The sequence below is a fragment of the Gymnodraco acuticeps genome, unplaced genomic scaffold (assembly GCF_902827175.1).
Source record: "Gymnodraco acuticeps unplaced genomic scaffold, fGymAcu1.1, whole genome shotgun sequence".
NCBI classification, from domain to species: Eukaryota; Metazoa; Chordata; class Actinopteri; order Perciformes; family Bathydraconidae; genus Gymnodraco; species Gymnodraco acuticeps.
The window spans coordinates 1-72,089 of NW_022992010.1; the positions used below are offsets into that span (position 1 = coordinate 1).

Below are 72,089 nucleotides of genomic sequence, written 5' to 3' on the forward strand. Positions count from 1 at the left end.
TGAGTTTCTGACACAGCTCTTCTCATTGGCTCCTGAAGCTCTATCTCTCAGCCAGACTGTCGAATGAGCAGAAACATCACAAAGGCTGTGAGTCAGCTCTGCACAATGGGTTGGAGTGCGATCCAAAGAGTCTGCTGCTCTGTGCACACAGCTTCTGACCCCGGAGGACATCAGCAGAAAGCGTCACAGAGAAAACAGCTGCTCTCACTCTGAGCTATATTCATTATCTTACTCAGATCAGGGTCAGAGGTTTGAAATGTGCTGGGTGGTCAGAAGATGGGATATAAATACATTTCATTACCGCACTGAAAGCGATGAAGCTATTTTGGGCTCCAACCCGAGCAGAATTAATGTCAAATCAATGTGGAGCTCTAAGAATGAACCAAATACTTCCACGACAGATGGTTGAAGTTCGTGGAGTTGTTTATTTATTATCGGCTACAAGGATATGATATAAATGTTATTAGTTTAATCTATCTTTGTTTTGTTTTCTGTGTCTTTAGTGTGTAGAGAGAAGGAACATATTGGATCAGTTACATTATAAAATCTAATGTTTATTATTAAGATGATAAGAATATTTTATTTTGTCAATAACACATTTATCTTCAGCACTGATACCTCCCTCCTAGATCTGGAACATGTAGGTAATAGACTAAAGTACTAACCCTAATAGACTAAAGTACTAACCCTAAAAGACTAAAGTACTAACCCTAACCCTAATAGACTAAAGTACTAACCCTAAAAGACTAAAGTACTAACCCTAACCCTAATAGACTAAAGTACTAACCCTAAAAGACTAAAGTACTAACCCTAATAGACTAAAGTACTAACCCTAACCCTAAAAGACTAAAGTACTAACCCTAATAGACTAAAGTACTAACCCTAATAGACTAAAGTACTAACCCTAACCCTAAAAGACTAAAGTACTAACCGTAATAGACTAAAGTACTAACCCTAACCCTAAAAGACTAAAGTACTAACCCTAATAGACTAAAGTACTAACCCTAATGGCGCATTTCCACTACAGCGCGGTTTAAGCGTGCCATGCACGGCGCGTTTTTGGTTGCATTTCCACTTGGCGTAGAACCGGCTAGCGGGTACTATTTTGCAGTTTTTCTGGCCCCAAATCGAGGTTCTTTCCGGGCCAACAATCAGGCTGAGTCGGGCTGAGTATGCTAAACTAGAGAGAGAGAGAATCGCTGGCAAGGGGGCTACAACTTCAACAAAATGAACATATTTGACCGTGATTAAATTGTAATACATGTTTCAAAATGATGCCGAAGTAACAACATACTGATACCGGTTAGTAAAAACCATGAATTAATGCTTTGACAAGTCTGCAGACAGACAGCAGGCGAACAACCTGTTAAAATGCGTGTTTTCTGAATGGAGATCGGCTAAGCTAACGTTGTATATGCTCCGACCGTCCACACTCACAACAACGGCCTACAGACATAAATAAAGCAGCGACTGTATTCGCCATGACACAGACAGTCTGTGGTTTGTACTTGTTTAACTTGTGTCTAGTTTCTGAACGGATATGAGGAGCTGTGAGCTCTGAGCGCTAACAGCTAACGGCTGATGTTGGTTTTCTGGGGCTCTCATTGAAGATGACGTCACGGCTCCGTCTACACTGCGTTACTATAGTTACTACCCCAGCTACTAAACTATAATGGAAATGCAGCATAAAGTGAGCCTGGCCTAACGAGGCCTAACTATACCGTACTAAGCCGAGCGAGGCCCTGCAGTGGAAATGCGCCATAATAGACTAAAGTACGAACACTAACCCTAAAAGACATGCATAAATTATTATTCGTCATGATTTTAACCTCAATTTTGTATCGTTTACTTCTTATTTTGAGGGTTCCTAAATCATAATAAACACCTTGATAATCACGTGGAAAAGTCCCCCTTGTGGGAATACATTATTTACTTATTTATTGTCATTCTATGAACTATTTATCGAGTCAAATCTGTGTGCTTTCTTCCTGTGTGTTCCTGCCTGTGAACATGACATAAGCTGCTCATCACATCTTCTCCATGATGGTATGTTTGTGTTTTTATCATGTTCTGTTGCTTTTACCTCTTACAATGTTTAACTAATTGTACTGTGTCCTTGGGTGTCATGAAAGGCGCTTTAAATAAAATGTATTATTATTATTTCAGATCCGTGAAGCTATTTCCGTAGACTCCTTTAAAAGCACGACTCTCTTCGCATCTGTCTTCCTTGTCGACTAATATCCATCGCCTAGTTCCCGTTCATCATTAGCATCCCTTCCGTCACATGCTTTTATCACATGGCAATACTTCTTGGGGCTATAATAAATGTTGATTTGATAATGATTATTATAACCAATTGCCCCTTGCTGGATGAATAAAGTTGATTCATTGATTGAAGAGATGTGTCACCTGCTGGGTCGAAAGGCAGCGTGTCGCCCAGGACCCCGAACACCCCCTCGCTCTGGTCTCGGTTGGGCCAGGTGTTGTTTCGGGGCCCCTGAGGCTTCTGGCCCAGCATCTCCGACATCACGCTGTCCATGTAGGTGCTGACCAGGCCCAGGCTGTACAGGTCTGAGCTGAGGTCAGGCAGAGCGGGGGACCCCCACTGCCCGATGGGACCTAGGGGGGAGAGGCCTCCTGGGGGGCCCTGCTGAGGGGGAGGGGGCTGCTGATTGGAGGAGCCGCCGAGCCACTTACTGGGAGCTCTCTGCTGGGGAGGGAGGACCTGGGGAGGGGTCTGCTGCTGAGGGGGGGGGAGGCTGCTGCTGCTGACTGATGGGCTGCAGGAGGTGCTGGTAGTACTGCATGGCCTGGGGGGAGGGCTGGGGAGGAGGGGGTTGTTGTTGTTGGGGAGGAGGAGGCTGCTGTTGTTGTTGTTGTTGTTGTTGCTGCTGCTGCTGCTGCTGCTTCTGTGGAAGTTGGGGTTGAGTGGGGGGCTGCAGGTTGCTATGGGAGACAGATTGAGATGTGGGTGGGGCTCCGCTGGGGGGCTTCAGCTCAGCGGGGTTAGCAGACGCCACAGAGTTCCTCCTCTTCACCAGGGGGGATGCCTGCTGGGACTTCCCCATGTTGAACCCTGACAGGAAGTCGATGACGTCCTGCATCTCCTGGTCGGTGGGCAGGTTCATGCCCTGGTCTTCGAGGCCGTTGGGCAGCTGCGAGGGGTCGGGGGGGCCGGGTAGGTTGCTCAGCTGTAGGATCCCCAGGCCCTTTGACTTGTCCTCAGAGCTGCTGCTCAGCATGCTGCGGGACGGGGTGCTGGGGATGGAGTAGCTGCCCCCGCTGTTGGAGCTGGACGAGACCTTCTTGGTGAACTTGGAGGTCAGCTTGGAGATCGATTTGGGTAAACCGCTGGAGGTCTTGGAGCAGGGGCCGGGGGGCAGGTCCACCTGGACGTTGAAGTCAGGGGTCTCACGCTGCAGCTGGAGCTGGATGGTGGGCAGCGACTGCTCTCTGATGGAGGGAGGAGAGAGAAGAGGTTAATAGGGTTTATTGATGAATTTATTAAATCAGAATTAGATAGACATATATGTTAACATGGCTGAATTAGATAGACATATATGTTAACATGGCTTTCCAATTCTATACACATGGCTTAAACGGATCAATTCATAGACTGCTTCCTTTTAGATTTTGAAATCACGCTAAAATAAAAATACTTTTTCAAGTTAAAAGATTTAAGGTTGTTTGGTCCCCCCCCAAGAAACCACACAATCTGGTTTATTTAACCAAAATCAGATTTACCAAATACTTTACACATCACTTGTACAGAAATGTGTATTTAATGGTTGTTTATTATAATTTAAAGTTCCACTCACTTCCTCTCCTTCCACCTGTTGATGTCGAACACCGCGGTGTACAGAACGTCCACCAGACCCAGAGTCTTCTCCGGATCCAAGCTCCGCTGCAGCAGAGACATCGTGGCCGGGTCCTCCTTCAGACACCTGAACACACACACACACAACATGATGAGACAGGAAATACAAATACAAACAATGTATTGCATACAAATGATATGAAGACTCCACATTTGACATTCATAAACAAGAAAGAGACAAACTGACGGGCTACAATTTCAGCTCACAACAGACTTTAGTGTATTCATCATGGCCGCCTGCCTCTCTACAGGTTGGAAAAACGTCTATACTTTTTTAAACTTCTCACATTTGTGTGACGACAAATTATGAGAATGAGGATTACCAAAGAAATGCTATCCCTTGTTTAACCTAATCTTTCGTCTACAAATGTGCACAGAATGAAATGACTTGCAAAAAAAATATGATGAAAAGGAGTCAAGGTTAAGAATAAAGTTTTGAAGCAACAAACTATTCGGTACGGTCCTAGTTTTGAACGTGAGATCCTCACAGTGCCGGCTCTCTTACCTCCCATCTCTGTTGATATGCATACGATTTAAAGTGGACCTATCATGCTATATTTGAAACATATATTATAGGGCCATATCTATGCAAAACATGTCTGAAGTTTTTTTTTTCAAAATACCAAACAGATCACCCGTTGTAGCCATGCCTCATACTGCTCTAACCCCTCTTTTGAAGCCCTGTTAGAGAAACACGGATCTTGGGTCCTTAGCTTGAAAAAAATTAAGTAGAGGAGGCGGAGCTAATGCCTGATCAGAATTCTACCGGAGATAAAGTTAAATTCTGCTGTGATAAAACACCATCCTGTTTAAACCACATCAAGGGTTATTTCTGAAACGGTATGGAGCTCAAATGCTTTTTCTCTTGCGGGTTTATCACAAGATGAGTTCCTTTTTTTATTTCCTGCTTTTTAAACACATGTGCTCTCCAGTACAGGTTAGCTCTGAGTGTTAGCGAGGCTTGCTAATGTAAACAAAGACGTCCAAAACACGTCAGGCATTGTTTCTGATAGCAACTTTCTGTGGGTCCGCCACCGCTATTACGTCACAGCGGATGGAATCTGTATCCGCTCGTTGTACATCCGTTTTTAAAAGATTTGGGTACGGAGGAAAAGAGAGAGGGTTTTATTTTCTGATGCTGCGTGAGTTCCGCGATGCACCGTGGACACATATGTAGGTATAAAATACATCACAAAGTGCATTTTGTGGGTCCCTTTTAAATATGTAAATTGTCTCTACACTTTGCTCTCTTAAACTCTGCTGTCTGTGAAAAACCACATGATCAAATATTGAATGCAACTGTACCTGGGAAACAATCTAAATGTGGTTCATGTGTCATATTTGTCAACAAAAACTGCACCCGTTTCGGTTTTGTAAGCATACCTGTCTGTACCGACTATCCAGGGAAAGGTCAGATAATTTAAATGACTGTCTGTATTTATGTATACTTTGCCAAGACTTGGAAGGAAAGGGGTAATGTATGTATGTATGTATGTATGTATGTATGTATGTATGTATGTGAGCAATAACGTGTAGATTTGAGTGGACTGTAAACTGAGGCGGGTGTGATTTTTATGCACATCTCCATGTATGTTATATATTTGTGGAATACATAAGTGATGTGATTAACTCACCATGTGGAGGGGACCTGGACGATCACCTTGGAGCCCTCCAGAGTGATCTGAGGAGCGTAGGCCTCCTTGTTCTCGATCTGCGCCGTATCAACCACCACCTGTTGAGACACATACACACACACGCATCAGCTCCTTATTCAGCATCAGTGTTGCCACAATACTGGAGTTTCTGACTTCAAAGCAACACCATGAAAGATATCGATATGCAACACAACGGGAAGATATTGCCCCAACATTGAGGGCAGAAAATGTAAGTTTTTTTTAATAAAAAGGTAAATACTACAAAGCTATAAATACTTCCACAATGACATTTCTTTTCCTGGCTGGTAGAGAACAACACTGTAGTAAACATTCATGGAAAGTGTGTGTGACTGTGTATCACTCCTGAAGAGCAGAGGGCACCATGTATGGTAGTGTGCGAATGAAGACTTGTGCAGTAAAGTGCTTTGAGTCGTCACAAACACTAGAGAAGCGCTTTATATTTGCAGCCTATTAAACAACTGTTTAACAATATTGTTCTGTAAGTATGACCAACAGTGTCTGTGATGCAAAACATGCAAGTAACAACTGAATGAATTTGTAATTGTATGTATGTTCAAGTAACAAATGAGGTTATTATTATACTCTTATAGGCCACATGTACACATGCTCTACAAAATAAACTATTATTGTAACCTTAAATGACTTTGCAAACCTCAGCAAAACTGTTGAAGAAAAAGCAGCAGGTACTGTTGTATTAATAATGTGGAAAATGATAAAATGAATAAGGTTTAAGACTTTTAGGGTAAATATTTATGAAGAAATGTGGGCTATAAACTGTTAATATAGTCCTGTGCTGCAATACATTCACAAAAGTTGAATGGAGTGCTGCTGTCTCTGTTGATCAATTTAAACACCTACAAATGGTGGGATACATTTCTTCCATTGTAATAAAAACCCAACGCAGTCTTAAAACAAAACGCACTGGTTTCACCCTCTATACTAGCTCACGATTTGTTTATTTTTTGAAAGTAGCTCTCATCCTAAAAGAGGTTGGAGACCCCTGCTCTATAGTATGTGAAACTAGCAAAGTTTACCAGTCAAGGCTACACGGAAAAACATGACCTGAAGTCAAAAGTGTTTCATTGCCGTCTGGCATTCATTTCCCACCAAGCGGAGGGAGGCGGTTCAAGGTGAGGAAACCAAGCGCTCTCAGTCAGCCAGGGACAACAAACACAAAGCCTTCTTGCCAGCTGCTACTCATTTGAGAAGTTCTTTGAAAGTGGCCTTGGCTCCTTGAGGTCCCTCAGCTGGGTCACAGAGAGGGAGGGAGGGAAAGTGGGAGGAGACTATTTCCTGTATTGCAGGAAGTGGCCCTATTGTTATTAAAAAAGCAGGTGTATCCTCGGAAACCCCGGGCAGAGAAAGCATTCGAGTAAACAGTCCGTCAGCCTTTAGAGAGACACGTTGACATCTGGGCTGGAGAGAGGAGGAAAAGAAACCAAACAGACGAGGTCAAGCAATTCTCAGAAAGCCGTGACTCGTAGGAAAGAGGGAGTTGCTGCTGGGGAAAAATGTTTCCAGCAGACAGCAAAACAGAATGTTGATTCTAACTGAGGAAAATAAAGAACATTTGGAGGAGAAACTGTGTGTGTGTGTGGAGGTAAGAGCAGTGTGTGATAATGTGTATTTATATGCAACAAAGCTGCGACAATTAGTTAATGTCTACAAAATTAAGTGTTGTTTTCTGCCTTTCAAACATGAAGGTTTTCTGCTAATATCATATTAAACTTAATATATTTGTTGATGTCTTTAAACGTCTTGCATCACTAGTCAAAACCCCAAACTAGGGTGGACATTTTTTTTTCTTTCTACTATGTTCTGACATTTTATAGTGTTTCTCAAAATGGGGTCCCAGTACTCCAAGAGGTAGAAGTACTTCCAAGTACTTCCAAGTACTGCAGAGGATACTTGTTTGGTTAACTGAACAAATATCAGTCATGCATTCTTCCTAAAAATAATATCACTATATTAGTTTCTTCAATCGCTAACCACCATAAAATGGCCGCTGCCGCATAAAAACACATCCATGTTTTTTTAAGTGAGAGCAGGAAAGCGGTCTTGATGTTAAATATAAGACAAAGAAAAACAATGGTTTTGTGGCTTAAACGTAGAAGCAATACAAGTTTAAGAAACACAGTTTGAGTTCAAATAACTTAATTGAGTTAAGGGCTTTGATTTGTGGCAAACACTAGAACATTAGTATGAGTATGAGACGTGCAGAGATATTCTACAGAAACAGAGAGAATGAGAGAGACCCCAAACCCCTAAATCTATTATCTGACATTTTGTAGATCTAACAATTAATCAAGAATTAAAATAATAGTTAGCTGCAGCCCTAATAGAGTAGTGCAGTGACGACGTGTTTGTGTAGGCCGACACGGAAGTAAGCTGCGCTCGGGTTCCCTCGACAAAAGAGCAACGGGATTTCTCCATAGGATTTTGGAAAATAGCTGGAAATAAGGTCTGTGGAAAACGAACCTGTTTGATAAATGCACGTTTTGTTCAGCCGGATAATCTCCACATGTCTACCCTACTTTAGATTTCTGATTCAAAAATTATAAATCGCCAGAAGCAAAATGCTAACGTTATGCTATAAACGTCACGCCAACTCAAGATCCAGATTCAAAATGGTAAAAGTTTAAGCGTTTGTTTTAGCAGTTAGCAGGAGCTTGCTTTCAAGCAGAACAGGGCAAACAAACTTAGAGCAGTGTTTACGTGTTCGGCGTAATGACGTAAAACGGCCTCGACAACTTCTGTAGTCCTGTTCAGCCACTTGGTAACAACCATCGTTTTTCAGACTCGTCAACTCTTCAGAAATCACCAGCGGGGTCACTGCTGATGGATTTAATGTCGTAGAACAAAACGTGATCCGTCTCTTACATGTGTCTCAACCACAGAGCTTATTTCCAGATATTTTCCAAAAACATGTTCAAAAACCCGTTGACTTTGAGACGAGGGAACCGGTAGTGGTACAATGCTAACTCACTTCCGGGTTTTAGGACTCGTTCCTGCACCACTCAATATGCAAGGGTTTAAGAGAAGACACTCCATGTGTGTTGTTGCACGATGCTGTGTGATCTATTCTGGGTCGAGTGTCCAGAGGACCAGATAAGAAGCAGCGAGCACTCGTCCATCAGGTTGTTTTGCAGCGAGCACTCGTCCATCAGGTTGTTTTACAGCTCGAGAACATCGGGAACACTCCCTCAGACCACACACAGGAAATAAACATCGGAGCATAAACACACTGGTGTTACTGTCCTGCCGCTGACCCCCCCCCCTCCCCGTTACTCTCCGTTTCAACAGGAGAGGAGGAGGGGGAGTTGTGTTTTTAAACCCGCGCAGGCGAGCCCCTCCTTCACCCAGATGCTGCAGGAATGTCTCTTCTCCTTTGTGTCTCTCTGGTGTTTGTTTACACCTCAAAGCAAGCAGACAGATCTCTTCATCTCCATTACAAATCTGACAAACAATGGCACGCAAGATGAAAAACCCACGGACACACAGGGAGGGGATTCAGAGACTGTAGCAGGAGTGTGAGTGAAGAACAACAGGCCTCTTCACGTCACACTGCCACCTTCTTTCTGGTATTGCTACACCGTGGTGATGGATGTTAACAAGAGGAAACCCTGAATGAGGGTCCACTTGATAACCTCCTACACAAATGTTTATCTAAGTATACCTTCAACAAACACAAACCTACTCTTAGTAAAGACAAGGAGACAGAAAAACTAGATTTGACTAGTGGTTGTGTTTAATGATGTCACCGTTATGCTCACTAAATGTAAAGGAATTTATGTTTGTACTGGTAGAGGAAGCTTCTGGATACAGAGAAAACAATGATTTGATATTAACAAGTTGCAATACATGTACAGGGTATCTGCAGGAATCCTGAAGTCAAATGTAAAACCTTTTAAGACCCTTTCCGTACATTTTAAGACCTCATCGCCACTTGGAGTTTTAACCGGTTACCTTGGCGACACACTTTACCTCACATTGACTATACACAGTATTGATTGTCCTTCCTCCTTATCTTCCAACCATTTGGACGCAGACTTGCATTTCCCCATAACGATGTTGTTTAACAACCGGCGTAAACGGACCTTCGCGCTATCAAGCAGTGAGCGTGCGATGTCCGGTTCAGATGACGTCAAACCCAACGGGATGCCATCAATAAACTACACAGAATCACACTACACACCTACGCAATGATTACATTCAGGCAGACTGTAGAACACAACCTCTTTGGACAATTTATATACTTATTGAAAACAAGCTACAAAATGTAATGCCTTGGAAAATGCCGTTTTAATACTTTTTGATAGCCTTCATTTTCGTTAAATTGATTTATCTACTTTTGAAGACCCCGCGGACACCCTGATTTAAATAAAACTAAATGTAGAACTTTTGTATATCCAAACATCCATTATCCAGTACAAATCATGATCAAAGATAATGTTGAAATGCACAAAAAGTTTAGAAGTACATTTTTGGGAATCATTTTAGACTTCAAACTAGCTAGAAAAAACACATGAATCATGTGATGACAAACATCCTCAATTTTAAATATCATCTATAGAGAGCCGCAGTGCCGCGTCCTAAAACCCGGAAGTAAACGCCTTCCGGTTCCTTCGACAAAAACGCAATGCAATTTCTCCATAGGATTTTGGAAAATAGCTGCAAATCAGATCTGTGGTTGAAACACATTTAAGAGACGGATCACGTTTTGTTCAGCCGGATAATCTCCATGTCTTCCTACTTTTATCATTTTCTAATCATAAATCTAATCGCCAGAAGCAAAATGCTAACGTTATGCTATAAACGAACTACAGCCGAGTACAGCAGCACCGGGAACGTCACGCCAACCTAAGATCCATATTCAAAACTCAGATTCAAAATGGTTCAAGTTGAAGTGTTTGAACAGTTAGCAGGAGGCAGGAACTTGCTTTCAAGCAGATCAGGGAAAACAAACTTAGAGTGTTTACGTGTTCGGCGTAATGACGTAAAACGGCCTGGACAACTTCTGTAGTCCTATTCAGCCACTTGGTAACAACCATCGTTTTTCAGACACGTCAACTCTTCAGAAATCACCAGCTGCTAATGTCGTAGAACAAAACGTGATCCGTCTCTTCAATGTGTCTCAACCACAGACCTTATTTCCAGATCACACACCGACTCACAGCCTCAGGGAGGAGAAATCGACGGAGCTGCAGCTGAGAAAAGATTGAGTGTGTGTGTGTGTGTGAGGAAGTCGTAACGTAACGGCTCCGCGGACGTAACATAACGGCTCCACGGATTGGTCCATTTGGGTATGGGCACGTCACTGTACCAGGAAGAAAAAGAGAAATCTCCAAGGAGGCGTTCTGGGGCAGCATAGACAGGTCTTTCTGTGTTAGAGTTGTACTCGCTACATGGTGCACTTTGAGGGTTTGTGACTGCAGACCGTTTACATGCAGAAAAACCTTCATAACACACAAGGGGACGGGGTGATAACCGAAGAAGCATGACATGGGACCTTTAATAGATTTGAATGGATTAGTAAAATAAATACAAGATGATTAGGACATTTAAAACTAAGGTATGAATGCTAGTTTATGTCTATATATATTTATTTTTGTGTGTTTAGTTTTTGTGAAAATAATTGAAGTAAAAAGTGTTAAAAATAAAATGAGGGGCTTCAGTCAGCATACGTTTGGTTTGGTACCATTTACAATAAATTATAATAAATGTTATTTATAGAGCTTTCCCTGGTGCTCAAAGCGCTTTGACTTATTGTTTATTTGTATGTGTATTTGAGTTGTAAAAGATAACAACCGAGTTAAACCAAACTTAACCTGCCCAAAATATGAACTGTAATTCAAAAGCATAAACACCCATTTGTATTCAGGTGTTGCTCAAGTTAAAATAAATATACTTCTACAAGAAAATAAACCACAAGGTAATACATTAACTCCCAGGTGTGTCCATCTCTGACAGATTTAAAGTAATAATAAATAATAAGCTTTTCTCTGGACACATGTGTCGGCCTGAACTCAGATATGAATGCTAGTTTTTCTCTTGCATATTTTTTCGTTTTTGAGAACTGTGGAAATAAAGTAAAATTAGGGTCTAGTCAGCATGCTTTGGTACCATTTCAAAATGTGTATTTATTATTTGTATATGTGTATTTGAGTTGTAAACGATTAAAACAACGGAGTTAAACCAAACCTGCCCAAAATGTCATTCAAAAGCATAAAGGTTTCTTTATATTCAGCTAGCATTACGGTGTTGCTCAAGTCAAAATAAATATGTTTCTACCGAGGCTTCTGTTGACTCATTACCTTGAACTCACATATTGCGGACTGAAAATAATTTCCTCATAGTTCAGCACACTGGAAAAAGTGTAACGACTGTCATTTAATCAAAGTACATTTTCTTAATTGGTCTAATTAAGAATCGTGGTTTCCGTTTAACATGATTTTTTCTGTTTGCCCAGAAGCAAAACACATCCCCCGTGAAATAACGTAAAAACAATATTTGAACCTAAATCGTTTTTTTCACTTCAAAGTAGGGCTGGGCGATTTGGCCTAAAAATAAAATCGCGATTTTTTTTCTAACTAATGGACAGTTTTCGATTTAAACCTCGATTTTTTTCTGTTTTTTTCTAAACAAACCAAGGCAACATTTAAATACATATTTCTTTATTAACACAATACAAATAAATGAGATTACCAAGTAGTCTAGGCCTATGTGAACAAATCAGTTGTTCAAGAATAAAAATAATAAAATAAAAACAGCACCACGGCACTTGGCTGTCAATAATGTGCACTGAAAAAAAAATCTCTTTTAGGCCATCCCTGAAAAAACTTGTAAAATGAAATACAACAAATAATAAATAATGATAATGAAATGAATATTAAAAAAATACCCTCAAACAAAATAACATCCCTTTAACTTTCTAGGAAGTTGTCTACAGGTTTTTCGCGAGGAAGACAAGCCTGTCTACTGCCTCTGGCTTGAGGCATGCTCTTTGGCATGTTACAATGTTACCCCCCGTACTGAAAACCCTCTCCGAAGGGTGGCAGGAATGGAGAGATATTTCTTGGCCAGATTACTCAGTCTTGGGAAGTTAGCTTCATGTAGCTTCCACCACTGCAGTGGGTCTGTATCAGGGTCTGTCTCAGACGACAACAAATAGGATGACAGCTCAGCTTCAATTTTGTCCTGCTCTGACTGGGAGGTAGACGACACTGTCAGTAGTGATGTGTGGGTCGCGAACGAGCGACGGGAGCCGGCTCTCGCCCGCGAACGAGCCGTGTTTTTTTTGTTTTTGCAGAGGGATCTAGATCGGCTTGAAGGCACATTATGCAATGTGCACATCATCCCGCTTATTACACATGGCCACATTCTCAACAAAGTAACGACATGACTCCTAATATTAATTGAAATGCTTTTATGGATTTAGAAAATGATTTTATTGACTTAAAAAATAGTTTTATGTATTGATTTAAATTGACATGCATCCGCTAAGAAAAGTAGTCCGTTGTTACTGTTTGAACTAACGTAGCAACGGCAGGAACTGCTTCGATAGAGTTTTTGAGGAGCTTCTTGATTACAGATTTGAAAACATCGTTGCTTGCTTTAAAAGTAGCACAATTCATTATGTCAGACTTGGGAAGTATCTAGATATCCCTGCCCTAATGCCAAAGTAACTGCCAACTGAATATGTGTCGCCGTCTGATGTCTATGTCTGGACCGCTGCGTAACAAGGAGGGTTTCTGCCCCGTTACTTCTCTTCTTACTTCTATAAGAATAAAACACGGAGGACGGAGATCTCTTTTTCTCCCCCTCTACAGACCACCCAGCAGCTGATCTCAGAGCACGCTCCCCTCTCCTGCAGGGGGGCGTGGTCAGCTGCAGCTCACAGAATCAGCCCCCTGCAAAAACAGCGCTGGAAAAAGCAAATGGAGCGAAATGAGGCATGGCTAAAATGCAGGATCTTTTTGGTATTTTGAAGAGAAAAAAAAAATATTTATAAACTTTATATAGGTCGATACAGTAGCCCCTTTTTAAAAATAGTTTGTATAGGTGTTGCTATCTGTTTTGTGTAGCGTGGTTCTACAAGCAAGTCAATGCATTCATTGGGTGGTGTCAGAGATTTACACGGGTCTGTAAATGCAATGAAAACAATTGGCCACAGCAAATCATTTATATTAAACTTTATTTACTCTTGAATACTTCAGTACAAAGGATGTATTGAATAATTTAAGTGATATATGTGTACACAGAGCTGCAGATCGGGTAGTCACAGGCAATGTGTCTGAGTTTTGTGCGCGTTCTGGAAAGTGAGAGAGTAAGCTACTACGGAGTCCCTTAAAGCAAAACAAATCTGCGGAGTCTGGAAATGTTTTTAAATCGCGATTTTTCGGTTCAGCCATTTCACAAACCGTAGGAAAGTAAAAATGCAAATTAATCGTTAAAACCGAAAAAGATCGCCCAGCCCTACTTCAAAGCATGTCACATGACCACGTGACGTACAAAGCATTTTCGAATCATAAATCTAATCGATAGATTCCTCATAGTGGCGTATGATTGATTGATATTCCAGCATGTGTGTGTAAATGCGTGTGGCTGCGAGGGAGTGCGGTCCCAGCCCGTGCAGCCAACATGTCGATGTATCCTTGGGCAAGATACTTGACCCTGAGTTGCTCCCGATGGCCAACGGTGTGTGAGTGTGTGTGAATGTTAGGTCCTAGAGCAAGGTACACTGCTCTGTATGAATGGGTGAACGACATGTAGCATGTAAAGCGCTTTGAGGGGTCGTAAAGACTGGATAAAGCGCTATATAAGTACAGTCCATTTACCATTTATACATATTGTATTCATCCTTTGTGGTCTATCTATATTATTGTGATTATGTAAATGAGGATTATTATTACTATTCAATTGTTGTCAAATTGTGGATGTGCTGTGTGGCTGTCTGTGTGTGGGGGGGGGGGGTGCATTGTTCTGTATGTTGTGTTGAATGTGTGAAACTCAATAAAGAGTATTTATAAAATACATATATATATATATTTCTACAAGAACCGAAATCACATTGAATCCCAGGTCTGCCGATCTCTGACAGATTTCCAGTAATAATCACAGATGCATCTTCTCTCTGGATCATGTCTTGTACTCACCAGCCCGGCCTGGGCGAACATCAGCTGCACGGCCGTCTTACAGGCTCCTCTCCAGCTGGAGGGGCACACCTGGTTCAGGACCTCCGTGACGGGGGAGTCGTCCCGGGGCGTCACTCCGTTCTGACCCAGCGCCTCTTTGATGAGCTGCAGCATGGTGTGCTGAGGAGACAAAACACAGGACGCCATCAACCAAAGATTCAAAGGTTTTATTGTCATATGCACAAAGCTACAGTGTAGGGCTGTGCAATTAATCGTATTTTAATCTCGATTTTGGCTTGATTGCTGCACATATTTTATTCTATCACATTGTAAATACTGCTTTATCTTATTTTACTACACTTTTAATGTTATTATAGTTTTCTGATAATAGCTCTATCTGTGTTTTTGTATTCTTGCTTTACTTTTATGTATGCACCACGACATCGAGTCAAATTCCTCGTACGTGTCAACCTACCTGGAGATAAACCCGTTTCTGACGTTACACTAAAGATGGAACCACCATTTTTTCAATTTCTGTTCTTCTTGACTATTTCTTATTGTTTATGTCATATATATATATATTGATGTGGCATTGTTGAAGGAGCCTGGGATTTAAGATTGTCATTGCCATAACTACACTGTAGCTACTGTGCATATGACAATAAAACATATTAATTAGTTTACGCCAGGAGAGGGCGCACTGAACTCAGTGCCACGTGGGATTGACGACAGCCACGCCCTTTAGGGGACGAGCTCATAAAACTATTAATTTATGACTGATTATGACCCACCCATGGTCACGGAGAAATCTTTCTCACAAGTCACACATTTTCAGAACATTATGACCATAAAAAATTACTTTTTCTTCCAATAACTGCCTTTGTCTCAGTAACACTCTAGCAACACCGATATCTTCTCTCTCTGTTGGTGATGCTAACAGTCTAGCTTTAATGTTAGCAAAACTGTTTCCAAGTGTTAAGCTAACATTTACAAATGTCCTAGTTAAGTAATGCTCAAAGTGGCTGTGTAAATATCTAAAGTGAGCAAAAGGAAACACATTCATTCAATTCATAAAAACACAGCATGCCATGAAGTGTTTACCATTTGGTAGCACTGGCAATCACATCTTTGCTGAGAAATGTATTCTACTATTAAGCAAGAAAATGTTTGACTATGACAAAAAAAACGGTGTATTGAATTAAACATGTTTAAGGCGAGACACTACAGGTGACTAGAGTAATTTGATTAACTTAAATATATCAGCAAGACATGTCTCCAGTTAATTACTTTCATTAAGACGATTGTCTATATCAAATATGCAAATGATCCATTATCTAATTAAATATGCGCATATCTTTTGACATTTCAGGAACACAAATCTGAACATTGGATAAAGTCAGGTTCAAAATGCTTGCTTCCTTTTGTAGTCATATTAGAATCTAAAGTTTCTACAGAAGGGATTTTGGATATCTCTTTTTATCACTCCATAAATTAGAAAATACTGTCAACAGCCGTAAAATATAAATTATATAAATACCTAGACGGTAGAATTAGTATGAAGTTTTAAGTGGAGTGGGGTCCGTACCGTTTTCAGTTTGAGGTTTTCAGCCGCGGACTCGTTGAAGGACACTCCTTTGAGGAAGTGAGAGCCGATCTGCACGGGGATGGTGGGCAGCTCGCACTGGATTGGCTGAGAGGTGGTCTGCATCCGGCCCGCCTGCTGAGCCTCCGCCTCACTGCAGCAGCTCTGCACACACACAGCATGTAAACACACACACACCAGTGCAAAACACACACAAAAAAACATTGACACAAGGAGGCACTAAAGAATAATTGTTTAACATTGAAATGAAGAAAAAAGTGGAAAAGGAAAAACTGAATTAGATGATGAATAGGTCAACATTTCAAGAATGAATAAATCGTACATTGCACACTATTACATCATTGTCAATTATCCTGCCGTGGTAATCATTCTATCAATCTTTAAGGCGCTGGACAGGTCAAAACCGGTCATTTTGAGTTTGAGCTGCTTTGCTTACATTTCAGAGGAGAGAAAACATTTAAAATTCACATTGAGGTGTTTATTTTCTAACTTACTAATTGGGACTATAGATGTCTGCTAAATTCTCCAAAGGTTAGCATCCGATAACACATTATTAGCATATTTAAACAGTTCAGAAAACAAAAACAATTGTCTTAATGAACTGGTTATATATACACGTAACGTCCTAACCCTATTCACCTGCAATATATTGCCTTGGAAGAGCACTCACCTGTAAGGCCGCCTCCACAGCTTTGGGGTTCAGATGGAAGCCGGCCTTCAGAGCGTACTCGCTGTGACCCAGACTCTCTAGAGCTGCTTTATAGGCCTGGAGAGGAAAACATCATTTCATTAAAGACACCGTCTACGTCCACCCTCTTTACTAAATCTAAATGCATTTACTTTTGAGGAAATATAAATAAAAAGTTGTTTTACAAGGTCTCCTATCAAGCAAAATGCACTTTTTGATGTCTTTTATACATGTGTCCCTGGTGTGTCGGGGAACTCACAAAGTGTCAGAAAATAAAACCCTCTCTCTTTTCCTCCGTACCCACATCTCTAAAAACGGGGGAACAACGGAGCTGATCCAGATTTGCGCACCGACATTGAGAGAGAGAAAAGAGAGATGAGAGATAGAGAGAAAAGAGAGAGATATTTGCGAGTTGCATAAGAACTGGAGAGATAGCAGGGTTTCCCACACAGACTTTTTTGGGCGGGTCGCCCAGGTATATTAACGGCCGCCAAAGTATAATTCGCGAGCCATTTAGGTTTCATTTTTTTAATCTGCCTGCGAGCACGACGGCATCTGATCCCTCGCTCTACCCCTCGCTGTCGCGTGAAGGGTCTGCTTTATGCGCTCCGCACAGTAATAACCCTGCTGCGTGCTCACTAGCGCACCTCCCCCCCCCCCCCCCTTCATAAAGTCAAGTACCCCTCAAAAGGTCCGGTTTATTTCATTTTAAGGATGCGCACCAAGCAACATCTCCAGGTGCTCCTTTGAGAACCAGGGCAAACAACTTATGTGCACCCCTGAATATATGCCTAAAAATAGAACAATAGGAGACCTTTAAGTGGATGTCCGTCTTAACTCAAGATGTCACAGCTAAACGTGGTGTTTTGTATCACACTGCACCTGCAAAGCGCTGTCGATCTTCATGTTGAGCTCCTTCAGCTGGTGCTCGGGGATGTTGGTGTTGTTGGAGCAGAAGAGATGCTGCACCTGGAGGCCGGCCAGGCAGCCGTCACGCCCCCTCTCTCTCAGCCGGGACATGGCCTGAGGAACGCAGAGCCCCAGGTTATTATCATGTATTCATTTCAACAAGGACCGTGCATTAGGGGTGGGGGAAATAATCGATACAGCAGACGGACGCCAAGTATCGATATGTTATTATATAAACTGTGGCATATCCCTCCGAAAGATGGTCGTACATTTGACATGTAGCATATCGTAGAATCGCAATTATATCGTATCGTGGCTTAAGTATCGTGATAGTATCGTATCACATTATAGCATGCCATGAAGTGTTGGTAGCACTGGCAATCACATCTTTACTGAGAAATGTATTATACTACTAAGACGAGACACTACAGGTGAATAGGGTAATTGTTTTAACTTAAAGATATCAGCAAGACATGTCTCCAGTTAATTACTTACAATAAGACAATTGTTTTTTGTATAACGAGTTTTCTGAAATAGCATGTTTAAATATGCAAATGAGCCATAATCTCATTAAATATGAGCATATTTTTGGTCGTACATTTGACATGTAGCATATCGTAGAATCGCAATACTATCGTATCGTGGCTTAAGTATCGTGATAGTATCGTGGGGAGCCCGGTGATTCCCACCCCTACCATGCGTACAAATACATTAATCTCAGAAAAGAGAAGAGATGCCTGATTTAAGCTAATAGCTCATTTCCATCTGCAGTCCTTAGGTACACAACAACCAACAAACACTACAAACATTGCATCATCTCTATCACACAAACAATTATAAAACATGATTTAGGTACAGGTCAATGAAATAATACATAGTACAGTTCAAATTGAAATGTAATTAATGTTGGCATGACAGGTTGCTTGAGAATGAGTTAAAGTCAGCACAGCTTAGAGATACTGTGGGAATATCTACACTAATACAGAAAGGCAAGAAATAAGTGCAACTAACGGCCCGTCCACACGGCGGCGTGCGTTGAAGCTTGCCGGCGGGCGTGTCTGAAACTCGACCAACAACCAATCACATGAATCTCCCGCCCCTGACACACAAGCAGCGGTTTGATTGGCTAGAGCTTGTACTGGCATATGATTCGATTGGCTGACGCTTCTGCCGAGGCTTCAAAAGTTGAACATTGCTCAACTTTTGCAGCGAGCCACACCGTCAAAGCTCTGCGTCGCTTCCCACAATGCAGTTCGGCGAAAAGTGACGTCACCCCATTCAAAGTGAATGGTGAAGCGTCAACGCACGCCGCTGTGTGGACGGGCCGTAATAGTTATTTTCCTTAATGATTAGTTTGCAAAATATTTACTGGATTTATAGATTTTTCTAGATTATTCAAATACATCTATTAAATACAGAAAAATGACCCTCCAAGTTTCTCTTGGTCCAAGGTCTTTCAATGGGTGTTTCTCAATCTCGAGTAAAGCTGCTCCAGAGCCACTATTTCAAGGATGCTACGTCATCGAGTGCCGCCGAAGGACTGTTCCAATGTCCAGCATACTTGGAATTCTACCGAGCCCGGCGTACTTCGTTGCGGGAAATTTCAAGGCTGCACATGTGTAGACTCCGCGGTCTTAAAATCCCCACAATGCTTTGCGCACGGACCAATTTCCCCAATCTTTGGCAGAAATCGTGCTCCATTTAAGGCGGGGCCTCGCATATGACGCACACCTGTTCCACCATTCTTCGTTTTCCGAGGCTAGGAAGGATTCTTGCCTCGCTTATGTCTTCATAACCCTAACCCAACCCTAACCAACATTGAGAAACACCCAATGTCTTGTTTTGTCAGACCAAAACCTACAGATATTCAGTTTAATATGATAAACTGAGAAAAGCTCAAACGTAACCGTCATTATTTGGGAGGCTGGAAAACGCATTTTCTGCAATATCTGCCCAAAAAGATCAGGATTAATCAAACAAACGTTATTTCTGTCGATCGACTTCTCATTGCAGCTCTACAAGAAACATTTGAGAATGATTAGATTGTACTTTAAAATTAGGTCACCATCATTTTGAATAAGTGTTTGTCTGGGTGTCGATCAAATAGAGAGGCGAAGTCCCTCCCTTTCCGGGGAGCTCCATGGGACCTTATTTCGGAAAAAGTATGTATTGAAGTCGATGGAGAGAGAAAGATTATCTTTCGATCCCGTTTGAATTGTGCCACGAATTACACACATGATGTTTGTCAATTTAAAAGATAATTTTGCAAGTAAAAAAAAAAAAAATGTGTCGTAAAACTGTGAAGTAACACTTTTTTTTGTGTGAAACCGCTCAATGAACTACATCTCCCGTCTCGCACCACACACCAAGACGGCCGTCACGTTGCACATTTCACTTCTTTCTTTCAGAATGAGGCGGAAAGTATTAAAAGAGGTGAAAATCACTGCAAGTCTGGGCGCGTTGAGAGCTGTGCATACACACAAGGGGAGTTAGTCGGTTCCTAAGAGCCAGCATGCGGGACCGGGACTCTGGGATTTGTAGTCTTTCTAGTTGCGTATTTTTTAGTGGTGCACGATAATTATCGGTCCGATATTAGGAATTATGACGTCATCCCGATAAACCCGATACCAGTATTAATAGCCCCGATAATATACAATATATTTTTTGGGTAAAAAAAAGAAAACAATACTGCGGTGTGGGTGGATTGGGATGAGGGGCGCTTGTTTTTCACTCGGCTCCTCCCGTTTTGCCAGTACTGTGGTATTAGTGGTTTAGGAAGAGGGGAGTTTTTCACAAATCCAGCGCTCCCTAACTCATGCCTGGCTGTGACGTAAATGGTGTGCGGCCGTGAAGCCAGGACAGTAAACAAACATGTCGCCGGTAGTATGGGACTATTTCAAAGTTTCAGAGTTAGATAGTTCGCTTGCTATTTGTATTAACAAATGCAGAAGTTCCACGAGGAGGGAAAAAGGCAACGAGCTATAATACTTCCAACCTGATTAGTCACCTGAAACATCGCCATCGCTACGATGGTGTGTTAAAAGCGTACGAAGACGCCTGCGCTGCTAAACTAGCGGCGAATCCAAAGCCAGCTGCAAAGGCACCGGGGCTTTTACCTATCGACGAGGCTTTTGAAAAAGGCAAGAACTTTATTTGGGAAAATAAATATGGTCACTTTGAAGAGTCAAAACGGTTCTTTGTTTTGTTCATAGTAGTAATGCTCATGTCATTTGCTCACTACTAGTCTTTTTTTTACCACCAGGTGTGCAAAAACTACAGGTACATTTAATATATATATTATATTATTATCGGGTATCGGTCTTGAGAAGCAGGAAGTTATCGGTATCGGTTTCAAAAAACCAATATCGTGCATCCCTAGTATTTTTCATAGTCTTATATTTCAACAGTTTTACGACAAACTGTGACTTTTTTGACATGGAAATTATTTTTTAAGATTGACAAACATCATATGTGTAATTCGTGGCACAATTCAAACGGGATCGAGAGATACTCTTTCTCTCTCCATTGACTTCAATACAATTTTTCCTAAATAAGGTCCCTTGGGTCGGAAGTAGATGGGCGGGACTTCGCCTCTATGTAAATAAAGCTTGTTTTAAGGTTTTACAGCGACGTTTTCTTTGAATATCGCCAAATCTTGCAAAGTAGAAGGATTTGTTTTGATACATGTTGAGCACTGGTACATTCAAAAGTTTTGGTGATAAAAAGCATGCGTGCAGCTTCTGAAAAAAAGAGTCCCGGCCGCCTCCCTTTCGCCTAAACGCCCGCCCAGCACATTCTGCCAGAGTCTCTCCAGGCCTTTCCCCCTGCAGGGCTTAAACTCTGCATGCCAGGGCTTAACAGATCAATCATCCCACTATTCTCCTCTCTGCCTCACTCTATACAACACAGCTCAAAATGGGCCAGAGGGACTGATTAGCCTGGGGGATTAGTCAGGTCCTGTTTCAAAACTGCATCCCTGGATGACCCCTCCCCCCCTCTTTCTGTTTTATTTTATTATTTGTATGTATTTATCTTTTCATATGTCTATTTTATTATTATTATTTATCTCTTTTTCTATTTCTTATGATGCCTATGTAGATACAGCTAAATGAAAATGGAAAAACTGTGAACATGTAAGTATAATGAAACTGAATCTGAAATAAGTTGAAAGATAAAAGGGGTGCAGAGGGGGGATAACTTTGCAGGTTCACAGACAAACTACAGCCCAAAAAATAAATAAAAGCGGAAATAGGAAATTGAGGCTGGAATGGATGAACGTCTGACTCAAGAATGTTACCTCACACAGACAAACCCCATATCTGCAATAATAATAATAACTGAAATGTATATAGCGCCTTCAGGGGACACGTGTTGAACACCTGAACTTTTGAAAGAACATACATCCGTTTGCAACTCACATATATATCAATATTCCAATTACTGTATATAGACTATTCTGCATTTTCCATCATATTCCGTTTCTATTATATCCTATTTTGCACTATTTTATTGTGTTGCACTGTTGGAGGAGCTACACTGTAGCTATGCACACATGACAATAAAAGCCTTGAAACTTGAAGATAAAAACAAGTAAAGCTTTTACGAAAACACTCAACTGTACGATCTACCTTTACACAGGCGGTTATTTCACTGCACAGAGAGTTAGTGTGTACCAGGAAGAGTCCTAGGTCTCGCTGTGGCTGCATACCTGAGCTGCACCTTTCCACAGCCGAGAGGCCTCCTCCAGCTCCGTGAGGGGGCCCAGGTCGGAGCTCTGGGAGCGGGCGTTGGCGCTGCGCTCCTGGGCCTGAGCGAGGGCTTCGGCCAGGCAGGACTGAGCCACGGGCTGCACCTTCTGGAGGGCCTGCGACAGAAACTGGAAATGGACCTGCATCACAGTGAGGAAGCACCGACCCAGCACCTGCAGACAGGAGAGAGATATTACAGCAGACCGTACGTCATACAGAGCAACATCTATGCACAGATGGTAACAGTACACACATCCTTTATTCAAGTAGAAGTACAGATACTCGTGTTTAAAAGTCTAAACTTCTTTACTCAAGTCAAAGTAAAGAGGCTTTGAAATGTACTTCAGTAAAAAGTACCCATAACTCCCAGCTGTTTTAAAGAGTACCTGACCTCCCTTTATATTAATAGAACAATAATGTCATTGTTAGCTAATGAATGTTTCCATGCTGAACAACGGCAACATGACAACGTTTCCATTGGTCCCTCTTCTTTAGAGAAGACCAGGAAATGATGGATACACGGATCGTGTTCAAATCAATAGGCACGCAATGACTCTAAAGAATAATGATCACGCATCAAACACACATTCAGACTAAAGGAACCAGCTGTTTGGAAAATGACAGAAGTAGAAAGTACAGGTATTTGGGTTCAACATGTAAGAAGTAGAAAGTACAGGTATTTGTGTTCAACATGTAAGAAGTAGAAAGTACAGGTATTTGTGTTCAACATGCAAGAAGTAGAAAGTACAGGTATTTGTGTTCAACATGTGAGAAGTAGAAAGTACAGGTATTTGTGTTCAACATGTAAGAAGTAGAAAGTACAGGTATTTGTGTTCAACATGTAAGAAGTAGAAAGTACATGTATTTGAGTTCAACATGTAAGAAGTAGAAAGTACAGGTATTTGAGTTCAACATGTAAGAAGTAGAAAGTACAGGTATTTGTGTTCAACATGTAAGAAGTAGAAAGTACAGGTATTTGTGTTCAACATGTAAGAAGTAGAAAGTACAGGTATTTGAGTTCAACATGTAAGAAGTAGAAAGTACAGGTATTTGAGTTCAACATGTAAGAAGTAGAAAGTACAGGTATTTGTGTTCAACATGTAAGAAGTAGAAAGTACAGGTATTTGAGTTCAACATGTAAGAAGTAGAAAGTACAGGTATTTGTGTTCAACATGTAAGAAGTAGAAAGTACAGGTATTTGTGTTCAACATGTAAGAAGTAGAAAGTACAGGTATTTGAGTTCAACATGTAAGAAGTAGAAAGTACAGGTATTTGAGTTCAACATGTAAGAAGTAGAAAGTACAGGTATTTGAGTTCAACATGTAAGAAGTAGAAAGTACAGGTATTTGTGTTCAACATGTAAGAAGTAGAAAGTACAGGTATTTGAGTTCAACATGTAAGAAGTAGAAAGTACAGGTATTTGTGTTCAACATGTAAGAAGTAGAAAGTACAGGTATTTGTGTTCAACATGTAAGAAGTAGAAAGTACAGGTATTTGTGTTCAACATGTAAGAAGTAGAAAGTACAGGTATTTGTGTTCAACATGTAAGAAGTAGAAAGTACAGGTATTTGTGTTCAACATGAAAGAAGTAGAAAGTACAGGTATTTGTGTTCAACATGTAAGAAGTAGAAAGTACAGGTATTTGTGTTCAACATGTAAGAAGTAGAAAGTACAGGTATTTGAGTTCAACATGTAAGAAGTAGAAAGTACAGGTATTTGAGTTCAACATGTAAGAAGTAGAAAGTACAGGTATTTGAGTTCAACATGTAAGAAGTAGAAAGTACAGGTATTTGTGTTCAACATGTAAGAAGTAGAAAGTACAGGTATTTGTGTTCAACATGAAAGAAGTAGAAAGTACATGTATTTGAGTTCAACATGTAAGAAGTAGAAAGTACAGGTATTTGAGTTCAACATGTAAGAAGTAGAAAGTACAGGTATTTGTGTTCAACATGAAAGAAGTAGAAAGTACATGTATTTGAGTTCAACATGTAAGAAGTAGAAAGTTCAGGTATTTGAGTTCAACATGTAAGAAGTAGAAAGTACAGGTATTTGTGTTCAACATGTAAGAAGTAGAAAGTACAGGTATTTGTGTTCAACATGTAAGAAGTAGAAAGTACAGGTATTTGGGTTCAACATGTAAGAAGTAGAAAGTACAGGTATTTGTGTTCAACATGTAAGAAGTAGAAAGTACAGGTATTTGTGTTCAACATGTGAGAAGTAGAAAGTACAGGTATTTGTGTTCAACATGTGAGAAGTAGAAAGTACAGGTATTTGTGTTCAACATGTAAGAAGTAGAAAGTACAGGTATTTGGGTTCAACATGTGAGAAGTAGAAAGTACAGGTATTTGTGTTCAACATGTAAGAAGTAGAAAGTACAGGTATTTGTGTTCAACATGTAAGAAGTAGAAAGTACAGGTATTTGTGTTCAACATGTAAGAAGTAGAAAGTACAGGTATTTGTGCTCAACATGTGAGAAGTAGAAAGTACATGTATTTGTGTTCAACATGTAAGAAGTAGAAAGTACAGGTATTTGTGTTCAAAATGTAAGAAGTAGAAAGTACAGGTATTTGGGTTCAACATGTAAGAAGTAGAAAGTACAGGTATTTGTGTTCAACATGTAAGAAGTAGAAAGTACAGGTATTTGGGTTCAACATGTAAGAAGTAGAAAGTACAGGTATTTGTGTTCAACATGTAAGAAGTAGAAAGTACAGGTATTTGGGTTCAACATGTAAGAAGTAGAAAGTACAGGTATTTGGGTTCAACATGTAAGAAGTAGAAAGTACAGGTATTTGAGTTCAACATGTAAGAAGTAGAAAGTACAGGTATTTGTGCTCAACATGTGAGAAGTAGAAAGTACAGGTATTTGTGTTCAACATGTAAGAAGTAGAAAGTACAGGTATTTGAGTTCAACATGTAAGAAGTAGAAAGTACAGGTATTTGAGTTCAACATGTAAGAAGTAGAAAGTACAGGTATTTGTGTTCAACATGTAAGAAGTAGAAAGTACAGGTATTTGAGTTCAACATGTAAGAAGTAGAAAGTACAGGTATTTGTGTTCAACATGTAAGAAGTAGAAAGTACAGGTATTTGTGTTCAACATGTAAGAAGTAGAAAGTACAGGTATTTGGGTTCAACATGTAAGAAGTAGAAAGTACAGGTATTTGGGTTCAACATGTAAGAAGTAGAAAGTACAGGTATTTGAGTTCAACATGTAAGAAGTAGAAAGTACAGGTATTTGTGTTCAACATGTAAGAAGTAGAAAGTACAGGTATTTGTGTTCAACATGTGAGAAGTAGAAAGTACAGGTATTTGTGTTCAACATGTAAAAAGTAGAAAGTACAGGTATTTGAGTTCAACATGTAAGAAGTAGAAAGTACAGGTATTTGGGTTCAATATATAAGAAGTAGAAAGTACAGGTATTTGTGTTCAACATGTGAGAAGTAGAAAGTACAGGTATTTGTGTTCAACATGTAAGAAGTAGAAAGTACAGGTATTTGTGTTCAACATGTAAAAAGTAGAAAGTACAGGTATTTGAGTTCAACATGTAAGAAGTAGAAAGTACAGGTATTTGAGTTCAACATGTAAGAAGTAGAAAGTACAGGTATTTGTGTTCAACATGTAAGAAGTAGAAAGTACAGGTATTTGTGTTCAACATGTAAGAAGTAGAAAGTACAGGTATTTGTGTTCAACATGTAAGAAGTAGAAAGTACAGGTATTTGGGTTCAACATGTAAGAAGTAGAAAGTACAGGTATTTGGGTTCAACATGTAAGAAGTAGAAAGTACAGGTATTTGTGTTCAACATGTAAGAAGTAGAAAGTACAGGTATTTGTGTTCAACATGTAAAAAGTAGAAAGTACAGGTATTTGAGTTCAACATGTAAGAAGTAGAAAGTACAGGTATTTGTGTTCAACATGTAAGAAGTAGAAAGTACAGGTATTTGAGTTCAACATGTAAGAAGTAGAAAGTACAGGTATTTGGGTTCAACATGTAAGAAGTAGAAAGTACAGGTATTTGTGTTCAACATGTAAGAAGTAGAAAGTACAGGTATTTGAGTTCAACATGTAAGAAGTAGAAAGTACAGGTATTTGAGTTCAACATGTAAGAAGTAGAAAGTACAGGTATTTGAGTTCAACATGTAAGAAGAAGAAAGTACAGGTATTTGGGTTCAACATGTAAAAAGTAGAAAGTACAGGTATTTGGGTTCAACATGTAAAAAGTAGAAAGTCACCAGAAAAATAAGTAGTGGAATAAAGTACTGATGCCAGAAAAATGTGCTTAAGTACAGTAACAAAGTATTTGTACTCCAATACTTCCCTCCTCTGCATCTATAACATGCTGAGGATGCTTGAGATGCTAAACTATATGAATGTCTGCGGGCTAAGACACTAACATGTAAGTCCACATACTTCAGTGGTTAGTTAACACTGGAGAAACTAGTGCTAATTTACAAAATACTGTTTTACTTATACCTCAAAATATCTAGTGGGTCTGATACATTTTTTATATTCTCAGGCCACCAAAAGATCTCGCAACAAAGAATCTACATAAAAACAAATAAAAAAATGTATGAACTAACTTGAGCTAGTTGTTTCTTAGTTGTTCACACCTTACGAATAGAGACCATGAAGTTTGACAGGAAAAGTGCAGCTGTTAGAAGATACCTTTTCATTTACATGTACACAATGAGGAGGATATTAGTCTTGGAATGAGTGCGATATATTCATACTTTTTACAACACAGTGCATCTCCATAAAACATTCTCACACGCTGTAAATAAAGGTTGACTCAGCGATCACATTTCCCACCAGATCACACACGAGTTATATCAGCAGTTTGTCCTCGGCAGCTCCTTTTAATGATAATATAAATAACAGAAGCATTTGTCCACCTCGTTTCCTATGCAAGCACAATCAAAGGAAATCGTAGAGCCAAGGCCGTGTCACGGAGCAGAAACCAGAGAACTTTTTTTTTTAAAAACCTCTTGCCACAGCACATTACAGCCAACTGAACATGCTTTTGCATTTGTGGCGAATCGTGTGCTGTAAACAACAGATATCAAACATTTGAGGAACAGTACAATCTGTGTTTATACTTGCAAGCAAAAGACAGATGGAAAACATATTAGATTAAATATGAACGTCAGTGTGTTTCTGTGAGAGGAAAGCTTTGTTTGTAGAAAACGCAATTTTAAGGGACATGTTTCTCTGTATGCAAACATTATTTCCTACATTTACTTATCCGTCTTATCCTAGAAGCTCCCTTAACTTCCTTTACATTGATTGTTCATTTGCTATTTTAAAATCAGTGAATTGTGTAAATTGTGTAATTTCTTTATATCTAATATTTTGTATGCATGCTTCTTGGTTATTAAAACTGTCTTTGGCTCTTTTCACACTAACAAATGCACATTTCCCCTCTGTGGAATAAAGGTATTCTGATTGGGTGAAAATGTCACACCAAATAATTAGGGCTGTCAAACGATTACAATTTCTAATCAGATTAATCACAGCTTAAAAATGTATTAATCAGATTAATCACCATTCGAACTATGTCCAAAATATGCCATTTATTTATGTATATTGTTGTGGGAATGGAAAGATAAATGAAAGAAGGCGAATATATCTATTTAACATACGTTTATTATAACATTGTTCTGTGTGTCAAAATGAAAGACAGCCTATCAAAAGACCTATCAATCATCAAACTGTGGGGTCTCATTTCATTACGTGTTGATTTCTATCAACACGTAATGTTGTATCGATGTAGAGCGATGTACTACAGCAGAGGTATTCTCCGTCAGGACTTCCTGCAACAACACCACGCCGTTATCTTGATTCTGATTATGACATTATCAAAGATGTTCTATTGAGAAGACGATCACTACCTGACAAAAGTTTTCAAAACCGTTTCTAGTCTTCGGTATTTCCAGACAAGCGGCTGAAATCAATCTTACTAACTGCTGTCTGTGCAATTTACTCTGCGCGAGTTGGCGGACTTTATTTAGCTTCCTTTAACATCATTTTTCAAGGTGGGGCTAAGCCATTCTTGGTATGGGTGTAGCCTACCCCAGCCATACCCTGGCGCTGCCACTGGTGGGATGTATGGGGCGGGCCGTTCTGCACATGTGTTAAATATTTTAACGCAATTAATTTAAAAAATGAATTACCGCCGTTAACGCGATAATTTTGACAGCATTAAAAATAATACATCTATTTATTGCAAACAAACATAAGTATTTCGAGGTAACATACATAGAGACAGGTTTAACACCAAAGTGAGTGTGTTTTATTTAGTAAGAGGAAATAATCCCGGGTTAGAGGCGGTTTGTTGTTCAAAATAAGAGAAACAGGACACCACTAGGTCCTCCATGGTCTCAGGGTTTTCTTTTTCAGGTACCTGCTGAAAATATCTGGAGGGGGAGGCCGAGTTGTAAAGACAGAAATATCCAGACAGGAACAACAGGAAGCAGCTACTTCGATTCTTCAGCATGGAAACCACCACTAAAGAAAAAATATGGACTTTTATTAATCCCTCGAGGGGAAATTGTTTCTCTGCATTTGACCCATCCTAGTGTTAGGAGCAGTGTTTTTCAAAGTGGGGCCGCCAGGGGGGTCATGCAAAGTTTGAGGGAAAGAGGATTTTTTTTTTTTAGATATTAATAACTGTATGTGACCTTTGATGCCAATCTTTTAATATTTTTAGTTTTTGAATCACACAACCGCCCTTCAAGCCAATCAGAATCAAGCTGCCGCTACTGAGAGTGAAACTGAGTACCTGCTCAGCTTTTGGAGCAAGTGAGAGCTAGTGAATATTTCGCTCTGCAGCTGGATGAGAGCACGGTCTTGCCGGGACTTGAACTGGTGACCTTCCAGTTGCCAAGCCAACTCGACTTTGCCACCACCGCCCACTAGGTTGCGTGAAGGCCTAAAGCAGGGGTGTCCAAACTGTTTTCACCGAGGGCCACATACAAAAAGATATATGAAGGGCTGGGTGTACTAGAGGTGTATTGCCTCGTAAGTTAAGTTAGCAACATGTAGGTAAATTAGGCTTGATACATGAATAAGCTTTAAGAATAAAACAGCCAACATCACAGCTCTCTATAGGGTTTCATTTATCTTGTTGGCAACTCATGCCTTAAAACAGAAGCTTCAGAGTGATTATAATAAGAGGAAATATGAAGGGTCTATTTCAAGCTTGTTATGTAAATAAGTTATTAGGCTTTTTTTTTTTATCAACTAAGATTTGTTAGAAAATGTTTTCAACAGGAATTGAATTTATTTGAAAAGTGGGCTTATTAACACGAGTACTACGGTGTAATATATTTTTACATTTACATTTAAGAAGAATATAAGAAAAGCACAAGTTTCATCTGTGGGCCGTATCCCATTTGACTTTTTGAATTTTCTCAGGGCCGATTCAAAATGGCCGTAGTTTGGACACCCCTGGCCTAAAGAGATGAAACCTGACGGAAACTTGTTGGAAAATGTGTTGTTTTCATAACAACTACAAAGCAGATTCATATATATTTGTTTTATATTTGAGGCTGGACTTTTGAGCTTTGAAAACGCTGCTTTATGGTTTTTCTCATTCTATGCAAAGACTGAGTGTAAAAGGTTAAACTGTCATCACAACATGCACTATTTGATTTGGCCAGGGATGTTTTGTCCTATATCATGTACATATATATATATATATATATATATATGTATATCCTGTCGTTTCCTGTCACCTCTCTTCTCTTAACTGTAAAATATAAAGATAAAATGACAGAAAAAAGGTTGATTTGACTGATAGGATTATCCCAATTATTTCCCAGAATAAACAGATTTAAAATAATATCATTAAAGCAAAACTATTGGGGTTGTGCCCTGCTTTACTGACTGTGGGTTACTACAGGTTACTCATTACGTTTACTTGTCTCTAAAGGGTCCCAAAACACTTGGACTGAAAAGTGTATTGTCGCTTCCAACATTTCTATACTTTTGGTGGCAGTTATCTACTACGATTTAGCAAACATCACGTGTTTGGTAAAACAAAGTGTTGCTGAAATGCATCTTGAGACGGGAGTTTGTCGAGTTGGCATGCTAATATAAAGCTGAGGATAATAGCAAAGCCCTTCATTTTGTAGGTTCTAAAATGGCGCTAGATGAACGGCCAGGTAATCAAGGTTTTTACAAATCATTGTCTAGCAACGTAAATAGGGATGCTCCGATCGCCGGAATCAGTATCGGCCGATACCGATCGCCGATCCGATCGAGTGGGCGGGGCCTATGGGGATCTTCCATTCAAAGTGATGTTTAAAACTCAGTTAATGCTCATTCACTGGCGCTTCCAAACAACAACCAACATAATTATTACATTCAAATGAAGTACATTATTCAAGTTTACATTCACTTTGGATAATAACACGGGAGAAATTAGATAGATAAAATAGCTAAGTGTGTTAGGTCTAACTCTTAGTGTGTGTGTTGCTCCGCTCACCGGTTCGTCACAGCGGGCGGAGCTGCAGGATTTCTGCTTCACACACGTTGCATACCGCTATTTTATTGTCTTTTTCGGACACCTTCAAATACTGCCAGACCGGTGAAGCCATTTTGGCGAGCTTGTTTTGCCGCGCACAGAGAAAAGTGTCATGTATTTTACGTCATAAGTAGGGATGATTATCGTTTGAAATGTATCGATTCCGGTTCTTATCGATTCCGGTTCTTATCGATTCCGGTTCTTATCGATTCCGGTTCTTATCGATTCCGGTTCTTATCGATTCCCCGTTTCGATTCCAAAATTGTAAAAGAAAGATGTCAAACGTTTAGATAAAAATATCTTTATTCTTTAAGCTTTAACTGAAATTGTTACAAATGAAAAATATACATGCAATACAAATGTATTGCACAATAGCTGTGCTTTATTTTAACTGAGCTATGCCTGTGGCAAGCTATTAACAGGCATTACACTGTGCCTTGTCTTTTTCTTTTTTAGTGTAGTGGAGCCTCACTTCAGAGCGTTTACCGCGACCCATCTTTGGTGTTATGAAGTGACTGAGCTTGTGAACTGTCTTCGGGAGGGCGGGGGGAGCCTCGCTGCGGGGAAACTGTGGACCTCTGTCGCCTGTCAGCGCAACTTACATGATGCCGTTTAAAAGAATTAAGGGCGGTGCCGGCCGTCAGCGGCCGGCCGTTCTGTGATTCCGTTCTGTATTCCACCGGGTCACCTCGGCGCAGGCAGACCCGCTGGAATACAGGGTCTACCGCGTGTAGGAACCGTTAAGCAGAACCGAAATTGTGTATTTTGTATGGGTACCCGGCATTTTCTTATCGGTTCTCATTTGGAACCGAGTTTCGGTTCCCAACCCTAGTCATAAGTTGACGTCATGCGATCGGCTCTCGCGATCGGCATTTTTTAAGAGAGCACCGATCGATCGGTAGAGAGTGAGTATCGGCCGATATCGATCGGCGAATCCCTAAACACAGATTTCTGTACCAGATTCCACTGCAATCCAATTAATAATCGTTAAGATACTTACACAATTCAACCTGATTGTGGCACTTGCGGCCAAGTCAGAGGATCAACAACGTTGGTAGGAGTTATCCTCTGAAGACAATGAATGTCTGTACGACATTTCAGGGAAAACGATCAAATAGTTGAGATATTAACGTTGACCAACAGAACAATGAATCGACATTTCAATTCCTACTGAGAGCAACTAGCATGGCCATTAAAGAAAAACAGCTGAATGCAAGTCTGTCCTTAAACTCAGGTCAATCATGCTATGAATTACATTTGATGGTGTTCTGAGTATTCCACCGCTAACTCTGGGAGGTTCAATAAAACACAGGATCAGATCCAGAGTGCACAAGATGTTGAGCAACCAATCTGAACTTAATCCATCAACAGGGATCTGAAGTGTATGCAGCAACGTAGACAAATAATAGATAACAGAAGACACACATGGCCTCATAATGAAGCTTGGACACAATGCAAACTCATATCACAAAGTATCACAAACTGACAATAAGCAACTCAATGTGTTACAAAGTCGTCTTTAATAACCAACTGGGGGGAAAAGAATGAGGCCATGGCTACAGCACGAGATAATGGATAACACATGTGATTGGCTGCACAGTATCCCACACAGTCATGGAAAATATGAGAAATAATGAGTGCAGCAGAGCCAAGTCGGCCCCTTTCAGGACCAAACAAGGCGAATCGTGAATCAATCAACATGTATACTTCTATTTTCTGGGAACTGCAAGTACTCCGAATCTAGGGGAGTAGTGTTACTGAAATCTAGACGTCTTCAAGGAGAAAGGGAGAGAAAGGCTGTTATAATAACCAGATGCTCATGTTGTCTGATCTTTGAAAAAAACAAAACAATGAGCCTACCTTTGTTGTTTGTTAGAGGTAAATCTTTGTCTTCAATACCAAGGAAAAACAGGAAGGTCACTCTTGCCTGGACCTACTGTATTAAAGGTCCACTATTATGAAGTGTTTGTCTCCAAGCACCAAACACATCATTGCAGCATTACCCATAATCCCCTCTGTTTCAGCCCTGTTTCCAAAATGCTGATTCTCTGTCTGTTACTTTAGATGAAAATAAGGAGCCCCTCCCCACGCCCCTCTGAGAGAGATTTGGTTACAAAGAACTCAATGGTGCTCTAGTGCGGCTTTCAAACCAGCGCTTTTCCCTTTCTAGCTCCGAGCGGGAGCTTTTCTGGTTCAGCTCCGGTTTCCCTTTTCTGCTCCCGCTCGGTTCACACCGCCCAGAGCTGCCGCTGCTGGGTCATGACGTCACCGTTTACGTGCCTGCTTCATAAAATCCAAACCGCGCAGAAATCCCTCACATCGACGACAACAACAACAACAACAATGGCCGATTGTATTGAAGCGCTGTTCGCTTTGGTTATCCTCTTACGAAACGAAATGGAAGGCATCGGACGACTTTACAAGGGACGACTTTACTTGGAACTTTACGAACATCACATGCGAAATGCAAGACTTCTTTGTGGTCTTCAGCATCTACTTCAACGACGAATCTGCCCCCGCCTCGACTTAAGAGAGACGTAAGCGACGCCGCCTCTTAGCTCCGAAGCTCTTGCCTCTAGACCGACAATTTTTTGGAGCTGGAAGTGAACCGGATTCCGGAGCTAAGAGGCGGCGCCTCTGCGGTGTGAACAGGAAAAACCGGTACTTTTCAGGCTCCAGCTTACACAAGCCAAAACATCGTTATGACATCATAAAGTTGCCAAAATCTGATCAGCTCATTTTCAGACAGGTTTTTATAGAAATGGATCAAAAAGAGAGAGAATCTTTTTCCCTGAAACTTTCAGTGTCTCTTTCCACAGAGGGGACACATGCTGATGTAGAAGAGACATGAAGAAGAGGGGACACATGTTGATGTAGAAGAGACATGAAGAAGAGGGGACACATGCTGATGTAGAAGAGACATGAAGAAGAGGGGACACATGGTGATGTAGAAGAGACATGAAGAAGAGGGGACACATGTTGATGTAGAAGAGACATGAAGAAGAGGGGACACATGTTGATATAGAAGAGACATGAAGAAGAGGGGACACATGTTGATGTAGAAGAGACATGAAGAAGAGGGGACACATGTTGATGTAGAAGAGACATGAAGAAGAGGGGACACATGGTGATGTAGAAGAGACATGAAGAAGAGGGGACACATGTTGATGTAGAAGAGACATGAAGAAGAGGGGACACATGTTGATATAGAAGAGACATGAAGAAGAGGGGACACATGTTGATGTAGAAGAGACATGAAGAAGAGGGGACACATGTTGATGTAGAAGAGACATGAAGAAGAGGGGACACATGTTGATGTAGAAGAGACATGAAGAAGAGGGGACACATGTTGATGTAGAAGAGACATGAAGAAGAGGGGACACATGTTGATGTAGAAGAGACATGAAGAAGAGGGGACACATGTTGATGTAGAGGAGACATGAAGAAGAGGGGACACATGTTGATATAGAAGAGACATGAAGAAGGGACACATGTTGATGTAGAGGAGACATGAAGATGTGGATTTTGCACAATAGGCGACCTTTAATGTGCAAGAACTGGTCACTTAAACATGTTAGCACTCTGATTTTACTGTGGTACTCAGAGTCACTCTAAATACAATGAATTTTTTAAATATTGACAATCGTTTGGCTAAAACAGATTCAGTTGCTTGACCTATATATCTCTAAAAACTGGTCACCTAAATATGTTGGTACTCTACACATATATTTACTGTGGCACTCAAAAGTCATTCTCGATATCGTATTGAATGAGCATGTGTAAATCCTTTTTTAAATTCCTTTAAATAAAAACTACATAATGATTGGGCTAAAACTGAAATGTAATTTATTGAAGGTACCCTACACACGCGTTAAGTTTAAATGTATTTTATGCATGTACATCCTCGAGGTCTAAAGGTGTTCAATGCATTTCCTTCCTTGTCAATAATTTGCTTAAGTATTTTATGCATGTACATCCTCGAGGTCTAAAGGTGTTCAATGCATTTCCTTCCTTGTCAATCATTTGCTTAAGTGTGATTTAGTTTGTGAGTGTGTGTAACAGTTCCTGTATTGTTTGTTTACATCCATGTTTGCGAACTTAGAGTCTTCAAGTGCTTGAGCTTGTTCCTGCCACCTAACATCTATTTCACCTACAGACCTTTAAATAAGTCAGACCTTTAAATAGCACAAAACTACTGGCAGGAATGTGCATAACGTTGCTCTGTAGCACCAATACTTGACAACAACTCCGAGGGGGAGTCGACTTTTAAGCCAGTTTGTCTGAACTGGAAACTGCAGCACGCACAGAAATGTTGTTACACCAAGCTGTGAGCACACTAAGCTATACATCCTTACAAATCACGTGTTTAGCCTTTCAACACACCTACTCAACCTAGAAGTGTGTGCTTCTTTTTAGTGCTTGTTATTGTTCTCCTGGCGACCATACTGATGCTCATGGCGTTAGTTAGCAGAAGACCAGTAAAGACCTCATAAAACCAACATCAAGTCCATCTTAAAGGACAGAGAACAAGAATGCATAGGTCGATGTGATTGCTCGTATATCCCTTAATTGAAGTCCTTTTAAATTGTGCCAGTTTTGAATGATTTATACGTTTCTTTTATTTGCATATTGACTGGTAAATGTGCCATTTAAACTGTTTTTTACGACCGCTGTATTCGTCTGCCTGTATTGTCTGTGTTTTATCTGTTGTAACAGTGTTCATGCTGCCCTTCTTCGCCAGGTCGCTCTTGAGAAAGAGAATGTAATCTCAATGAGACTTTTACCTGGTTGAATAAAGGATATATATGTTCGAGCTTTTCATGGTTGTTTCCACTTAATTGTCCAAAGAAAATAACACCTAAAAGAAAACATTAGATTATTTACTGTTTTTAGATGAAGACTCATAAAAAGTGTTTTTACCAGCTGTACACTAAGGGGTTGTTTTCCCTTTAGTGTGGTAGCTTGTTCACTTTAAGGCCTCTCTGGTTTTGGGGACCTCCATGTGCCTCGAGTCTTCGCTCTGCGGTTAAAACTTACAAACTCGGCAAACGGCCTCTAAACAAACCGTGATATTTTCATGCATATTTAACAGCGGAGTCACTGAGCAGCCACAGACTTGGGCCCCGATTTGTGGAAAAAAGGGGTTTGTTTTGCAGTCTGCACTGACCTGAACTTTTGGAGGCTCTTGGTGAAGATAAAAAAAAGGGGGGGGGGGGGGGTGGGACATAGGAAAGAAGGAAAGAAAGAAAGAGGAGAAGGAGACGCAAGCTGGGGAACACAGGGGGGAAAAGCTCCACATACCACAACTCCCAGAACTCAGACATGCATTTGTTTTTTTGAAGACCTCATAATACATCCAGCTGCCAAACAGCATTCCTCGACGCATGCAGACAAAGGAAAATCCTTTTACAGTCACAAACGCATCACATTGTTGACGACAGGCTGAATTAGCAGCAATTATTGTAAGCTAAGTCTTAACAAGTATAAATTATGCATGCACAGAACTTCTTCCAAAATAAAACATGGGAGAAAAGCAGCGCAGATATTTAGTCTCAATCAATAACTCATGGCATAGTGGTAACGCCTGTTGCAGATTAACTCAACTAAAAAGGTAAAAAGGGTTCGATTACTTGACTTTAATCAGATTTCTATTATATTTTTTACTATTTTGTTCGTAGAAACTCTCCGTTTAGCATTTATTTTTCCCTCTGCTTTGGTGAACACTCCCATCGAACTGTAAAACATGACATTTATAGACACATGACATTACTGTCTGTGCATTATAAAAACATTACTGTGCAATGTAACTACTATGTTCTGGTCATTTCAACAAATGACTGCCGTGCAAGTACAAAAAATATTATTTTAACATTAATTTGCTGTCAGCATGTTCTGTACGATGAATACACACATCTACTTGGATTAAAAAAGACTCACTGTGACATTCAACTTTTTTTTGTTCCCTTTAACTGACACATTATGCTTCACTGCTTCGTCATGATGTTATTGAATATCTGCAGTGTTTTCTCAGAGGTTAACACAACTAACACTCCAATAAGACCATTGTGCGGTCAAATGTTAATACGTTTCCTTCTCTGCTTTAATAAATGTACCCTTTATGCCCGAGGCCAGACAGACAGCAAGTGTGAGCGCCAGCCATGCGGTCTAAACTTTCACAGACTTGGGCTTCCTCTAATATTCATCTGTGCACATGCAGGACCGCAGAGAGTCAGATTTACTGACTGCGGTGCAGAAGTGTTTCCTGTTTTGGGCTCGGCCACATCCACCGAGGTGCCGCAGCCACACTAGAGTCTTATCTTTGCTTTAAGATGGATTGTTGCACACATACAAAACCACTTCAGATTTGTCACAGGTGCCACAGAATCAAATACAATTGGGTATTTGCCGTCTTGGTGCGTTCATAATTCTGCTCTACACAGCAAAAACAAAGAAAGAAATACTGGTGGAGTTATTTCAGGAGTCTGAACATGGATAGGATTAGAAACGTTTCCATATTAAAATGTGGAAGTGGTTCAGCCAATATTTACATGTCAATTGTAGAAATATTTGTACTTACCTATTTCCTACAGGGGTGGCAGTCACCCAAGAATCCAATATTATTACGATTTGAACCATTTAGTAAATATGGTGCTTATTGCAGTAACATATAATATGGGATACATTTGTTACCTTTTTAGCACTGCGAGTTATGCAATTTATCAAAATCCGTTTATCAATAATCTAACTTCTTGCCAATCATGCTACATTTTTAAGAGAATGTAAGATAAAGATTAAACAATACTCTGCACCCATGCATTGATACAATATTGCGACAAATTATATATCAATTTTGTTCACAACCCTTTTTTCCGGTTATGGTTTGCATAGTGCTTTATTATTTTCAGGGTTCCTGCAGGTTTCACCAACTCAAATTTAAGACCACTTTGAATAGAATTTAAAACCTATTTCACGGCAAGAAAGTATGAAGAAAAATTGCTATGAAAGAAGAAATACGTCCCATAATTACTTACAAAGTAAAATGTATTCATGTTCAACATGAGAACGATGACTGAACATAACAGCATAACAGTACACAGAACTGTGTTAGCGTATTAGACAAAAAGTGTGTGTCTCTGTGTGTGTGCGTGTGTGTGTGTGTGTGTGTGAGTGACAACAGCTATAGTCGGAGCTCTGCTGCCTTCATGCTGTTGTATGATTGGTGTTTAGCGTCCACAGCACCTCCGCTTTTAGGGTTGACGTAGACCCAAACGTCACCCGGAGGTCCCCCGATGTTGTTGCGGGAGCTGCTGCACTAGCAAAACAAACGCTAATTTATTTTGCAAAAGGTGCAGCGGGCTTCAAACACGTTCCCCTCCACTGGTTTCAACCAAGCACTAAATTCGATGTTTTCCAACCAAATACGGTTGAACTTACACTTCCCCATATTTATTTGTAAGTAGATTCGAAGATACCTGAGTTTCTGACTGCCGCTAGCTGAAGCTTGGTTGGTTGCTAGGTTACTAGCTGGGTGTTCTCCGATAAGGGGCCGGGGGAACAAAGTTAGTGATTACTGGTTCCATGTTGATTTAATTCAATACAAATTGTTGGGGGGAACTGAAAGGCTCTTACCGTCCTGGTTACTTTGCAGCCCGGACATTTCCCCCAAAACACATTTAGACGCGATCGCAACATAGAAGTACCTTTCAAATCCCATCATTTTTAAGACCTTCTAAATCATATTTAAGACCTTTCTTTTTAAATCATAATTAAGACTTTTTAAGGCCTTAAAATCTGATTATCAAATGTATGACTTTTTAAGACCCTGCGGGAACCCTGTATTTTGTATTTGAATCATGGAAAGAAAAGTGTTCCGCAGCGTCCACACGGCGGCGTGTGTTGAAGCTTGCCGTTGAGCTGGTCTGAAACTCACAAACAACCAATCACATGAATCTCCCGGCCCGGACACACAAGCACGCAGTTTGTTTGGCTAGAGCTTGTACTGGCATATGATTTGATTGGCTTACGCCTATTATTTTGTTGGCATCTAGTTCATACGTAACACTATCCACTTCCATATGCAAACATATTTGTCTTTGTTTTCCACCTCTCTTCTATTTTAAATGCTATTTTGACTGTCTTAAATCCCAGAAGCTACTTATGCTGCCACGACAAAACATTTAACAACCCCATCTCTTAATCTCTGAGAGTGGGTGATCATCAGCCACACAGGGAGTTCCCTCAGGCTCACAACTGTGTATTCAATTGAGGATAAATAAGCAGATGTAGTAATCATAAGGATGGGGTTGCGTGGGTGTGGTGAGCAGCTACCTGTTGCTGATGAAAACCACATGAGACTGTCTCTTAGTGGAAGTCAAGACAAAAATAGATCATAATCACCTATCGGAATAACTCCGATAAATACTGTAAATGGGATTTTTCATCACAACTCATCGTAATAACTTCTCAAAGCAAGAGCAGCTAGTTCAGATCTTTTGAAGGTGTCCATTTTAGACTGAAGTTGTAGCCTGAAATGAACCCGTGTTTAGGGTCGGACAGCGTCAACATGCATTATCCAACCTGGCCTCATGAACCTCCTGACCCGGTCTAAAGTGGGTCGGACAGAGACTAGATTTAGCAGAAAACGGTGAGCAGGGAGTCAACAACAACTATAGGATTACTGCTATGCCTGTTTTCTCAGCCATTAGAGGGTCTGCTTTCTCAAAATTGTTGCAAGAGACATTTCTTGTGCAAACAGTGACACGCAGAGACTAACCAGTCTGGAATAAATGATCAGAAACCAGTGTGAGTAATCCCTCTGTGACTTTAGGGAAAGCTAGAAGTGTGGTTTAATCATGCGAGAAGGACAATTGAGCAAAGTCAGAGAGAAATGAACCGCCGGATCACAGCAGATTCTCCTTGATATTAAACTGGTGCATCAGCGTCCCAATCCCCTATTAAACTTGCATGAAAAATACCTTAGTTGTGTTTTAAGTGTTACACATCAGCAAATTGCGTGCTGTGGAAAGCTGGGTTGGTATTCGCCGTGACAAAAGATGACAATTCTTCTCACATCCTCAGTGTTTTTCACACCTAACCCTCAGATCCTGACACCTGCTTAACACTGGGCGTGAGAATCCTATTTTAGCCAAGATACACTGATTCATGGAGCCAGCCTCCTGAGTCCTGACAGAGAGCAGCTAAGCATCTCCTGCTAGAAGACAAGTCACGAGAAGTCAAATATGATAAAAGGATGTGGTGGTTAGCTTTAGGACACCAGGTTGTTAGCTTAATTTATTAATTCCTAGGAGAGCAAACAGCTGACTTTAATGTCAATAACTGTTTTGTTTGGTTGGCTAACACAAGATAGAGTCATTCAACTTAAGTCAACACAATGTGACAAACTCAAGTATGTAAATTAATTCAACAAGTGGATTTGGTGCCCGTTTCTGTGTGATCACCCACCTCAACATCCTGCAGGCTGAAGTCGTTCTGGTCTTTGAAGTTGGCGGCCCCGGCGCTCAGCTCCATCAACATCTTGGCGATCTCGGGCTTTATTGCTGCAGTCAGCCGGCTGGCCGCCTCCATGACGTGTTCCTGCACGTCCTTCAGTTGCATAGCTGCTTTGGAATAGTGAGAGTTCCTGAACACACTGCTGAACAGGTCTGTGAGGAAGGCGCTGGCCCGGCAGAACACGTTGAGAGCATCCAGATATTTGGAGATGCCTTGCTGGATGTCTGCAACGGCGGTGGTTGTGCCAGAGGGAGGCGGGTGGCAGCTGCCCGGCATCCCCCCCCCGCCGCCCAGGGGCGAGGAGGCGGAGCACGAGGAGGCCAGCGAGGCGCTCAGGGTCCGGCTCAGCTCAGGCATCTGGTACTGCTGGTGCTGCTGCTGCACTTTCTGCTTGGACCCGCCGAGCAAAAAGCGACGCTTGTAGTCCATTTTACTTTCCTGCGCACTACAACACCATAGGTGGTGCAACAGCACCGGAAACTTTTTTTGTTCGTTATCTCGGAAAGTTCTCTTGTCCTCTTTACAAAAACACCAAGCTCAGTCCACAGTCCTGAAACTGTTCAAGTTATGTAAAAAGACAGCTCAAGGATTCCACCTGCCAGAGGCTCATCTCAGTGCGCCTGGGAGAGAGGCAGCAGAACTGGGAGAGGTCAGAGGGCGATCAGAAACAGCCCGGCTGCAGATACTTCAGGCCCAGCTTAAAAAACAGCACACACCTCCAGATTCTCTGTTTCCAGCTTTTAACACAATTATCATAATAGGGGGGGGAAGTAAAGAACAACTTAAAGTGAAACTACAGCCAAGTTTTAAAGTGCATTAACTTTCCTTCACAATGGGGGGGGAAATCCTTCGTCATGCAGTACATAGAGTATATACACGTATGCATGTACATATATAAACCTATACCAGCCTGCACTAATAAAAGTAGAAAATCCTTTTAAAAGCAAAAATGAAGCCAAGGAAAATCAGACACTGGTCAACAGCACGGAGGGGAAATGACAGTAATAAAAAGTGACTGCTGGAATCAGAGGATGTGGTTTCTGTGGGAGGTGAAGGGCAGACAGATCCAGTCCGTCTGAAATGGTCTTCAGAAAGCAGGACTCAGTGAGCGAGCGGCTGAGAGCTCCTTCTGCCCGTCTGAGGTCTCCAGCAGCTTCCTGGCTGAGGTAGATATTACTCACCGCGGAAACAAGTGTGCTTCCAGATCTCGCTGGTCCCCGCGGACGCAGATTGGAGCGACAAAAGCACAAATGTATCTGTAAGGCCTCTAGGTCATTTCCTAAGGGAGGACAAACACAAAGGAGAGGGTTAGCATCATGTCAGAGAGGAAGGACGAGCTTACTTTCAGTTGTTATTGTTACACCACTAAATAAACTGATGGATGCGCTGTTTCTTTACTCGACTTGTAGCATTCACCCAACTTAAGTTTTAAAGACAAGCCTGTTTGCGAGAAACTGAAATGTATATTGTCAAATAATAAAAGACGCAGCTTTCAATTATTTTCATTATTAATGTATCTTCAGATCAGCGTTTCCGCCAGGGAGGCGTCTTGCAGTCATTTGAAAAAAAAAAACAATTCGAGAGAAGATCGAGTTTTTATCCCATCACTAATACGTAACGAGATAGTATCTATAACTTAAGGGACGGCTCAATTCAAAATTCAAGTCACGTGACGTCTCACACCCCCCCTCCCAGCTCTCGGGGTGGACGCCCTCTCAGCACTGGTCTGGTGGAAAAACTGCTTCAGGTTATTTTAGAGACTAAAATACGAGTTGTTTGGTCAATAAAATGTCAGAATATAATGAAAAAAGCCAATTGCAGTCGTCTAGTTTTGTCAGTTTAAACAAGCATAAACAAAAAGGGAGGAAACCTTAATTTTGGAGGAAAAAAAAAGTAATCAAGAAGAATCAAAAAGTGATATTATGAAACTTGATGTACTTATATGATTCTGTTTTCTTCAAGTTCGTATCTTGTTGGTCGAACGCACTTATTGTAAGTCGCTTTGGATAAAAGCGTCAGCTAAATGTAATGATATAAAAGTCATGTCCCTGCTATGGTTGGAAGAGGATGACATTTAGCCACATGTTTGTGTAAAGTTATTTTCCTGTTTGGGAAGGAGCAGTGGTCTAAAGTTGGACATTTCTAGACGATTACTAACAACATGCCTCACAGAGAGCGTCTCTGAAAAGGGTTTCTGGCCATGTCTGGTTTAGCAGAACACAGCTGCACACAGAAATTCCTGCAAGAAGCCATTGTTGGAAGACACTGCGAGGTTTGTTGAACGACGTATGGAGGAGTCACAATACTCTCATTCAACGTCTGAGCATTACACAACTCGCCCTTGTCCCTTTGGCCTTTCTGCTCGATTATGAATGTGATGTTTTACATTGTAAAGATCAAGAATATGGCCTCGTATCTCTCACTTCAAATAATCTCTCCGAAAGACAGTCAAAGGTCAGCTGGTGACTGGAGCTTCACTGAGCACAGTTCATCTCTAAAAAGGGAAAAATATGGCTATAAATAACGATCTGCAATCCTTTACAATGCAGACAGTGTCAGGAAATGGAAGAAATGTCAACCTTAAATCATTGTCAGGAAAGTATCTTTTCTTTTCCATCCATCCAAAAGAAATACATATATTAGAAAAAGTGTGCTTTTTGAGAAGTTAAATCATTTTTGGTTGGGAAAAATGCAATATTCAGATGTTATGTTGGATTGTGGTGGAACTGCAAAGATAAGTTATTAAATTGTCATATATTAAAGGTGGGGTAAGTTTGAGAAACCGGCTCGAGATACACTTGTTATATTCCATGGAATGCTCTTAACATCCCGATAGCAATGAATATCTGAAGTGCTTTGACTAAAAATTAGGGATACACGATATTGGTTTTTTGAAACCGATACCGATAACTTCCTGCTTCTCAAGACCGATACCGATAATAAAAAATGTTTTACTCCACTAATTATTTTAACGCGATTAACGCATGTGTATTTTTTTTCCTTGGCCGCCCCGTAGTTTCAGAGCACATCGAGTTTAAAATACCATCTACAAGCTGATGCTGACAGCCCCGCTCCTGCTGCCCGCTTGTGGCAGACCACACTTCCTCGCTCACCGGCAGGCACCGACAGGCCATCTGGAGGACCGGGAGGGTGTGTGTATGTGTGGCCCGAGCGAGAGAGAGACCTTACGTGCATTGTTGTTGTTAGCATCTGGTGCTAGCTAGCTGCGCTAACGGATAAGGAGCTGTTTAAATGAAAACAGAGGAGCGACATTTCGCCACAGCTGCGCCGAGCACTTGACTTTATGCAGGAAGCCAGACAGTGGGACATTGTACGAAAAGTCAGTACACTCAGCACGGATAGTGCGCAACATGATTGCAGCGTCCAGGCAGCTCCGGTTCGAGCATATGCCTTGAGTTGCACATAGCTCCAACGCCCATACCACCGACGACATGTTTGTTTACTGTCCTGGCTTCACGGCCGCACACCATTTACGTCACAGCCAGGCATGAGTTAGGGAGCGCTGGATTTGTGAAGAACTCCCCTCTTCCTAAACCACTAATACCACAGTACTGGCAAAACGGGAGGAGCCGAGTGAAAAACAAGCGCCCCTCATCCCAATCCACCCACACCGCAGTATTTTTTTCTTTTTTTGTACCCAAAAAATATATTGTATATTATCGGGGCTATTAATACTGGTATCGGGTTTATCGGGATGACGTCATAATTCCTAATATCGGGCCGATAATTATCGTGCATCCCTACTAAAAATCCATTGGTCATGTTCGTGTGTGTTGGAGGAGGGGCTCTGGAAGGAAGTGGCAGATTCTTTCCGGCTGTGTATTTTCAAATTCTAGCGCACTCGAGCTGGTGTCTCCAAAATTACCTAGCCCACCTTTAAGTTATTCCCCAATTCAATCAAATTAACTCTTTATCCACTTATTTTATCTCTTCTTTAGTGTGAATATTTGAGATGTGCACAAAATATGACATTTGAGAATTTGATCTTGGGCTTTGGTTGTCAAATTTCCCAAACCAAACTATTAATCGTGAAAATAATTGACAGATTAATCAGGAATTAAAACAATTGTTAGCAACAACAGCCCTAATTGCACGGCAGTAGGTGTAGCTTTGAAAGAAAACCATTACCTAAACCAGTTCCTTTGCTAAGTTTAGCCCAAGTTTTAGCACTGCAGTTGATACAAACACACTCCTGATAATATTAAACTCAACGGGACGCCCAACATCAACATGTCAGACTAATCTGTGGGAGCAGGCTATCATTCTGGAGAACATTCAGACGGTTATCTTGCAGCACCACGCTGAAAGCTTCTGTGTTTTGGGATGAGTCAGGAAAAGCAACATGTGTGGGAAAAATATAGATAACAGCATCCAGCCCTTTGTCATTGTATGCCAAGCGGCTACGCAGTGGAGCAACATGCGTAGCTTCCATTAAGCATCGCCGCCAACATTCGCCTGACCTTCAAAACCTCGCTTCCTTTCATAAACAGAGGGGGACGCCCAGAAAGAAAAAAGATCAGCCCATCCTCGTGCGACTTTGGCCGTTAAAAAGCGGAGGCCGAGGGAAACTAGTGACCTCTACATGAAGAGAGGACAGAGATGTGCTTCACATGTTTTAACCCTTACATTACGGGGCAGTTGTATATTTGTTATGTTAGGGTCTAAGGACAGAGAGTTGTAAGCTGTATAGATTGTAAAGAGAAATGCGTTATTATATATAGGTACATTTTGCAATTTTAGTGATTTAAATACAATGAAATGTGATTATCATTTAAAGGAGATCCACAGAGGGTTATCTAGCTATACAGGCACGTGAATGCAGACTTACAGTTGAGACTAGGGCTGTGCGATTATGGCAAAAATCATAATCACGATTATTTTGGTCATTAATTGATATCACGATTATTAAAAATGATTATCCATTTACTTTGAAAACATCCATTGATTGAAAAAAATATGTTGAACAGTATGTTTTTAACAGTTGAGTACCCTGAAGTATAATTCAACTGAAAAACCAATAAAAAAAATTAAAATAAAAAAAATAATTACATTTTTTATTTTTAAAAATAAACAATCGTTTTATTTCGATTAGGTTGTTTTCGTAATCGTTGCAAGCCAAAATCGTAATCGAGATTAATATACGATGAATTGCACAGCCCCAGTTGAGAGACTTGTAACAGAACTATAAGCTTATTTACATCGGTAGTCCCTTGTCAGGAAACATAATGTTATCTCCGTTTGAAAAAAACACGATTACAGATAGTACTCATTCACGTTACTAACAACACCAGAAACAACAACAACTAGATTTCACAATACTACGACACATCCAGTGTTTCCGTTTACGCGTGATGGCACAGCCTTGATTTAATCTTGAATTTAAATCAGTAAAGTAGGAGAGCATTGGGATTGTATCTGTCTAATGGACACTGCAACAACAAGAGGTATGGCCACTTGTGTCTCAATCTTTCAGAGATGTCCTAAACTAGGCTCACCCCAGAGCGTTTTTTAAACAAAGTTGGCAATTTCTGCAAAACAGAAGCTGCTGCATAAACTAGTTCAACTATAAATCACAGCAGAGGTTGCTTATTAACTAGTATATTTGAATTAACTAAGGATGTACCAATCCAATGTGCCAGATATAATAACAACAGATACAATCTTTGATTAGCAGAAAGACTTTTCAGCCACGAAGATATGACAGATCCACATTAAATACAGTTCGTTTGTAAAAGTAATGTCCACTATCAGTTGCATTCAATCAGTCCCAGCATGCACCTCTGATTCTCCCCGTGGTGTTGTCCTCGGCAATTAGCAAAGGGACTTAGGTGCTGTTTACACGAGAACGCAAACAGTTGTATCCGCTACTTTTCTCTTTCGTATAGCCCGTTCGTTCACACGAGGCCGTAACGGAAACGGACCCCGCAAACGATAACGGGTCCCAAGGTGGATAGATCTGCAAACGGAACGCTCTGGGGGGCCAAACGGCTCCGTGTGTACGCCCTATACGATAATTTCCTGATAACGATGAAGCCATAGCCCCACCTCTCCCCACCTCTGCTGCAGCATGGTCAGTAGCAGTAGCTGCTGTCAGTCGCTACTGTCACTAGCTAAATCTACAGCTCCTCTACCACAACCATCAGCAACAAGTGGACATGGAGAATTACATGAACTACATGTTGCTAAATCCACCGCGGGGCATAAACAGAAGGGCAACCATGGCAACCATGCTCGGGGGTCTTCTTCGCTGCTTTTGGTGTATTTTGAGGCGGAAGTACAGCGCCACTTACAGGCCCGGCATATGTACTACAGCGTCTCCAGCGCTTTCGAGCGGTCTCGTGTGAACGGAAGACTTTTTTTATATCGTATTCGGTTCGTTTGCGTTTTGTATGCGTGTAAATGGGGTCTTAATCTGCTCACAAACCTCACTCTAGCTCTACTGTAAATTCCTCAAAAAAGTCCACTATCATAGAGAATCAGCACTTTTGAAACAGGGCTGAAACAGAGGGGATTATGGGATACTGCAATGATCTGTTTACTGTTTGGAGCCAAACACTTCAAAGACATGTATCTGAGACCTATAATATATTGATGTCAAACAGTATCTTTAAAGGGTGAACTGTGTACTTGTTACTTGGAGGTAGTTTGAGAGCAGCTAACTAGACCTCTAAATCCCAGGGATTACAGCCACAGTGAGCACCAGGTGCCCCACTATGTCTGCCATAGTTGACACGGTTAATAGGATATTCTTTTTCTCTGTGAGGTAAACAGGAACCCTGAGCTCAGCTAGCCTGGGGCTAACCACTCTAGTTCTCACACTGCTGGCCCAAATAACAGGGAAGAGCACATCAATACTGTGCATCAAGTTGTTTGGAAAAAGAAAACGGGTCAGTGACGATGGGGAGAACAACTGGAAAACTTTCATTCAACTTGGACCTTTCAAATCACGAAATGTGGTTGCCCTGCAAAACAGTTTTAGGATTTTATATTTGTTCACATTGCATTTGTCACTAATAGGGCTGCACAATTTGGAAAAAACAACGTATTGTAATTATTCTCAGTGACATCGCAGTGGCTATATGATGCACAATTATAGGGGGATTGCATTTATTTCATTATAATTCTAATAATCATTGAAAGATATATCAAAAGGATTCAGTTGTGATCTTTGATTTGTAGGCTGGGATGTATTAGCAGCTACACAATACTTAATTAAAAAGGGGATTATTAACAAATGTATCCTTTAATATTATGCTTCCTGCATTTTATAACTTGCACTAGTCTATATTGCGATTTACACAATTTCAATTAAATGTGTAGCCCTACTAACTACTATATTTATTCAGTACTTCTTTGAAACTTTTCTCACACATTTAGAATAAAATGGAGGACCTGCTCACAGCTGGATATAATTAACACTAATTGTGTGAGACCGCTTCGGGAAGGTCGTGTGGGAGAGCAAAAGTTAAATATTTAATCTTTGAGAAAACATTTAGCTTTTTTGTTAGTTTTAATTAGCAGTGGTATTCGTGAGTCAGTTTGACATCCGTTATCCTTTCTCAGTCGCTGATAGTAAATCAAAAGTGCATAAATGTTGCATATATAAAATGTAAAAGCCTTAAACTTTGAAGATTAGCAAATAGTATACTTAAAGGTAGGGCTGTGCATCTTCACTGGTCTCACGATTCGATTACGATTATCCTGTCAACGATTCGATTCAATTCGATATCACGATTCATACCAATGCGTTGCATCCTCAATTTTCTATATTACTGCACATGGCTTATTTTTCATCAATGCATACATGCAGTAAATACATATGAACTCTCTTTTTATTATTTAGAAAGTGCTTCAGAAATCAATAACATAAATGTTTTGACATTCATTTATAAACCAAAATAAATGAATTGTATAGGTCTAGCCTCCCTATATCTGTGTGTGAAGTTGTTCCATCCTCAAAAACAAAAAAATAATGCTTCTGCAGTCTAGCTGCAGCTTCGAGCAACGGTCTTCTGTTAAAAAAAGGACACTGAATGGAATCTGGGTGTGACCCTAGATAACAACCTGTCCTTCACTGCAAACATCGCTGCTACAACCCGCTGCTGCAGATACACGCTTTACAACATCAGGAAGATACGTCCCCAGCTGACTCAGAAAGCGACGCAGGTTCTGGTCCAGGCTCTCGTCATCTCACGCCTAGACTACTGCAACTCCCTCCTGGCTGGTCTACCTGCATGTGCCTGATGTGACACGTTGTTAATCCAGTAGTACAGACCGCTGTCAAGCGGTCTGTACTACTGGATTGTTAAGGACGCTCACATCTGCACAAAGAAATCCAGTCGATTTAACTGTATACAGTTACTGGCTGAAAAGCAAACTGGGACAAGAAAACAGCGGAGAAGTAACGGGCAGAAACCCTCCTTTTTACGCAGCGGTCCAGACACAGACATCAAACGGCGACACATATTCAGTGTGCAGTTACTTTGGCATTAGGGCAGGGATATCTAGATACTTCCCAAGGTCTGACATCATGAAGTGTGCTACTTTTAAAGCAAGCAACGATGTTTTCAAATCTGTAATCAAAGAGGTCCACAAAAACGCTATCGAAGCAGTTCCTGCCGTTGCTAAGGAGGATCGAGAAAGAGAAAGTAAAAGAGGGTAAAAGACGGGGCGCTGGACGTCAGATAAATCACCAGAAGAAGGCAGAGAGGAAGTAAACACGAACAGGAACACGGTATAGGCTCTGCAGTGTTTAGGGACTTGTTAGTGGATCAGAAACTGTGAACAGAGTTGGACAGTGCTGAGCGCTGCCATAAAGTTGTTGTCGCAGTTCCAGCCGTTGGTGCGCCGTGGAATGGGTTTTTTTCTCTTAGCGGAAGAAATTAGATAATTTTTAAGTCAATAAAATCATTTCAATTAATATTGGGAGTCGAGTCGTTAGTTTGTTTAGTACAGGGGTCGGCAACCCCTGGCACTCGTGCCAATGGTGGCACCGTAACCAGTGGCACACTAGGAATAAGTGGAATAAGTGTGCAAAATATTAAAATGTTATTTTCGGATCCTGAACGAGACCGCCACCAGAGCGCGTCTCCCCGTTACCTGCAGAAGGAAGCCATGCGCGCAACGCAGCCCCGCTCTCTTTAACTCCAGGCGATTTTCTGCCGCTTTCCTCCCTGGTGCTGATCGTTTCACCACGGAGGAAAGCACTTGCAGTACTCATAAGGAGCTGTACAAATTCTGCAGCTTTTGCGTGGCTGTGTCTTTAGTTGAAAGCCCATAAGGCGATCTGCTCATCTCTCATCGAAATAATGTGCTACAAAGGGGCGGACTGGCCATCTGTGTGTTCTGTGTGTACATTTCTTTGTTAAATTCGGCATCATGTAAGTTGCGCTGACAGGTCCACACACTGCTTCCCCGCAGCGAGGCTCCCCCCGCCCTCCTGTTGACAGTTCACGAGCATTTTTTTTAAATGGCACTTCATATCAAAAAGGTTGCCGACCCCTGGTTTAGTATATGGCCGTGTGATAATGTGCAGCGACTTGGTCATTATGGGGAAAAGAACACCCTGCAGGCTCATCAGGATCCCTCTGCTTCGCGTCAGGGTCCCTGATCTGCCTGTCGGGGGTTATTTTCCCCATAATGACCGCCTCGCTGCACATTATCCCACTTAATGATAATTTGGACTGAAAGTGATACAGATTTTGAAGGATTGGATCAATTTGGATCAACATTCTCATTGAACATTTTTATTGAGGTGCGATTTCTTGAAGAGGATCCGTACCGAAGAAAGAGGACGGTTAAGTCTTTAGAATATGTAGGTCTGGAAAACTCTGCAGCTCAACAATCATTAATACAAAATGGTATTTAAACACATCCTTAACACCAATTGTGCTTCCTGCGTTTTGAGTATTCATTGTGAAGCCCTACTGTAATAAAAGTATGCATGTCGCTTCAACTAGTCCCGTGTATTCTGACTTCTCTTGGGTGAAAAGCTTTTGTTCCCACTTTTCTCAGAGTGAAAAACAAAAGTAGGAAACGATAAAGTGAGTCACATTACATCCAGCCTTCTTCGTTACACGTTTGTTCCAGGCCGAAACAATTCATCTACGTAACGTTATTAGAGAGTGGTGTACATTTCCTTCCTGGCCATACAACCCTGTAAACAGAGGTTATCCCAGGAGGAGCAGACACGTCATTAATATTAATGAGGTCCTCTCGGGGGCAGCTCCAATGGCTGCCAGCCTCCTGTTGCAGGGCACACTTGTGTTCGAGTTGCACCCAAACAAACATGTGAGAGAGAGTCCCTCCGGATGCACTGGAGTGGTGCCAGCTCACTTTAATGTCCTTCCTCCAGCAAGGGCTGCCTGAGGTTAATGTTAGCTCTACTTCTACACGTCAGCTGCTAGGCTTCAACAGGAAGGGGTTAGGGTTTCCTGGAGCGAGCTGCCCGTCGCCAGTAACAAAAAACGTCAACCCAAGAATGCCATTGGGTAGGGGGTTTGTAGTAAAATCACAGCTCAGTCATTTACCTGTTTGTGCAAACCTCCGGGTGAACAAGTGCAGCTATCAAAAGACATCATGGTTGCAGCAGTATAGATCCAACAAAAAGCTTCACAATGGTTTTTTGTGTGTTTTACTTATCTAATAACTAGCTCTGAAACTTGCAATTCAATTATTGATTATTCTGCTGACTATTTTCCAGGTCGATTGGTCTATAAAGTGTCAGAACCTATTGAAAAATGCTACCCCAGCTTCTCGAATATCCAGATTTGAGAGGCTGAAAGCAGTAGCTTCTGCCATTTTTGCATGACCAATTACAAATATGAATCAATTCCTCATATTATTGTCGATCGAGTTACAGCTCCAAAAACAACTGAAATGTTGGTACTTGCATACAAATTCTCCACGACAGCCTACTTTGCTTTCATTATGAGAAACACATTTACACCTGGGATGGCGCCCAGTACATCTGCACACTTCTACTACTGCCACTGCTCAAAGGCACCTTCACACCAGCTTTTTTTAATTCACTAGTCTCCACACACAGATTTGACTGTGGTCACAAACCCACTTCTGTAACCTTCGGGATACTGCCGCTCATTAGCAGTTACTTTTGGATGTGCAGCTATGTGTGTGTGAGTGCCACATACACACAGTAAGGTAGTTTAATAGCTGTGGATGGGGCAGCTGTTCCTCCTGCTGACAGCTCCTTATCCATCTGCCGCTGTGAGGGGGAACACGGTGACGCTGCAGCCACAGGCCCGACTTTAGCTCTCTCATGAAGTCTATTTCAGCCTCCATGGGCAAAACAGCTGCCCGCTCCACACCGCACTGTTTTTAGACAAGGTTCAGCTCGAAGAAGAAAAAAAAAAGTCCTCCCCCTACATCTGTTGCCAATGAAGCAAAGGAATGTATTTCCCTAGAACCCTCTGAACGTGGGTTCAAATGAGCACAAAAGCAGGTGAGGAAAACCACATTGTGTACTTAAATATATATAAAAAGGTTTTTTGATAGGAGAGCGTCACTGAAGACATTCCTGAGAGCAGATAGGCGACAGTAACGTCTGAGAATCAGCAGACAGGTCGGGAAGGTCAGCCCAAATGACAGGACAAGTGCTGTGAGCAACTGTGTGACAGGAGCTGAGCCAGGCTCCTCTCAGGACACAAGGAGAGTATTGTGGTCTCCTCATACCAGCGCACAGAAAACACACATGTGCAGCTGCATGACTTTGTGAGAGGAAGAGAAAAATAAAGGCCTTGGCTGGCGTTTAATATTAACTGCAGGAATAGGTTTGCTGCCATCCCTATAGGGTTTCTCCTGGAATTGTTTTCTCGGCAGCTGCAGGTTTCGGTGGTTTGAGAGTAATGTTTGGTTTTCTTCCCACAACTTATGCTGCTGTCGCCATTTGTTCTAACGTGTTGGAACTAACATTATGTTTATTTTGAGACTCTGCTGTGCAGATATACTTTCCTGTGAAATCGGGGACAAGTCTGCTAGATTTTAGTTTCTACACTTTCTAAAGAAGTAGTGAAACTTCTCTTCAAGAAAACCACTGTTGAGTAAGTTAGGAAAAACATAACGTCAGCGCTCAAAATATACATATTTTTCATAGTCATCGCAATGTCAACTTAAACAAATCAATACACATATCGCAAAAGATTTTGAGTTGGTTAAAGAGTAGGGATAGGTATCGTTAGGATTTTATCGATACTGGTATTTTTCGATACTCTTATCGATACTCTTCAATAATTTGGTGCTCAATTATAGACATGATTAAACAACAGTCATTTTATTGTCATTTATTTGTATTTAATGTGACTTTTTCAATGTCATACCAAGCAGGTATGAGTGTGTCTCTGGAAGGGGGGCGGTAATTAGACCATTATTCAGTTAAAACGAGACGCTGCGTGCGCACCTCCTAAACCATTATAATCAATTTATTGCGTTTATTATTTATAATTGTAATAATGGATTATCAGTAATCATTTTAAAGTTACACAGAGACATTGGATTGACCGTTTAAAATGACGTAGAAAAGATCGCTTATGCCAGTTATGTGCTAAAGTAGCCGTTAGCCCCGTTAGCCCGTTTTGCTAAGTGTTGATTTAGACTCTTGGTGTTGGACTTCTGTTCCGTGTTAGCTGAGTTTCTTCCCGTTAAGTGGGTATGCATCATTAATAGGTTGTTAAATGTTAAGAAGCCTCGAGACGCTGTTTCTAGCAAGATGTTGCGTCTGCCCCCGGGAGTCTCATAATAATAATAAGAGCGCCGTTAGGAGAGATGACGAGTCGCATTCACAGTGGCCAATCATAGTGGTAATCATATACCGATAGCAGCACCGTTTGTCCAGCGGCTTAACGGTATACCGATACCGTCCAATCAGGTACCGGTACTGACTTAGTACCGGTTCTCGATACCCATCCCTATTAAAGAGAGAGTTAGTAGAAAACTGCACTTCAAAATGTAACGTCCCTTCTTTTTATTGATGCCGTTGGTCAAATCGTTATCCCTATATATCCAACAACCTTGTTCCATACCTTCCTGGTATCTAATACTCAGTGGAGGCTGATACAGTTGGTGAACAAGCTGGGTAATATTAGGCTAACCTGTGCTGTCATAACACACATTGTAAGTAGCTTATGGCTTCAATAAAAATAGCAGACTCGCCACTCTAACAAAGGACAAACTTACGGGCCACGCGGGTCTGTGTCGCATATGCAAACACACATTTCATTCATGTGTTATTTGTTTAAACTTCCAAACATCCTAACAAATAAATTACACAAATAATCAACTGATTAACTTTTGTGTCACCAGAGGTATTAAGACAAAAATTGACTTCTAAATGGGTACATGAATGCAAATAAATGTCCCCTATCAGAGTCTTTACACATGCCTTTGTGTTCAGCTGATGGCAAACTGAATTAGCTCAGATATCCTCTCCAGAATAGCGTACAATAGAGTGTGTTTAGTGCGCCCAACCGGTGGGTATCAACAAGTGAGAGCTCTGATGAAAGGCTCTGACGTCGGCTCCATTCATGAAAGCCTGGTGGCAACCTGTGGGGATGAAAATGCTTCCCTCAGCCTATATTGAGCCTGCTATATACAGAGGTTGCAGGTTGTGAAGCATGCCAGCCACAGCGTGCTGTATTTTTAGCCATGACCAAGACTACGAATGTATACGTTCACATCCAGGCACAATGAGACAGGATATGGAGGTGCCACGGAAGTCAGGGTTGGTCACATAAAACTGTTTCTGTTTTACAACCAGAAGAGTCAAACAGTGCACAAAGTTGAAGTAACAGAAACAACCTAATGCACAGAAGAGAAAGAACGTTCTCCTTTACTGCACAGAGTGTGTGTAGAATCTGTTGACAGGCGTAATAACAACAGGATATAGTAACGTGGTTGAGTAATGAAGCGTACTATTTAAACAGTAGAGCCTGGTTGAAGCCTAGTGCCCTTGAACAACATATCAAATCAGCTCCACCATTTCATTGTTTAGTAGCCGAACCATGACTCCTCGTGGAAAAGCACAAGCTAAATATTTCCTGCGGGGATTTATAAAGATAAATATCACATTACACGAGAGCCTTGATTCTTGTGTTATTTGATCATCTCTAGTGCTCGAGCTTTGGTGCATCTCACTGGGAATATTTGACCGAGGGGCGAATAGCTGACCACAAACTAAGTCTATACTGGTTTCCCTGGAGACAAGAGGACATTTCCCAGACCCCTGATAACTGTAAACATCCCTGCCGCTTCCCTCAAATAACTTCTACGACTGTTCCAAGAAATCAGCCTATTCGGTTCAAGTACAGAAGATAAGCAGCATATATATTATATATATATATAAACAACAGACATCAAGCTGCTGCCACACAACAGTGCAAATAGTGTTGTTAGCTTTGTGCGTTCAAATGAGAATCCGGTCACACAATACAAACTCAAACAAGCCTGCACCTCTCTGATGCATGGGCCGGATAAACGTGTTGAAGGTGGATATTATCTAACACAAAGAGGGAACTGCAAACAAACCATCCAATTTGTGTTAGCTCTGAGATCATAGTTGGACAAATTGTTGTCATAGCTTTCAAAGATAATTAGTATCTTAATAATGGGGACTTGATATCGTCTTTGTAGAACAAAAATATTCTACTAAAAAGTGATGCTATCAGGGATTATAGTACGATAATAGGTTCACTTCTCTGAGCCAATGTTCCCCAAATGTTATACAGTAAAACATCTATCACAAAGATTCAGTGACACAAAAAAACCACCCATTTAAAAGTAAAAGCATCCAGCGACAGCATTAACACTGATGATACACACTTTGACTAGTTTGTCATGCCAATAAGACTAAATCTATAAAACAAAAATATCATTTGATTGAATTGAGTTTAGTTACTATCAAGCTTATGTTTGAGCCGTGCCAGGAACGTTTGTGTCACCGAAGTGTTCCTGATGTGGCTAAAGTTAGTGTAACCAAGCTATACAAATATATATATACACTCTGTATGGTGCTGCCTAGTCAAAGCCACAAACCACAGGTAACATTTAGCTTCCCTCTCGTAACACCTGTTGTTCCTTTGATATTATCTTGAGAGGGACAGCTCAAACTTCAAAGATAAAGTAGCCCGAGAGAAATACTTAAAAAAAAACTCTTAACGAATCCAAATCTATTTCAGATAAGAAAGTAAATACAGAAAAAGTTCCCATGATCTACAAATACTATAGCTCGGGTTAACTCACCCCTCTCCCCAGAAGAAAGGTCTCAGTAAATGTGTTTAACTGTGCAGCCAGAGAAACATCAGAAAGCTTCTTTGTTGAAGGGAATGGAGACAGGACGGTAACAGTGAAGCGGAGGACTGTCCTCCACCCGAGGCGAGTGCAAACAGTAATCTTGTGACTGTATGTCGACTTCCTCTCACATGCATCCGGAGTCAATGTTAGACTAAGGACCTCCTGGTCACATCACATGTTCACAACAAGAAAAAGTGAGACAACTGCAGCCTTAGTGCACGTACGGTGATGAGCATTCAGGCGCTCTGGGGTGAATTAGCCATTGTAAAGAAACACAGACAGGAATTCTGCCGAGCAAAGCACGTATTTCTATAGGGACACAGCTGTGGCAGATGTCAACACGTAGGTTCAGTGTTGTTTCAGTGAAAGCTGTACGAGCCTGCAAAACTCAACAGAGGGAATGACCTAAAAACAAATGCCTCCTTCTAAGTCTGAAGTAACTCGTTATTTGTGTGTTAAAGGTCCCCTATTGTGCAAAATCCACTTCCTCATGTCTCTTCTACATCAACATGTGTCCCCTCTTCTTCATGTCTCTTCTACATCAACATGTGTCCCCTCTTCTTCATGTCTCTTCTACATCAACATGTGTCCCCTCTTCTTCACGTCTCTTCTACATCAACATGTGTCCCCTCTTCTTCATGTCTCTTCTACATCAACATGTGTCCCCTCTTCTTCATGTCTCTTCTACATCAACATGTGTCCTCTCTTCTTCATGTCTCTTCTACATCAACATGTGTCCCCTCTTCTTCATGTCTCTTCTACATCAACATGTGTCCCCTCTTCCTCATGTCTCTTCTACATCAACATGTGTCCCCTCTTCGTCATGTCTCTTCTACATCAACATGTGTCCCCTCTTCCTCATGTCTCTTCTACATCAACATGTGTCCCCTCTTCTTCATGTCTCTTCTACATCAACATGTGTCCCCTCTTCTTCATGTCTCTTCTACATCAACATGTGTCCCCTCTTCCTCATGTCTCTTCTACATCAACATGTGTCCCCTCTTCTTCATGTCTCTTCTACATCAACATGTGTCCCCTCTTCCTCATGTCTCTTCTACATCAACATGTGTCCCCTCTTCTTCATGTCTCTTCTACATCAACATGTGTCCCCTCTTCTTCATGTCTCTTCTACATCAACATGTGTCCCCTCTTCTTCACGTCTCTTCTACATCAACATGTGTCCCCTCTTCTTCACGTCTCTTCTACATCAACATGTGTCCCCTCTTCTTCATGTCTCTTCTACATCAACATGTGTCCCCTCTTCCTCATGTCTCTTCTACATCAACATGTGTCCCCTCTTCTTCATGTCTCTTCTACATCAACATGTGTCCCCTCTTCTGTCTCTTCTACATCAGCATGTGTCCCCTCTTCTTCATGTCTCTTCTACATCAGCATGTGTCCCCTCTTCCTCATGTCTCTTCTACATCAGCATATGTCCCCTCTTCTTCATGTCTCTTCTACATCAACATGTGTCCCCTCTTCTTCATGTCTCTTCTACATCAACATGTGTCCCCTCTTCTTCATGTCTCTTCTACATCAACATGTGTCCCCTCTTCTTCATGTCTCTTCTACATCAACATGTGTCCCCTCTTCTTCATGTCTCTTCTACATCAACATGTGTCCCCCTCTTCTTCATGTCTCTTCTACATCAACATGTGTCCCCTCTTCTTCATGTCTCTTCTACATCAACATGTGTCCCCTCTGTGGAAAGAGACTCTGAAAGTTTCAGGAACAAAGATTCTCTCTCTTTTTGATCCATTTCTATAAAAACCTGTCTGAAAATGAGCCGATCAGATTTTATCCACTTTATGATGTCATAACGATGTTTTGTCTTGTGTAACCGTTAGCCAATCACCAACCAAGGTAACCCCTCCCCCACCTTATCACCTGAATCTCCTCCTATGCCCCTTTCACACCAACGCGGTTCCCGTTCTAGAGCTTTTCTTGTTCGGAACCGGTTTTCCTTTTCAGAACCCGTTTTGTTCACACCGCCTCGGGCCCGACTGGTGCTGCCGCTGCCGCCTCATGACGTTACCGTTTACATCGCTGATTTTCTCCCCAGCGCCGTCGGGTCGATGATCGTGTTGCTTTTAATCGTACGAAGCCAGATTAAATTAACTACTTCTCAACCCTTATACTTTTCTCCGTGGTTTATTGTTTATTAAATGTGTTTCAGCGGCATTTACCGACCGCTGCAGTGCTGCCCACTGTTTGGCATCACAACGCTGTTATGAAAGTGTCTCTGGTATAAAATGGGTGATGTTACCATAGCAACCGAAGCTAAACTGACTATCTTGACTACTTGTTGCTATCCTATTGTGGCATAAGCCAGCACATTTTACCGGCGTATTTTTCACTATGATTCTACTTGTGATAGTCGGACATGACAACCTGTGCAGCTCATGTATTGATTCCATCCGATAGCTGCTATAATACAAAACGTCTGCCTGCTCTCCACAATGATCAATGACAGCGAACGGATGATCAAAGTAAGGTACAAATAAACAGAATCACAGCCTGGTTAGTGTTGCCTGACTTTATATATATATATTTTTTTACAAGTGTGTGGTTGCGTTCTAGTCACTTTGCTCAGCGCTACTGCTTGTTACAACTTTCATTTGCCGTACTTGCGTCGCCATAAACTGTTATCGCTCAGGTTGATCCCGCCCCTACCCCCGCCACCGCCTCCGACGTAAGCGTTTCTTGCTTCTAGACCGACAATTTTTTGGTGCTTGAAAAGCATCGGTTTTTGGAGCTTAGAGGTGTGAACAGGAAAAACTGTGCTTTTCAGGCTCTAGCTCCGAACCGGCCCTGGAACCGCGTTGGTGTGAAAGGGGCACTAGAGCACAATTGTGTTTACTTCTTTGTAACCAAATGTCTCTCAGAGGGGCGTGGGGAGGGGCTCCTTATTTTCATCTAAAGTAACAGACAGAGAATCAACACTTTGGAAACAGGGCTGAAACAGAGGGGATTATGGGTAATGCTGCAATGGTTTCAGACAAACACTTCAGAGCAGCATTTCCGCCAGGGGGGGCGTCTTGCCGTCATTTGACGCCTTTATTCAGCTCGGGACGCCCTGAACTCGAGCTGAGGGCGTCCAAAAATATGAATAATTCGAGATAAGATCGAGAGTTTTTATCGCTTGAAATGACGAAAAGGAAAAAGGACACGGACATACCTCTGTTGGAGGGGCAAAGGAGTCTGGTGGGATTGTTTTCTGAGTATTGAAGACCGTGTCCCCGACATCGAAGGTCCCCGCTATAGGACAACACGGAACTTGCGCGATTTGGACGCGATGAGCGGATGAGGGTTTTAGTGGAGCATGCGCGTGAGCTGCGAGCGCCGGAGCCTCGCAGCGGCGAAACTGAGGCTCCGTGGTAAACTGTGGTAACATGAAGAGCCGTTTGGGAGCCGAAACAGCCGGCGCTTTAAGAGAGCCGAGCCAAATGATCCGGCTCACTAACGTAAAAAGACAGTATCTATAAGGGACGGCTCAAGTCAAAATTCAACCCCCCACCCGCTCTCGGGGTGGACGCCCTCTCAGCCCAGGGCTGGCGGAAAGACTAATCTAAATGTTATGAATATCCTTGACTTTCCTCTCATTCTTCTCAACAAGTCACCATTTCAATTATATTAGAAAACAATAAAGTATTTAAGCCCCTAGAGAAATATGATTTGCCAATTTTGTTTATAAAAAGCATCCCTCCGTAAATTGGATGATTTAATGACAATGGAAGCTGACCAGTAAACAGACGGGCTGCTTATCATAAAACTTGATAACTTTTCATCCATCGAGGAAGAAAAATACACACACATCTGTGACTGTGAATAGGAGTAATGTCCTTGTTCTTTATGATCTAATCCAATGTGGGTAACTAAATGGTTACTTCTACTTTAGTTCAAAGTGATCAAAACAGGAAACACTTTCCACATGATGTCAAAACACAGGTCCCTTGCCTGCAGTCATGAAGTGAGGCGAGGCAACATAACAAACCTCTTTATTGTAGAAACTAGACAACGCCACTGTGGTTGTGTAAATGACTGCTTTGCATTCTTAGATTACAATTCTTTAGAAATAGATAACAAATAGTTCCTAGACATTCTGCGGCATGAACCATTCATAAGAAACCCTTTGTGACCACTTGTTTCTGTGAAATGCCAATAGAGAAGCAGAGGTGGAAGAAGTACTCAGAGCTTTTACTTATGTAAATGTAGAATTGTGTTTACTGAGTGTGGAATACTAGTACTATAATAGTAGAGTAACAGCCCCTCAAAATTGTACTTGAGTAAATATACTTAGTTACTTTACACCTCTGTGGATAAGATTACAAAACCTATGTAATTGTTACTGTTAGGTAAGTTGGATACTATTGCACATGCGAAACAGTTAATATTGCAACTTTGAAGGGGGCAGGTAACTAGTTGGTTAGTTGTGTACTTGCCAAGGGATTATTTTAAAACCCCGATCACTATTTAGCAGGAAGGTGTAACAGAATCCCCGCAAGCGCAGTTAGCCGGTTTCATCGAAACTCTCCGGGATGACATGGGCCAAGTCATGGGAACACTATGTCGCAGCTATTAATACGGCCTTTTAACGCCCTACGTGCAGTTTCCCCGGACAGGCTTCATCTGCAACAGTGTATGAACACGGCAAATGTAGACACGGCCCCACACGGTAGATAGCGGGGTATCCTGGCTCCGCTGCACACCCGACTTTGACACAAGTGCCCTCCGGCTACACAGAACCAGACACTCGCTCGTTAGCTATCACGCCAGTGCACTTTCTATGGAAGCTATTAATATTGTCAGCAAACCTCGGACATACATGTCACTGCTATGCAAGCTGCAAAAAAAAACACCGTTTGTCGCCAGTTCGTCTCACGTTAACCTATTTTTCATGTTCGGTTGACAAATACCGACTGCAACTCACAACCAAGAACGCCCAAGTCCATTATCGGACGAGCAGTCCAACCGATGCTGAAATTAGAGCCTAATAACACCTGTATCTTACCTGCATTGTCAAAGCTATCCGTGGTCAAAAGACAGGCATCAAACCTGAAGCATCGCCCAGTGATACAAACCAGTGGCAAGGAAAACAGAAATAACCGATACCGCCAATCGCCCCTCCTCCGCTAGCATAGGCGGATGCGCTTCATTAGCATTAAACATCCCATTGGGTTTGTATACCAAACTTCAGTTTATGAATGCACCAAAATGTCACATGCATTTGTAACCCTACGCTACAAAACATGTGCATGACTGTTAATGGGGGGGGTTTAAGATTTCGAAATGTGAAGAAAAATATAAATGTGCATGTCCGAGTGAGGTGCGTCCGATATTGGACACACTGGCGCTAGCCACATAGCTAAGCGATGCTAACGTTAGCTACCTAGCTAGCCCTCTGCGACACGATTTTAAGCGCCCGGTGAAAATATTAACGGGCCAGTGGTGCTCCGTTAAAAGCCAACAATATTTAGCACTACCGTGACACCAGATGGAACAAAGCAGCTTCAGAAAAACATTAAAATATGTATTTTACGCGTTAAGTTAATGACCACATCGCTCACCATCTCTAGGCATCCACCCTCCTGACAGCGAATCCCCTGTCTGTGTGACCACCGTTAAGATGCGGCAATACAAACACTGACTTCCGGTGAGACCTTCATAATAAAACCAAAATACAAAATATAAATCAACGTTTACACTCAAAATCACCGGTAGAAATTATTTTAAATTGTATATTTGTGCATGTTCAGCTATGCAAATTTGAAACAAGTTAAAGATACGTCGATAAAAACAAGCACTTCCGGTGAGACCTTCACAATAAAACCAAAACTATTTACACACATTTAGATTCAACGTTGTCATTGTCTTAGTACTAAGATAAGAAGACCAGAAGTGCAAAACAAGCAGAAAGTGCAGTGTTATTCATGGTATAATGTAAATATATACATCTGACAGTATTTACACTATGGACAGTATAGTAGAAATGTAATACACTATATATCAGGTACACAAATACAGTATAATACAGTATAGACAGAATAAATATGAATATACTACAGACAGTATATATAAATCCAAGTGTACAGTAGAACCACAGGTACAAATGGTGGGATTTTAAAACTTAAATCTTACATTTTTGCATTTTTAGTCATCCAATTAGTAAAGTGTTTCATATATCTACTGTACAATGTTAACCTGTGTATAAATACGATTATATATATTGTGAACATATATCATATAAGTAAGCTACATAAGTATCAAAGGTTGCCGTGATGAAATTAAACATATTCTCCTTTTCTTTAGAGCTGCAAATAAAATGTATTTCATAATGATTAATCTACTGAATATTTCCTGGAGCCGACTAATCGATTGGTTTACAAACTATAGAAATAGTGAAAAAAGTCCTTCTCAGTTCGTTAAAGGCCAAACTACAAATGTATTCACTTTATTAGGATAGATATCAGAAAAAAATCAGGACAATCCCATATTTGAGAGGCTAAAAAACCTGCATTGTCTTATTTTCTTGCATGGAAGAATATCATTCAAAGATGAACCGGTTATCAAACCAGTTTTTATATATGTCGGTAATGTAGGATGATGTATTGGAAATGTCTGGAGTTTGCTTGTCACTTCTACTCCTGCATGTATTTAACTTTCCTCTGAAATGCATCAGCTGCCTTGTTTTGGAAATAAAAAATGTTTAGTGAATCCATTCAGATTTCTTCGTTGTACATCTTTGGTCAAAATTGTTGTTCCTGTTATTTTTGATTCACCACCCTGATAATACCTTCCTTTATTCAGACAGTGGACAGAGCCTTCAAATTAATATTTTAGTTATGGCTAGATACTTAGCTTTTCTCGCCCTCTAACGTTTGATAAAGAGCATTACACCTAGCACTTCGGACTTTTAAAAACGTCCACTAGGCTGCACACTTTGCTTCATGATACAACAGTATGTTTTTATTGAGTGGGTTCATCAGTGTGGTTTAAAAGCATTAAAAGGTTGATATCTAATGCATTTGAGAATACTTAATACTCTGTTGCCTGTAGTGTAAGTGATACATGTTTTAGTGATGTAATGATGTAAAGAATTGTATATAATTGTGATGCTTTTAAGTTCACTACCTTGAAAATGGAAAATGGTGTTGAGTCTTGGAAGCCTGTGTTGGCTGGGAATATTATTTATGCATGACATATCGAATCACGACTACTTCTAATATTGAAAGTCTATAGATAAGATAAGATAGATAAGATAGTAATTTATTGATCCCAATTTTGGAAAGGCTTGTGTTGCAGCAACATAAAAAGACATGGCATTGTACAATCAAAATGAAAAGACTAGAAATAAACAAGAAAGTAGAAAATACAAGGATTAACAATGAGATCAACAGTATTATGAACTGTCTGTACTGTCTGAGTATGTCACTGTGCTGCGGCTTTCACTCAGCCTACACTTTACCCCTGTAGGCAGTGTGTGTGTGTGTGTGTGTGTGTGTGTGTGTGTGTGTGTGTGTGTGTGTGTGTGTGTGTGTGTGTGTGTGTGTGTGTGTGTGTGTGTGTGTGTGTGTGTGTGTGTGTGTGTGTGTGACCTGGATATAGAGTGTCTCTAGTAGGAGGGGCATGTTGGATATCTGCTCTGGATGCCCTTCAAAAAGCTTCCCTCTGACCGGCTCTTTCCCACTCAGAGTCACTTCTTTTTGCAGAGCGGAGCACACAGGAAGCCTCTCCTCTCTCTCTCGGACACCATGGCTCTCACGCAGGACCCAAACTTCCAGAAGCTGCAGGACTGGTACACCGCCCACGCCCTGAACCTCAACATGAGGCACATGTTTGATGCTGACAAGGAGAGGTTCAATAAATTAAGGTATGCACACTGTACTGTTTAACTTTATTGTCATATGCACAAAGCCACAGTGTAGAAATGGCAATGAAATTCTTCTGACCTGAGTTCCTCCAACAATGCAACATATATAATAAAATACAAAATAAAAAGTAGTGCAAAAAGTCTTAGAGTCAATACACTGACACTAGAACTCATTCTATCAGCAGTCAAACCCTGCAAAACTGAGCAACTCAGCATTCATATAGAATAGAATAGAATCATTTAATGTCATTATACATCTACAATGAAGGAAAGAAAAGCTAATATCTTAATAATACGCCACTGTATTGCATATATTGTGATTTACAAGTCATATTGCAGTTCAAAGTACACATTTTGACTTTGACCTTTTATTTTGTATTGCACAATTTAACCTATATAAATATGTTTTCTACTTTACTTAGACGTATCATTTAATGTATGTTGTTTGAATAACGTTTTTTCATTTTTTTTTATCAGTAATAATAATACTGGTAGTAGTATAACCACTTTCACTAAAGTACAGTATGTAACTGCGTATTTGAACTCTGCTGAGCAGGATATATTTAGTGTTTCAACGAGCTTTGCTATTGGTTTCATTGTGTGTTTAGTTCCCCTGATAACGCTCTGATGCATTTCACCTGTGCATCCTTGATACATAATACTGTACACTCAAACTCAGAACACCACACGACCACAGAATCATAATGTTTGTTTGGATATTTGTCATTCAGTCAGAAAATGTGACTCTTATCTCTGACGTCTCTCTTTTTCGACAGCTTAAACCTGAAAACTGAGGATGGAGATATTCTTCTGGATTACTCCAAGAACCTCATCACTGATGAAGTCATGAAGATGTTGGTCGATCTGGTAAACACACACACACACACACACACACACACACACACACACACACACACACACACACACACACACACACACACACACACACACACACACACACACACACACACACACACACATACCATGTATACATCACTTCAGGGGACATTACATTGACTTACATGCATTTCCTGGAGACTTATCCTAACCTTAACCATAACCAACACATGCCTAACCCTAACCCTTACCCTAACCCTAACCCTAAACCTAACCAAGTCTTCACCCTAAAATTAATGATTCCCCTCATGGGGACCTCCAATTTGTCCTCATAAGGGAAGCCAGTCCCCACACGTGACTATGTAAACAGATTTAGGTCCCCACAAGTATAGTAATGCTAGACCACACACACACACACACACACACACACACACACACACACACACACACACACACACACACACACACACACACACACACACACACACACACACACACACACACACACACACACACACACACACACACACACACACACACACACACGAACCATATTTAGTCACCATTGAACATGATACCACATTGCTGCAATTGCAATGATGACTATTCTTTTGTTTTTGTTATATTCTTCATATACATGTCAAGATATATCAAGATATGAGCAGCTTTGAGGTGGAAATGCCATCATTCTGCATATGGGTCCTTTCACATGATATACTGTCTTCATCTTGAGACTAAATATGTCTTTTCATGTTCACATTTTTGGATATTTTGGTTGTGCAAATCGGTCATCAATTTGAATCATTATGCAGCACTTTGGAATGTGCTTTTATCTTAGTATTAATGTATGCACCAAACACAAAGAGAACTCCTTTGTCACAACAAATAAACAGTTTTTGTTTTGTTTTGTTATCAATATGTTTATTGATTTTCAGCATACAAAAAATCACATACATAGGACGAAGACATAGAGCCAAAAGCAATACATATATACACAGGACAACTACTTTACATTAAAGAAAAAATAACAACACTAAATTAAATTGGTACATACATACATACATACAGTACCTACATACATACAGACAGACAGACAGACAGACAGACAGACATACATACATACATACATACATACATACATACATACATACATACATACATACATACATACAACAAGGGTACTCTAATACATCGGCAACCATCCAGTTTTCCAGCAATAGGACCGTATATGTTTTATACAGTATACCAAGAACAATGACCTATCTCAATTTCTGAACGAACCTGGGCCAGGCCAATATGTTATAATATGTTATAATAAACAGTTTTAATCTGAATACACCATCCAACATGTATTGTGTTTTTCAGGGCAAGTCGAGAGGCATTGAAGCTGCGAGAGAGAAGATGTTCAGCGGAGAGAAGATCAACTTCACCGAGGTGCTCACTCAGATTCACTCTACACCATTATCAAAGCCAAAATAATTCACAATGCATTTTAAATGTGTTTTATTGAGGGTTTTCTTATGAATACAATTGTACAGCTATATATAAACATTGTGTCAATGTTTTCATCATTTTAAAATGCTTTGAATACGTAGTTGACTACATATCTGAGTTGATTTACAGCAGTGATAACCTCATTGGTGTAGTGAAACACACCATTACATTTCATTCAGCTTTTAGCAATGTGATTTCAATAAGTGCATTTTACCATGATGATACAAACATTCAGAACAACAAGAATCCTGTGAGGAAATAAGCTTTAAAAAGGTCCCCATCTATGTGCTAAGTCAACATTAGAAGGTTTTTATATTTGATTGGGTTACACTCCATGTGACTCTTGCACGTACGTTTTGGCTTGTTTCAAAATCAGCATTGAATACAGTGAATGCAACTGCTGCTTATTCTTTAACTCCTTAATCAGCATATATCCTTTATTTAACCAGGTAAAAGACTCATTGAGATTAAAATCTCTTTTCCAAGAGTGACCTGGCCAAGAGGGGCAGCATGTACGAAGTTACAACAGATAAAACACAGACATGACAGGCAGACAAATACAGCTGTAAAACACAAATAAAATGGCACATTAGCCAGTCAATATGCGAAGTAAAACAAACTATTAAAAATCATTCAAAACTGGCAACATTTAAAACGATTTTAGGATATACGAGCACTCACATCTACCAATGGTGTTCTCTGTCCTTTAAGATGGACCTGAATTCCCCCATAGTGATTACATCTGAGAGTTTCAGCTCCTTCTGTTCCAAGCTGTGGGGGCAGCATATTTAACAGCTGTTGTGTTCTCACTGTAGGGACCAGCATCTGAATCAAATCTTGGGAGCGCAGGCCATATAGACTTTCTCTTTGACACATATATGTGCAAATGTAGGAGGGAACCAACCCAAGCAGACATTTATAAATAAAACCCAACCAATGGGAAAGTCTGATGGCCAATTAGCAGCAGCATATCAAGTGCAATGGTGTACTCGATATAGTAATACATCGTAAGGCACAATGGTACACAGTATCCAATCTCTTTAGGCTCTGGTCAGAGGCATTCATGTGTAGCAGGTCACCATAATCTAATACAGGTAAAAACGTTGCAGATATCAAATGTTTCCTCGTCTGAAAAGAGAAACAGGATTTATTTCTGTAAAAGAAACCTCATTTTATTTTTAGCTTTGAAACAACATTTTCCGTGTGTAACTTGAAAGACATGTTCTGTTCAATAAGAAATCCCAGATATGTGTAAGTGACCCTCTCAATGTCAGCCCCTTGTGCACATCTTGAGTAGAATAGATGGTAACTTTTTGCCATTCAAAAATATCATCGCTTTGGATTTTTCAGCATTTAATACCAACTTCAGTTGATATATAAATGGGTTTGTATGACATCAAAGGCAGACTGGAGGAAATCTAGACGTTGCTCTATAGAAGCGGAGGAACAATAAATAACAGTGTCATCTGCATAAAAATGGTAAGAAGCATTTGCTAAATTATTACATAGATCATTTACATATATGGTAAAAGAATCGGTCCTAATATGGAACCTTGTGGCACACCCTTTGCTATCGGGAGGAAGGAAGAAGAGGACCCAGCAAATTGGACGCATTGGGTTCTCGCTGATAAATAATTTAAAAACCAACCTACAGTATGCCTATAAGCCGATACTATGAAGTCTTTCCGCCAGGATGATATGATCAACTGTGTCAAATGCTTTTGACAAATCAATTAATAGAGCTGCACAATACTTTTTACAGTCCAATGCCTCAATTATGTTGTTCACCACTTTAACAGCAGCAGTTGTTGTGCTGTGTTGTTTTCTAAAACCGCATTGGTGCTCTGACTTAAAGCAGCCAACAGTACTGAGAGCTATGTGTGTGTGTGTGTGTGTGTGTGTGTGTGTGTGTGTGTGTGTGGCCTAGCATTACTATACTTGTGGGGACCTAAATCTGTTTACACAGTCACGTGTGGGGACTCGCCTCCTTTATGGGGACAAAATGGAGGTCCCCATGAGGAGAATCATTAGTTTTAGGGTGAAGACTTGGTTATGGTTAAGGTTAGGATAAGTCTCCAGGAAATGCATGTAAGTCAATGTAATGTCAGCCAGGAAAAGGCTAGTCACTGTGACCTTTTTACCTGTGCTGGACTATGGTGATTTGATTTATATGAATGCACCTGCCAATCGCCTGATCAAGTTAGATGCTGCGTATCACAGCGCACTGAGATTTGTGACAAACTGTAAAGCATTAACGCATCACTGTACCCTGTATGCAAGGGCTTGTTTTGCTTTCACTAACTGTACGGAGGCTCAGTCACTGGTACATTTTTATTTACAAAGCCATGTTAGGGGAAACTTCCATCTTATATCTGCTCCCTGATCTCACGGAGAATTGTAAGTGGCGACTGCTGTGGAATGCTGTGGTTTTATTAAATGTGCCAGCTGCTAGGACTGTCTTAGGGAAGACAGCTTTTAGATGCGCAGCTCCTCGGTCTTGGAATAACAATCTGGTGCCACTAAATGTTTTTAAAGCTCGGTTGGATGATACTCAATCGGAAGCTAAAGGTACCTGTTTATGTGGATAATTCTGTAAATGATGCTGTATGATGTCCTTTTGTTGTTCTATTTATGTTGTTATGTTTCATGTGGAACTACTTGAGCAGGTCTCCCTTGAAAAAGAGATCAATGATCTCAATGGGATTTATCTGTATAAATAAAGGTTTGAAATGAAATGAATGTCCCCTGAAGTGATGTATACATGTTATGTGTGTGTGTGTGTGTGTGTGTGTGTGTGTGTGTGTGTGTGTGTGTGTGTGTGTGTGTGTGTGTGTGTGTGTGTGTGTTATATCTAGGACCGCGCTGTGCTCCATGTGGCTCTGAGGAACCGCTCCAACACGCCCATCATGGTCAACGGTAAGGACGTGATGCCCGACGTCAACAAAGTTCTGGAGAAGATGAAGGGCTTCTGCCATGTGAGGGAAATGCACCAACAGAAATATACAAAATCACAAAGTGTTGTTGTTGCACTAGAGCTTAAACACTTAAGATACGTGTGCAATCCTGCCTACCCTTGATGCAGCTATCCTCATTTTAAAGAACGTTGTTGTGTGTCTGTGCAGAGAGTTCGCAGCGGTGAGTGGAAGGGCTTCACAGGGAAGGCCATCACAGATGTTGTGAACGTCGGCATCGGAGGATCTGACCTTGTGAGTGCAATTTCTTTGATGATGCATTTTATTGAAAAACTTCAACGAGTAATTACATAATTTATAGCTTTTCTGCTCCATCCTTCAAAGGTCACCTATTATGCAAAATCCACGTGTTCATGTCTCTTCTACATCAACATGTGTCCCCTCTTCTTCATGTCTCTTCTACATCAACATGTGTCCCCTCTTCTTCATGTCTCTTCTACATCAACATGTGTCCCCTCTTCTTCATGTCTCTTCTACATCAACATGTGTCCCCTCTTCTTCATGTCTCTTCTACATCAACATGTGTCCCCTCTTCTTCATGTCTCTTCTACATCAACATGTGTCCCCTCTTCTCCATGTCTCTTCTACATCAACATGTGTCCCCTCTTCTTCATGTCTCTTCTACATCATCATGTGTCCCCTCTTCTTCATGTCTCTTCTACATCAACATGTGTCCCCTCTTCTTCATGTCTCTTCTACATCAACATGTGTCCCCTCTTCTTCATGTCTCTTCTACATCAACATGTGTCCCCTCTTCTTCATGTCTCTTCTACATCAACATGTGTCCCCTCTTCTTCATGTCTCCTCTACATCAACATGTGTCCCCTCTTCTTCATGTCTCTTCTACATCAACATGTGTCCCCTCTTCTTCATGTCTCTTCTACATCAACATGTGTCCCCTCTTCTTCATGTCTCTTCTACATCAACATGTGTCCCCTCTTCTTCATGTCTCTTCTACATCAACATGTGTCCCCTCTTCTTCATGTCTCTTCTACATCAACATGTGTCCCCTCTTCTTCATGTCTCTTCTACATCAACATGTGTCCCCTCTTCTTCATGTCTCTTCTACATCAACATGTGTCCCCTCTTCTTCATGTCTCTTCTACATCAACATGTGTCCCCTCTTCTTCATGTCTCTTCTACATCAACATGAGTCCCCTCTTCTTCATGTCTCTTCTACATCAACATGTGTCCCCTCTTCTTCATGTCTCTTCTACATCAACATGTGTCCCCTCTTCTTCATGTCTCTTCTACATCAAACATGTGTCCCCTCTTCTTCATGTCTCTTCTACATCAAACATGTGTCCCCTCTTCTTCACGTCTCTTCTACATCAGCATGTGTCCCCTCTTCTTCATGTCTCTTCTACATCAACATGTGTCCCCTCTTCTTCATGTCTCTTCTTACATCAACATGTGTCCCCTCTTCGTCATGTCTCTTCTATATCAACATGTGTCCCCTCTTCTTCATGTTGCTTCTATATCAACATGTTCTCCTCTTCTCCATGTCTCTTCTACAATCAACATGTGTCCCCCTTCTTTCATGTCTCTTCTACATCAACATGTGTCCCCTCTTCTTCATGTCTCTTCTATATCAACATGTGTTCCCCTCTTCTTCATGTCTCTTCTACAATCAACATGTTGTCCCCCCTCTTCTTCATGTCTGCTTCTTCTACATCAACATGTGTCCCCTCTTCTTCATGTCTCTTCTACATCAACATATGTCCCCTCTTCTTCATGTCTCTTCTACATCAACATGTGTCCCCTCTTCTTCATGTCTCTTCTACATCAACATGTGTCCCCTCTTCTTCATGTCTCTTCTACATCAACATATGTCCCCTCTTCTTCATGTCTCTTCTACATCAACATGTGTCCCCTCTGTGGAAAGAGACTCTGAAAGTTTCAGGAACAAAGATTCTCTCTCTTTTTGATCCATTTCTATAAAAACCTGTCTGAAAATGAGCTGATCAGATTTTGGCCACTTTATGTCATAACGATGTTTTGTCTTGTGTAACCATTAGCCAATCACCATCTAAAGTAACAGACAGAGAATCAGCACAGCCAATCAGAGAGATGTTCTGTATATATCTGAGACCTGTAATATATTGATGAAAGACAGTATCACAGAGGACCTTAAACAATGCAGTCTTATTCTATCTGAGGTTGAATTGAACTGATTTGTCTCGCAGGGCCCCCTGATGGTGACCGAGGCCCTGAAACCTTACTCGAAGGGGGGACCACGTGTTTGGTTTGTGTCCAACATTGATGGGACGCACATCACTAAAACCCTGGCACAGCTGAACGCCGAGACAACCCTCTTCATCATCGCATCCAAGGTACGTTTTACCATCATTTGGTGCACAATCTTTTGTTGACCCCAAATTAAATAAATAAATTGTTGGATTTATTTGGAGAGTTTTTCCTTTTGTGCTGCAAGGATTTAAGGACAGAGGTTGTCGTACGCTGTAAATGAACAGAGACTTGAATCTTGTTGAACTGCAAGTCAAGAGATGCTCAGGGAGAGAAACCTTTTAAAGATTATAAACTGTTTTTTCCAAATCATATGTTTGTTTTTATTTCATATTCAGTAACAATCAAATATCTTAAAGCACGGACACAGATAAACAATGAGAGTCTTTGTGATGTGTGTTAATGCGTCATTTTCTATACTCACAGTTCCTGTTCTGAAGGCAAATCTTTACAATACCTTTTGTTTACATTATACCGGATATTAAGGCTTTGTTTTATATGAATTACTACGATGTTATTCTCCATTTGTAGACATTCACCACCCAAGAGACCATAACCAATGCCAATTCGGCCAAGGAATGGTTCCTCGAACATGCCAAAGATGTGAGTTTGCAGCCGCTTTTAAACAGCATTGTGTTGTTAGCTAACATCCTCCCATCTTAACCTCTATCCTGTTTCAAC

At 41.0% G+C, this 72,089-nt stretch overlaps 2 protein-coding genes across 2 annotated transcripts in view; one reads left to right on the top strand and one right to left on the bottom strand.

Annotated features, from left to right (window-relative positions):
* Positions 1–1,652: 1,652 nt before the first annotated feature.
* LOC117536487 (uncharacterized protein KIAA0355-like) lies at positions 1,653–41,201 on the bottom strand (the record flags this gene model as incomplete). The annotated part of the gene is given in 10 exon segments (XM_034201389.1): positions 1,653–2,750; positions 2,752–3,453; positions 3,819–3,944; positions 5,512–5,609; positions 14,709–14,867; positions 16,273–16,434; positions 16,961–17,056; positions 17,861–18,001; positions 22,596–22,808; positions 40,617–41,201. Coding segments are annotated over 10 exon segments (2,739 nt in total), but the record flags the coding sequence as incomplete, so codon positions are not given.
* A 22,488-nt stretch (positions 41,202–63,689) lies between these two features.
* The window catches only part of gpib (glucose-6-phosphate isomerase b), an 18,327-nt gene continuing 9,927 nt past the window's right edge, over positions 63,690–72,089 (top strand). Inside the window, exons 1-7 of the mRNA XM_034201390.1 lie at positions 63,690–63,858; positions 64,635–64,725; positions 66,061–66,129; positions 69,045–69,164; positions 69,312–69,395; positions 71,348–71,494; positions 71,940–72,011. Coding sequence (XP_034057281.1) covers positions 63,740–63,858; positions 64,635–64,725; positions 66,061–66,129; positions 69,045–69,164; positions 69,312–69,395; positions 71,348–71,494; positions 71,940–72,011 — 702 coding nt within the window. The 5' untranslated portion in view covers positions 63,690–63,739. The remainder of the gene's footprint in view (positions 63,859–64,634; positions 64,726–66,060; positions 66,130–69,044; positions 69,165–69,311; positions 69,396–71,347; positions 71,495–71,939; positions 72,012–72,089) is intronic.